The 69,689-nt window shown below is 53.8% G+C and overlaps 1 protein-coding gene and 1 non-coding gene across 5 annotated transcripts; one reads left to right on the top strand and one right to left on the bottom strand.

Moving 5' to 3' along the window:
• The first annotated feature begins 27,184 nt into the window (after nt 1-27,184).
• On the top strand, nt 27,185-52,884 carry WDR5 (WD repeat domain 5). Of its 4 annotated transcripts, XM_055270445.2 has the most exons (15): nt 27,188-27,254; nt 27,492-27,655; nt 31,604-31,742; nt 33,357-33,465; nt 34,148-34,221; nt 34,579-34,668; nt 34,964-35,053; nt 35,267-35,350; nt 40,861-40,916; nt 44,842-44,888; nt 47,394-47,469; nt 48,268-48,301; nt 48,621-48,695; nt 49,483-49,570; nt 50,871-52,884. In XM_055270445.2, the coding sequence occupies exons 3-15, from the start codon at nt 31,662-31,664 to the stop codon at nt 50,969-50,971; spliced, it is 1,005 nt and encodes a 334-aa protein (XP_055126420.1). In that variant the 5' UTR covers nt 27,188-27,254; nt 27,492-27,655; nt 31,604-31,661; the 3' UTR covers nt 50,972-52,884. The 4 variants fall into 4 exon arrangements, with proteins under 4 accessions (XP_055126421.1, XP_055126420.1, XP_063492853.1 ...); XM_055270446.2 differs by having other exon boundaries at nt 27,185-28,013; XM_063636783.1 differs by having other exon boundaries at nt 27,212-28,013; nt 35,267-35,347.
• Nucleotides 52,885-57,932: 5,048 nt separating this feature from the next.
• Nucleotides 57,933-58,058, bottom strand: LOC129479978 (U6atac minor spliceosomal RNA). Its single transcript, XR_008656894.1, has one exon. It is a non-coding gene; the product is annotated as a U6atac minor spliceosomal RNA (small nuclear RNA).
• Between the last annotated feature and the right edge of the window lie 11,631 nt (nt 58,059-69,689).

Genomic DNA, 69,689 nt, shown 5'->3' with positions numbered 1-69,689 from the left:
CCCACTGCTGTAAGAGCGCCGGGAACATAGTCGGTGTTCATAAAGGCTTCCTCCATCCATATCTTCAAACAACAGCCCATCAAGCCCGTGCTCTGTCCCCAGAGTTGTACCAGGCTTAGGGGATTCTGCAGAACATAGCAGATGAGACCCCTGCCCTTGCAGAACATGCACCTGAGTGGTGCAGAGAGACCTAAAATCATAATGACAGCAGCAGCTGTGTGCGGTGAACCCTGCTGAGGCTACCAAGGGGGCTAGTGGGGAGAGCTTGGAGCCGTTTGTGGCAGGCAGAAGTGGTAAGCCTGGGCTCTACCCTAAATCTTTGGAGTGAGCTGCTGCTGCAATCCTCCCACTGACTGTGTGGCTCTAGATAAGGCACCTTTCCAGAAACTTCTCTCATTTCATGGGGGCCAGAATGGGACCAGGCCATCTAGTTCCACATCATGCGGATGGAGAAACGGAGGCTGTGTTCAGGACCCCAGAGCCCGGGGCCCTCGGCTAAGACCCTCTCCCCCTGGCAGGGTCCAGCGTTCCAGACTGGAAATCAGAGAGGACAACATCCTAGGTACAGGGACCAGCACTGACCAGGAGTTCACAGCAAGGCCGTGCCTGCCCCTAGACACACTGTTATATGTAAATGCTTGTTCCCCGGTGCTGCAAAGAAATAGCACTTGAACATAAATTTAACTCTGTCAGCAAGGCCTCTTGTACTTTCTGCAGAAAGGGTGCTCATCGCAGATGGAATAATGGCGAGAGCACATCCGAACAAAGGAGGGAAGCAATTTTTAATACTCACGCAGTTTGTCCCTGCTACTGTGTCCTGTCTCCATTGGCTGGAGCCAGACCGCACAATCTAAACTAAAACCAGATTGGCTAACAGTTTAAAACTTTTCGGCTGGGCGCGGTGGCTCACGCCTGTAATCCCAGCACTTGGGGAGGCTGAGGCGGGCAGATCACAAGGTCAGGAGATCGAGACCATCCTGGCTAACACAGTGAAGCCCTGTCTCTTAAACACAAAAAATTAGCTGGACATGGTGGCGGGCGGCTGCAGTCCCAGCTACTCGGGAGGCTGAGGTAGGAGAATGGCGTGAACCCAGGAGGCGGAGCTTGCAGTGAGCCGAGATCAATCCACTGCACTCCAGCCTGGGAGATAGCAAGACTCCGTCTCAAAAAAAAAACCAAAACTTTTCTAAATAGGTAAAAGTAACGGAAGAATAAAGGAAAAGAGGAAGTTGCTTATGAAAGGACTTAGAAAAGTAATAACATTCCCAAATAAGGAAGGGGCATGGGCTGTGAGCCGGGACATGCCTGTGACCATGTCCAGCACAGATGTCTTGGTTAAAGTACAAGGACACAGAATATACTACGTGCCTGTGAGCATGTCTAGCATAAAGCTAGTCTTTAAAAGAAACTATTATTTCTAACTCTTATGATTTATTTTTAACAAGAAGGGAAACTTTGAAGAACTTTTACTTTCTACACACTTCATCCCAAATTTGACCCTGGCTTGTGTTTAGAGGGGGGCGGTCAGCACTACCTGCCTTGCGGTTTGACTTAAAGATGAAGCGGGAGTAGACCCGGCGTGGGGGCATTCCGGGCTCTGGTACACAGTAGGCGCTCAGTGGGTGTGCTCCGGCCTGGTGACGTCTCTGGACACTGAGGTGGAGGGACCCTGTACACCAGTCTGTCATAGGGAATTGCCCAGGTACAGGATGGCAAAGCTGACAGATAGATGTACCAGTCTCCCTGCCTGCAGGCACCGCCACCACTCCTGGCCTGCAGGCACCGCCAATCTCTAGCGCCTGAGCAGGGAGCAGGGACTGGTCAGCAAAGCCATGTGCAAGGGAGGCTGGTGATGTGTACAAGGTGGGCAGGCAGCCAGGCCTCGGTGCCCAGGGAGGAAAGGCGTACAGGGAGCCTGGGATTGGCGTCGGGTAAGGCGCTGACACCCTGGAAAGGAATGGAGGATGGCAGAGCCTCAGGCATTAGGAGCACTGCCTCCCCCTTCACCGAGCCAAGGAGATGGGGAAAGGAGGGGAAAGAGAGGAATGTATGCACTTCTTCATTGATAACTGGGGAAATGGAGGCAAAGGGAGCTGTGGGCGGGCCTCAGGACCTTTAGGAACCCCACCAGTCTGGCTTGGTTGGTAGCTGCATGTGTGCAGACAGCATTAGTGCATACCACAAATGCACAGAGGGACAGGCTGAGTTGCATTTTCTCCCTCCTGTCCTGGAGTTGTAGCCAGGGCTCACATCCCTCGGTCCCCGGACTCCTTTCCCTCTAGGTTGCTTTCCCTCCCAGTTGCCTGCCTCTGGTATTTGTTGCTACTTACAGAATCTTTAGGACCAAAGGGCTGAGCGTGGGGCCAAGCATCTGGTGAGCAACAAGCCACTGGCGCTGCCCCTCCGGCTTTTGACAGGGTGTACCTGGGGTGGGAAGATGGTGATCCTAGACCCGCTGTCACCTGTGGGGCTGTTCACTGCATGAGGGCAAAGGAGTTGGTCCCACTGCTCATAGTTTATCCCTGCCGCTTGGCACAGGGCATAGCACAAAGCAAGCCCTTGAGTAATGCTTGTTGGATACATGAATATACCACAGCCTAGATCTGCATCTTGGAAAGAAGATTTTGGAATGTGCTAGAACCAACAATTCTCTGAGACAGGAAAGCCCCTGACCATCAGCAGGATATTCTGACTTGGTTCTGACAGCTTCCTCCAGCCCTGCTAGGCAGCTGAGGGGAAGAGAGCAATGAAGACATCTTTTTTTTTTTTGAGACAGAGTCTCACTCTGTCGCCCAGGCTGGAGTGCAGTGGCCCAATCTTGGCTCACTGCAGGCTCCACCTCCCGGGTTCAGGCCATTCTCCCGCCTCAGCCTCCCAAGTAGCTGGGACGACAGGCGCCCACCACCACGCCTGGCTAATCTTTTTTGTATTTTTAGTATAGATGGGATTTCACCATGTTAGCCAGGATGGTCGCGACCTCCTGACCTCGTGATCCACCTTCCTAGGCCTCCCAAAGTGCTGAGATTACAGGCATGAGCCCCCACGCCCGACCAATGGAGACATTTTGAGTGCACACTGGAGGTGCTGGACTTGGATCCCAGTTCAGCACCATGTCTCTCTGTCTCTCAGTTTCCTCTTTTTTTTTTGAGAAGGAGTCTCGCTCTGTCACCCAGGCTGTAGTGCAGTGGTGTGATCTCGGCTCACTGCAAGCTCCATCTCCTGGGTTCGCGCCGTTCTCCTGCCTCAGCCTCCCGAGTTGTTGGGACTACAGGAGCCTGCCACCACGCTCGGCTAATATTTTGTATTTTTTTTTAGTAGAGACGGGGTTTCACCATGTTAACCAGGATGGTCTCGATCTCCCGACCTCGTGATTAGCCCACCTCGACCTCCCAAAGTGCTGGGATTACAGGCGTGAGCCACCGCGCCCGGCCCTCAGTTTCCTCTTCTTTCAAATTGTGATGATACCTTGTTGGAGGTTTAAACAAGATCATGTGGGTAAAATGTCACCACGGTGTTTATGTATATTACAGCCAGCATTGAATCTGGGATCAGTCTCACCCAGACTGCATATTAGCCACCTAATGTCCTGTCGATCCATCCATCCATCCACCATCCATCCATCCATCCATCCAGCATCTATCCATCCACCATCCATCCAGCATCCATCCATGCACCATCCATCCAGCATCCATCCATCCACCATCCATCCATCCAGCATCCATCCATCCATCCACCATCTGTCCATCCATCCATCCATCCAGCATCCATCCACCACCATCCATCCATCCATCCACCATCCATCCATCCATCCAGCATCCATCCATCCACCATCCATCCATCCATCCACCATCTGTCCATCCATCCATCCATCCAGCATCCATCCACCACCATCCATCCATCCATCCACCATCCATCCATCCATCCAGCATCCATCCATCCATCCACCATCCATCCATCCATCCATCCAGCATCCATCCACCACCATCCATCCATCCATCCATCCACCATCCATCCATCCATCCACCATCCATCCATCCATCCAGCATCCATCTACCACCATCCATCCATCCAGCCAGCATCAATCCATTCAGCATCCATCCATCCAGCATCCATCCATCCATCCAGCATCCATCCATCCATCCACCACCATCCATCCATCCTTCCAGCATCCATCTATCCACCCATCCGGCATCCATCTATCCAGCATCCATCCATCTATCCGTTCATCCAACATCCATCCATCCAACATCCATCCATCCATCCAGCCAGCCATCCATCCATCCAGCGTCTATCCACCACCATCCATCCATCCATCCATCCATCCACCATCCATCCATCCACCATCGATCCATCCATCCAGCATCCATCTACCACCATCCATCCATCCATCCACCATCCATCCATCCAGCATCCATCCATCCAGCATCCATCCATCCAGCATCCATCCATCCATCCACCACCTGTCCATCCATCCATCCATCCATCCAGCATCCATCCACCACCATCCATCCATCCATCCAGCATCCATCCATTCAGCATCCATCCATCCAGCATCCATCCATCCATCCAGCATCCATCCATCCATCCACCACCATCCATCCATCCTTCCAGCATCCATCTATCCACCCATCCGGCATCCATCTATCCAGCATCCATCCATCTATCCATTCATCCAACATCCATCCATCCAACATCCCTCCATCCAGCCAGCATCTATCCATCCATCCATCCATCCACCATCCATCACCATCCATCCATCCACCACCATCCATCCATCCATCCATCCAGCATCCATCCATTCAGCATCCATCCATCCAGCATTCATCCATCCATCCAGCATCCATCCATCCATCCACCACCATCCATCCATCCTTCCAGCATCCATCTATCCAGCATCCATCCATCCATCCATCCATCCATCCATCCATCCATCCAGCATCCATCCATCCATCCACCACCATCCATCCATCCAGCATCCATCCATACATCCATCCATCCAGCATCCATCCATCCATCCATCCATCCAGCATCTATCCATCCGTCCAGCATCCATCCATCCAGCCAGCCAGCCAGCCACCATCCACCATTTATCAGCCATCCACCTATCCACTATTCATCCATTTATCTATCCATTCATGTATCATCCATTCACCATCCATCCAACATTGATTGACACATGCAGGCATTTATTGGGATGTTCATTAAGTCTTAAGCCCATTTTTACATGTATCTTTCTTAGGCTAACTCGAGGTATACCCCCCTCCCTTGTTCAACATGAACAAGCACCCACAGCTAACATCATACTGAAATTTAAAGCCTTTTCTCTAAGATCTGGAAAAAAACAAGGAGCCCACTTTCATCATTTTTTTTTTTTTTTTAGATGGAGTCTCACTCTGTCACCCAGGCTGGAGTGCAACGGTGCAATCTTGGCTCACTGCAACTTCTGCCTCCCGGTTTCAAGTGATTCTCCTGCCTCAGCCTCCTGAGTAGCTGGGACTACAGGCACCCATCACCACTCCCAGCCAACCTTTTTGTATTTTTAGTAGAGACAGGAATTTCACCATGTTGGCCAGGATGGTCTTGATCTCTTGACCTCGTGATCTACCCACCTTGGCCTCCCAAAGTGCGTGGATTACAGGCATGAGCCACCGCGCCTGGCCCACTCTCATCACTTTTATACAACATAAAACTGGAAGTCCTGGCCAGAGCAAGGAGGCAAGAGAAAGAAATAAAAGGCATCCGAATTGGAAAGGAAGAAGTCAAATTAGCCTTATTTACAGATTACATGATCTTATACTTAGAAGAACCTAAAGAGTCCACCAAAAAACTGTTAGCACTGAGAAATCAATTTAGTAAAGTTGCAGGGTATAAAAACAACATACAAAACCCAGTAGCATTTATATATATCAACAGCAAACAATCTGAAAAAGAAATCAAGAAAGCAATCTCATTTACACCAGCTACAAAGAGCATATAATACCTTGAAGTAAATTAAACCAAAGAAGTGAAAGATCTCTACCAGGAAACTATAAAATGCTGATGAAAGAAATTGACTAAGACACAGACAAAAACGGGAAGATATCACATGCTCATGGATTGGAAGAATTAATATTGTTAAAATGACAATTCTACCCAAAGCAATGTACACATTTAATGAAATCCTTCAAATACCAATGACATTCTTCCCAGAAATAGAAAAAACAATCCTAAAATTCATACGAAACCATAGAAGACGCTGAATAGCCAAAGCAATCCTGAGCAAAGAGAACAAAGCTGGGCCGGGCGTGGTGGCTCACGCCTGTAATCCCAGCACTTTGGGAGGCCGAGGCAGTCAGAATACCTGAGGTCAAGAGTTTGAGACCAGCCTGGCCAACAGTAAAAACCACGTCTCTACTAAAAATACAAAAATTAGCTGGGCGTGGTGACTCATGCCTATAATCCCGGCTACTCAGGAGGTTGAGGTATGAGAATTGCTTGAACCCAAGAGGCGGAGGTTGCAGTGAGCCAAGATGGCGCTAATGCACTCCAGCCTGGGTGACACAGTGAGACTTCGTCTCAAAAAAAAAAAAGAACAAAGCTGGAGGCATCACACTACCTGGCTTCAAAACATACTACAAAGTGGCTGGGCACTGTGGCTCACGCCTGTAATCCCAGCACTTTGGGAGGCTGAGGTGGGTGGATCACCTGTGGTCAGGAGTTTGAGACCAACCTGGCCAACATGGCAAAACCCCGTCTCTACTAAAAATACCATAAAATTAGCCCGGTGTGGTGGTATGCACTTGTAATCCCAGCCACTACTAGGGAGGCTGAGGCAGGAGAATTGCTTGAATCCGGGAGGTAGAGGTTGCCGAGAGCCGAGATTGCACCATTGCACTCCATCCTCAGCAAGAGAGCAAGACCCTGTCTCAAGAAAAAAATAATTAAACATACTACAAAGCTATAGTAACCAAAATAACAGGGTATTGGCATAAAAACAGGCACATAGACCAACGGAACAAAACAGACAACCCAGAAATAAATCCACACATTTACAGCCAAATCATTTTCAGTAAAGTTCCCAAGAACATACAATGGGGAAAGGACAATCTCTTCAATAAATGGAGCTGAGAAAACTGGATAACCATATGCAAAAAAATGAAACTAGCCAGGCGCAGTGGCTCAAGCCTGTAATCCCAGCACTTTGGGAGGCAGAGGCGGGCGGATCACCTGAGGTCAGGAGTTCAAGATCAGCCTGGGCAACACAGTGAAACCCCATCTCTACTAAAAATTCAAAATTAGCCGGGCGTGGTGGCACATGCCTGTAATCCCAGCTATTCAGGAGGCTGAGGCAGGAGAATCGCTTGAACCTGGGAGGCGGAGGATGGGGTGAAAGAAAAAAAATGAAACTAGACCCCATCTCTCACCATATACAAAAATCAATGCTAGTAGATTAAAGACTTAAATGTGGCTCACGCCTGTAATCCCAACACTTTGGGAGGCCGAGGTGGGCGGATCATGAGGTCAGGAGATCAAGACCATCCTGGCGAACACGGTGAAACGCGTCTCTACTAAAAATACAAAAATTTAGCTGGGCGCAGTTACTCGGGAGGCTGAGGCAGGAGAATGGCGTGAACCCGGGAGGCGGAGCTTGCAATGAGCCGAGATCGCGCCACTGCACTCCAGCCTGGCTGACAGAGACTCCCTCTCAAAAAAAAAAGAAAGAAAGAAAGAAAAAAAGTAAAACACAATACCTAAATTTAAAACTCAGTGGTGGTGACTCAGCAGCAGAATGGAGGGGACAGAGGAAAGAATAGTAAACTGTAAGATAGAATAATAGAAATTACCCAATTTGGCCAGGCACAGTGGCTCACGCCTGTAATCCCAGCACTTTGTGAGACTGTGGTGGGCAAATCACCTGAGGTCAGGAGTTTGAGACCAGCCTGGGCAACATGGCAAAACTTCGTCTCTACTAAAAATACAAAAATTAGCTGGGCGTGGTGGCACACGCTTCTAATACCAGCTAGTCGGGAGGCTGAGGCAGGAGAATTGCTTGAACCTGGGAGGTGGAGGTTGCGGTGAGCCAAGATCACGCCATTGCACTCCACCCTGGGCAACAAGAGTGAAACTCCGTCTCAAAAAAAAAAAAAAAAAAGAAAGAAAGAAAGATAGAAATTACCAAATTTGAACAACAGGGAGAATATAGACTGGATGGAAAAGCCGGGTGCGGTGACTCACACCTGTAATCCCAGCACTTTGGGAGGCCGAGGAGGGTGGATCATGAGGTCAGGAGATCGCGACCATACTGGCTAACATGGTGAAACCCTGTCTGTGCTAAAAATACAAAAAAAATTAGCCAGGCGTGATGGCAGGCACCTGTAGTCCCAGCTACTCAGGAGGCTGAGGCAGGAGAATGGCGTGAACCCAGGAGGCGGAGGTTGCAGTGAGCTGAGATGGTGCCACTGCACTCCAGCCTGGGCAACAGAGCGAGACACCGTCTCAAAAAAAAGAAAAAAAAAAAGAAAGAAAGAGAGAAAATAGACTGGAAAAATAAATAAATAACAGCCTCAGGGGCCTGTGGAACAGTAACAAAAGCTCTAACATGCATGACAGTATAGTCCTAGGAGAGGAGAGAAGGCAAGGCTCAGATGCATACAAAGAAACCATGGCTGGAAACTCCCCAAATTGGGGGAAAGACATAAACTGACCTAGAGATTCAAGAAGCTGACTGTGATGGTGAATATTAAGCCTCAACTTGATTGGATTGAAGGATGCAAAGTATTGTTCCTGGGAGTGTCTGTGAGGGTGCCGCCAGAGGAGATTCACATTTGAGTCAGTGCACTGGGAGAGGCAGACCCACCCTCAATCTGGGTGGGCACCAAACAATCTGCTGTCAGCATAAAAGTAGGCATGGGAAGGGCTCACTTGCCGAGTCTTCCGGCTTCCATCTTTCTCCTGTGCTGGATGCTTCCTGCCCTCGAACATTGGACTCCAAGTTCTTCAGCTTTTGGACTCTCGGACCTACACCAGTGGTTTGCCAGGGGCTCTCGGGCCTTTGACTGTGGCTGTGACTGAAAGCTGCACTGTCGGCTTCCCTACTTTTGAGGTTTTGAGACTCAAAACCTCAGCCAGGACTGGCTTCCTGGCTCCTCATCTTGCAGATGGCCTATTGTGGGACTTCAACTTGTGACGATGTGAGTCAGTTCTAATCAACTCCCCTTCATACATTCATCTATCCTGCTATTTCTGTCCCTTTAGAGAACCCTAATACACTGAGGGAAACTAAAATAGGTTAAACTTAAAAAAAAAAAAACAAAAACCCACACCAGCTGGGCGTGGCAGCTCATGCCTGTAATCCCAGCACTTTGAAAGGCTGAGGCAGGCGGATCAAGAGGTCAGGAGTTCGAGACCAGCCTGACCAAAATGGTGAAACCTCATCTCTACTACAAATACAAAATTAGCCAGGCGTGGTGTCGCGCACCTGCAATCCCAGCTACTCAGGAGGCTGAGGCAGGAGAATCACTTGAACCTGGGAGGCGGAGGTTGCAGTGAGCCAAGATCACGCCACTGCACTGTAGTCTGATGTCTTAGTCAAACTACCAAAACTGGCTGGGCTGAGCATGGTGGCTCATGCCTATAATCCCAGCACTTCGGGGCCGGGCGCGGTGGCTCACGCTTGTAATCCCAGCACTTTGGGAGGCCGAGGCGGGCGGATCACGAGGTCAGGAGATCGAGACCACGGTGAAACCCCGTCTCTACTAAAAAATACAAAAAATTAGCCGGGCGCGGTGGCGGGCGCCTGTAGTCCCAGCTACTCGGAGGCTGAGGCAGGAGAATGGCGTGAACCCGGGAGGCGGAGCTTGCAGTGAGCCGAGATTGCGCCACTGCACTCCAGCCCGGGCGACAGAGCGAGACTCTGTCTCAAAAAAAAAAAAAAAAAAAAAATCCCAGCACTTCGGGAGTCCGAGGGCGGGGGGGTCAGATCACCTGAGGTCAGGAGTTCGAGACCAGCCTGACCAACATGGAGAAACTCCATCTCTACTAAAAATACAAAAATTAGATGGGCGTGGTGGCTCACGCCTGTTTGGAAGGCTGAGGTGGGCAGATCATGAGGTCAGGAAATTGAGACCATCCTGGCTAACATGGTGAAACCCTGTATCTACTAAAAATATAAAAAATTAGCCAGGGGTAGTGGCGGGTGCCTGTAATCCCAGCTACCCGGGAGGCTGAGGTAGGAGAATCGTTTGAACCCAGGAGGCAGAGGTTGCCATGAACTGAGATCGCTCCACTGCACTCGATCCTGGGTGACAGAGTGAGAGCAAGACTCCAACTCAAAAAAATTAACAAATAAATAAAATAAAAATAAATAAATAAATAAATAAATAAATAAATAAAAATACAAAAATTAGCCAGGCGTGGTGGCGCATGCCTGTAATCTCAGCTACTCAGGAGGCCGAGGCAGGAGAATCACTTGAACCCAGGAGGTGGAGGTTGCAGTGAGCTAGATTGCACTACCTCACTCCAGCCTGGGCAATAAGAGTGAAACTCCGTCTCAAAACAAAACAAAAAAAAACCAACCGGCTGGGCACAGTCGCCCATGCCTGTAATCCCAGCACTTTGAGATGCTGAGGTGGGAGGATGGCTTGAGGTCAGGAGTTTAAGACCAGCCTGGGCAATATAGCAAGACCCAATCTCTACAAAAAATTTAAAAATTAGCCTGGTATGTGGTGCATGCCTATAGTCCCAGTTACTGGGGAGGCTGGGGAGGGAGGATTGCTTGGGCCCAGGAGTTTGAGATTGCAGTGAGCTATGATCGTGCCACTGCACTCCAGCCTGGGTGACACAGTAAGACCCTATGTCTAAAAATTAGATTAAATGGAAATTTTTAAAAACTACCAAAACTAAAGACAGAGAAAAAAATTTTTTTTCTTTTAGAGACAGGGTCTCACTATGTTGACCAGGCTGGTCTCAAATTCCTGGCCTCCAGCAATCTTCCTGCCTCAGTCTTCCAAAATGCTGGGATTACAGGCATGAGCCACTGTGACTGATCTTTTTTTTTTTTTTTTGAGATGGAGTCTCGCTCTGTTGCCAGGCTGGAGTACAGTGGTGTGATCTTGGCTCACTGCCACCTCTGCCTCCTGAGTTCAAGTGATTCTCCTGCCTCAGCCTCCTGAGTAGCAGGGACTATAGGCATAGCTAATGTTTGTATTTTTAGTAGAGGTGGAGTTTCACCACATTGGCCAGGCTGGTCTCGAACTCCTGACCTTGTGATCTGCCCACATCGGCCTCCCAAAGTGCTGGGATTATAGACGTGAGCCACCGCGTGTGGTCTTTTTATTTTTATCTTTTCTTTTTTTTTTGAGACGGAGTCTTGCTCTGTCACCCAGGCTGGAGTGCAGTGGCACAATCTCGGCTCACTGCAAGCTCTGCCTCCCGGGTTCACGCCATTCTCTTAACTCAGCCTCCCAAGTAGCTGGGACTACAGGTGCCCACCACCTCACCCGGCTAATTTATTTTTGTATTTTTAGTAGAGGGGGTTTCACCGTGTTAGCCAGGACCAGGATGGTCTCGATCTCCTGACCTCGTGATCTGCCCATCTCGGCCTCCCAAAGTGCTGGGATTACAGGCGTGAGCCACCGCGCCAGGCCTTATTTTTATCTTATTAAACTTTTTGAGACAGGGTCTCTGGCTCTGTTGCCTGGGCTGGAGTACAGCTGCTTGATCGTGGGTCACAGCAACTTTGACCTTCCAGGCTCAAGTGATCTTCCCACTTCAGCCTCCCAAGTATCTTGGAAAACAGCTACTTAGCCATACCTGGTTAATTTTTATTTTTAATTTTGTTTGAAGAGATGAGGTTTTACTATGTTGCCCAGGCTTGTCTTGAACTCCTGGGCTCAAGTGATCCTCCTGCCTTGGCCTCTCAAAGTGCTGGGATTACAGGCATGAGCTGCCATGCTTGGCAGAACAATATTTTTAAAGTCTTGAAAAAGAAAGGAATTCTCAGCCCAAATATGGTCAATCCAGCAAAAATATTTTTCAGGAAGTATGAAGGAAGAGCAAAAGAAATTGTAAATATCTAGGTAAATAGACTATTTCTGTGTAATTTCTTTAAAATATGTATGATGGTTGAAAGAAAAATACTACATTGTGTAGTGGGATTTTTTAAATGTATTTAGATCTAACACATAGGACAATTACAATATAAAGGCAAGAGGGTAAAGAGACCAATATGGTCTCATACCTGATACAAAAATTAACTCAAATGGGATCATAGATCTAAATGTAAGATGTAAAACTTAGAATTTTTACAAGAAAACATAAAAGAAAATTATTGTGACTATGAATTAGGCAGAGTTATTTGATGTGATACCAAAAACACAATCCATGAAAGAAAAAAAAAATTGGCCGGGTGCAGTGGCTCAGCCTGTAATCCCAGAACTTTGGGAGGCCAAGGCAGGCAGATCAGCTGAGGGCGGGAGTTCGAGACCAGCCTGACCAACAGGAAAAAGAACCCTCTGTACTAAAAATACAAAATTAGCTGGGCGGGGTGGCACGTGCCTGTAATCCTGGCTATTTGGGAGGCTGAGGCAGGAGAATTGCTTGAACCCGGGAGGTGGAGGTTGCGGTGAGCAGAGACCGTGTCATTGCACTCCAGCCTGGGCAACAAGAGCGAGACTCTATCTCAAAAAAAAAAAAAGAAAGAAAGAAAAATTGATAAATTGGACTTGATCAAAATGTAAAAACCTTTGTCCTATAAAGGATACTTTTGGCCGGGCGCAGTGGTTCACGCCTGTAATCCTAGCACTTTGGGAGGCTGAGGTGGGCAGGTGACTTGAGGTCAGGAGTTCAAAACAAGACTGGCCAACGTGGTAAAACCCCGTTTCTAGTAAAAATACAAAAATTAGCCAGATGTGGTGGTGCACGCCTGCAATCCCAGCTACTTGAGAGGCTGAGGCAGGAGAATTGCTTGAACCTGGGAGGCAGAGGTTGGAGTGAGCCGAGATTGAGCCACTGCACTCCAGCCTGGGCAACAGAGGGAGACTCTGTCTCAAAAAAAAAAAAAAAAAATACTGTTAAGAGGATGAAAAGGCAAGACACAGACAGATTGGGAGAAAATATTTATAAATTTCATTTCCTACAAAGAACTTGTATCTGCAACATATAAATAACTCTCACTACTGAACAATAAGAAAACAAGCCAATTAAAAAATAAGCAAAAGTTTGGCTGGGTGCAGTGGCTCACCCCTGTAATCCCAGCACTTTGGGAGGCTGAGGCAGGTGGATCACCTGAGGTCAGGAGCTCAAGACCAGCCTGGCCAACATGGTGAAACCTCATCTCTACTTAAAAAAAAAAAATACAAATACAAATACAAAAATTAGCCAGGTGTGGCCGGGCACGGTGGCTCACGCCTGTAATCCCAGCACTTTGGGAGGCCGAGGCGGGCGGATCACAAGGTCGGATCACGAGGTCAGGAGATCGAGACCATCCTGGCTAACACGATGAAACCCAGTCTCTACTAAAAATACAAAAAATTAGCCAGGCGTGGTGGCAGGCGCCTGTAGTCCTAGCTACTCGGGAAGCTGAGGCAGGAGAATCGCTTGAACTGGGAGGCAGAGGTTGCAGTAAGCCGAGACCGTGCCACTGCACTCCAGCCTGGGGGACAGAACTCGACTCCCATCTCAAAAAAAAAAAAAAAAAAAAAAAATTAGCTGGGTGTGGTGGCTCACACCTGTAATCCCAGCTACTAGGGAGGCTGAGGCATGAGAATCACTAGAACCAGGGATGTGGAGGTTGCAGTGAGCTGAGATCACGCCACTGCACTCCAGCCTGGGCAACAGAGCGAGAGTCTGACTCAAAAAAAAAAAAAAAAAGTTTGAATAGACACTTTAGTCAAGAGAGAAATGGAAATTAAAATCACAATGAGATACCCAAAAAAACTGGAAGCAGAGGATCAAACATATGCCTGTTATTGTCTTAGTCCATCTGTGTAGCTATAACAGAGTACCTGAGACTGGGTCACTTATAAAGAAAAAAGATTGATTTGGCTCATGCTTCTGATGGCTGGAAAGTTCAAGATTGGGCATCTGCATCTAGTAAAGGCCTCAGCTGGCGTCCACTTATGGTGGAGATGAAGGGGCGCCAGCATGGCAGAGACCACATGGGAAAGCAGAAGCAAGGTGGAGGGGTTCTCTTAACACCCAGCTCTCACAGGAACTAAGAGAGTAAACTCACTCACCCCCAAGGGAGGGCGCAGGCCTATTCATGAGGGATCTGCCCCCATGACCCAAAAGCCCCTCACGAGGTCCCCCTCCAACACGGGGGATCAAATTTCAACGACGAACATCCAGACTATAGCAGCTATGTTAGCAGCATGATGGACAACAGCCAGAAGGTAGAAATAACCCAATTGTCCATCAACAGATTAATGGATTAAAAAATAAAGAAATGCTGAAGGCTGGGTGTGGTGGCCACACCCATAATCCCAGCATTTTGGGAGGCTGAGGTGGGTGGGTCACCTGGGGTGAGTTTGAGACCAGCCTGGCCAACATGGTAAAACCCCGTCGCTGCAAAAAATACAAAAATTAGCAGGGCGTGGTGGCACATGCCTGTAATCCCAGCTACTCAGGAGGCTGAGGCAGGAGAATCACTTGAACCCAGAGACAGAGGCAGTGGGCCAAGATGGTGCCACTGCACTCCAGTCTGGGCCACAGAGTGAGACTCTGTCTCAAAACAAAACAAAACAAAACAAAACAAAACAAAACAAAACAAAGGATTGAAAAAATAAAAATAGGCCGGGCACGGTGGTTCATGCCTATAATCCCAGCACTTTGGGAGGCCGAGGCGGGTGGATCACGGGGTCACGAGATTGAGACCATCCTGGCTAACACGGTGAAACTCTGTCTCTACTAAAAAAATACAAAAAAATTAGCTGGGCGTGGTGGTGGGCGCCTGTAGTCCCAGTTACTCGGGAGGCTGAGGCCGGAGAATGGCATGAACCTGGGAGGCGGAGGTTGCAGTGAGCCGAGATCGCACCACTGCACTCCAGCCTGGGCGACAGAACGAGACTCCGTCTCAAAATAAATAAATAAATAAATAAATAAATAAATAAATAAAATAAAAATAGGTCAGGTGTGGTGGCTCACGCCTGTATTTCCAGAACTTAGGGAGGCTGAGGCTGGTGGATCACTTGAGGTCAGGAGTTTGAGACCAGCCTGGCCAACATGATGAAACCCTATCTCTACTAAAAATACAAAAATTAGCTGGGCGTGGTGGCGCGCGCCTATAGTCCCAGCTACTTGGGAGGGTGAGGCAGGAGAAACACTTGAACCTGGGAGGTGGAGGTTGCAGTGAGCTGGGATGGCACCACTGCACTCTAGCCTGGGTGACAGAGCAAGACTCCATCTCAAAAAAATAGAAAAATAAATGAAAATAATAAAAATAAAGTGGTATATACATACATTGCAGCATTATTCAGCCATCAAAAGGAATGAAATTATGAATCATGCTATGATTCTGATACAGAGATGAACCTTGGAGACATGATACTAAGGGAAATAAGCCAGGTACAAAAAGTCAAGTATTGTGTGGTTCCACTTACGTAAAGGACTTGGAATAGGCAAATTCATAGAGACAGAAAGTGTAATAGAGATGATCGGGGCTGGGGGAAGGGGAAAATAGGAAGTTAGCGTTTAGTGTACACAGAGGTTCTGTTTGGGATGATGAAAGTGTGCTGGAAAAGGATAGTGGTGATGGTTGCACAGCAATGTGGATGTGCTTCCTGTCACTGAATCACACACTTAACACTGGCGAGAAGGGTGGTATATTCCATATGCATTTTACCTCAATACAAAATGTTGGGAAAAACCCACTATGAGAATCTGCTACCCACCTATTAGAGTGGGAGGAACACCTGGACACCTAACAAGGGCTGGTGAGGGTGCGGATCAGCAGAACCCGCCCCCACTAATGGGGATGTGCAGCAGCACCACCCGCCACTCTGCAAACAGCTCGGCAGCCTCTTCAAAAGTTAAACAGGCCGGGCGCGGTGGCTCACATCTGTAATCTCAGCACTTTGGGAGGCCGAGGTGGGCTGATCACCTGAGGTCGGGAGTTCGAGACCAGCCTGACCAACATGGAGAAACCCCATCTCTACTAAAAATACAAAATTAGCCGGGCGTGGTGGCGCACGCTTGTAGTCCCAGCTACTCGGGAGGCTGAGGCAGGAGAATCGCTTGAACCCGGGAGGCAGAGGTTGTGGTGAGCTGAGATCGCGCCATTGCACTCCAGCCTGGGCAACAAGAGCGTAACTCCGTCTCAAAAAAAAAAAAAAAAAGAAAGAAAGAAAAAAGAAAATTAGCCAGGCGTAGTGGCGGGCGCCTCTAATCCCAGCTACTCGGGAGGCTGAGGCAGTAGAATCGCTTGAACTTGGAAGGCAGAGGTTGCAGTGAGCTGAGATCGCACCATTGCACTCCAGCCTGGGCTACAGAAAACATACAAACAAACAACAACAAAAAAACAAACAAACTGAAACATGCAACGTGAAAGATGAATGTCAAAGGCATTGTGCTGAACAAAGGAAGCCAGTCTCAAAAGGTTACCTATTGCGTAACTCCATGTATGTCATTCTGGAGAAAGCGACACTGGAGGGAGGCAGCGTGGATGAGTGATAGCCAGGGCTTGGGGGCGGGAGGTGGTCTGACTTCCAAGGGGCAGCCGGGAGGGGTTGGAGGTTTGAACTCCCTATAGTCCTGATCATGGTGGTGGTCCACAAATCTACACATGTGTAAAACATAGAAATGTATAGTCCCATCCAATTTAATGTTTACAATTTATTTATTTAAGAAAAAAATGTTTTGTAAAGAACTGTACCTGGCTGGGCACATTGGCTCACACCTGTAATCGCGACACCTTGGGATGCTGAGGTGGGAGGACTGCTTGAGTCCAAGAGTTCAAGACCAGACTGGGCAACATAGGGAGAGCCCTGTCTCTACTAAAAATAAAAAATCAGCTGGGTGCGGTGACATGCACCTGTGGTTCCAGCTACTCAGGAGGCTGAGGCAGGAGAATTGCTTGAGCCTGGGGGGTTGAGGCTACAGCGAGCTATGATCACACCACCACACTCTAGCCAGGACGTAGAAATGAAACTTTGTCTCAAAAAATAAAAAATAAATAAATACAAACTGTACCTTTGGCTGGGCAATGGTGGCTCACGTCTGTAATCCCAGCATTTTGGGAGGCCGAGGTGGGTGGGTCACCTGGGGTGAGTTCAAGACCAGCCTGGCCAACGTGATGAAATCCCATCTGTACTAAAAATACAAAAAATTAGCTGGGCGTCGTGGCAGGCACCTGTAATCCCAGCTACTCAGGAGGCTGAGGCAGGAGAATTGCTTGAACCTGGGAGGCGGAGGTTGCGGTGAGCCAAAACTGCACCACTGCACTCCAGCGTGGGCAACAGGAGGGCAACTCCATCTAACAAAAACAAAGCTGTACCTTTGAGGGCTCGCCGGGTCTAGCCCCCTTATTGCATAAGAATCCTTAAAACCCCGGACGGGTTGGGCTTCCCATTTTACAGCAGAGGAAACTGAGGTGTAGCGAGGTGCCTAGGTGTGTCTGACTCCAAGCTAAACATATGTTTTTAACCACTGTGCAGTTCAGAGCCTTGTAAACATCTGGCTCCATGTTCTCATCAGGATCCCTCTGCTGAGAGCTCAGCGCAGGCGGCAGGGCTGGACACAGGAGATGGGGACGAGGCCCATGCTGTAGAAGGGGCAGATGGGGATCTCACCCCAGACAGACCATCCGATGGGAAGGGTCAGGGATTTCGGGACAGAAAGAGGAGACACGAGAGCCAGGCTAGCAGCGCCCGGATGGACAGACACATAGTCTCTGGGTGCGTTGCTGGAAGAGCATCCCAGATGGCTGGAACCGTCTGGATGCTGTGCCAGGCAGGCCAAAGTGGCGGTCACATCACAGCTGCTCTCAGCTCCTCTCGGCCACCACGGGCCCTGCTGAAGGGGCAGCCCTGAGCCGGGACACTCCCCACTCCCAACAGACATAGCTGGTGAGGAGGGCACTGCCCCTAGGCAGCCTCCACAGGCTTGTGTGCAATCCTACACTGCAAGATTCTCCCTCGGGAAGGGGATCAGGGGACCCTGGAGAGACTGAGGCCCTTGAGGGATGAGCTGAGGCTGGAGGAGGGGATGAGGCTGTGCGGGCGGTGTAGTCCCAGGACCATGGCTGGCTCAGCACCAGAGGGAGTGGCTGGGAAGGAGGCGCTGAGACTTCAGCCAAGGGCAGAGCCAGAGACGGGGAGGGGAGGCTGTGAGGACTTGCGTCCAGGTCACATTGGGCTGCGCCCAGAGCAGTTTCTCCAAGTGTGGCCAGGAGCTTACAGGTGGTTGGTTAGAACTACAGATTCCGGTCAGGTGCGGTGGCTCTCGCCTGTAATCCCAGTATTTTGGGAGGCCGAGGTGGGTGGATCACAAGGTCAAGAGATGGAGACCATCTTGGCTAACATGGTGAAACCCCCCTCTACTAAAAATACAAAAATTAGCTGGGCGTGGTGGCACATGCCTGTAGTCCCAGCTACTTGGGAGGTTGAGGCAGGAGAATCACTTGAACCAGGGAGTCGGAGGTTGCAGTGAGCCGAGGTCGTGCCACTGCACTCCAGAGGAGGTGACAGAGTGAGCTCCGTCTCAAAAAAAAGAACTACAGATTCCTGGGCTCCTCCCCAGATCTACCGGGGGGCCGGGGAACCTGCATTCCGCCAGCTCCCCAGGTCACTCTGTTGCATCCTGAAGTCTCAGAGGCACTTTGCCGAAGTGAGGAGCTGGAAACGTGGCCCAGCCCATCTGCAGCGACTTTTGCAAGGGTTCCCTCTGCTGCTGCCCTTCACCACTTCCTGCCGGTCCTGCTCTCACCCGACTGGCCTAAAGCTCACGGTGTCTCTGCCCCTCACAAACAGCCCTGCAGGGCAGGACCCTGCCCACACTACCCGCCTCGTTTGGGGTGAAAGGCAGAACCTGCAGAAACAAGTGTGTCCAGGCCCCCTCTGAGACTCGGTCAGCCTTTGGGCACCGGGGTCCAAGTTAGGGTCCATCCTTCTAGACTGCTACCCCAAAATGATGTTTTTTAATTTAATTTTATTATTTTTTTTGAGACGGAGTCTCTCTCTGTCGCCCAGGCTGGAGTGCAGTGGCGCCATCTCGGCTCACTACAACCTCTGCCTCCCAGGTTCAAACAATTCTCATGCCTCAGCCTCCCGAGTAGTTGGGAGTACAGGCACCTGCCACCATGCACGGCTATTTTTTGTATTTTTAGTAGAGACAGGGTTTCGCCATGTTGGTCAGGATGGTCTCAAACTCCTGACCTCAGGTGCTCCGCCTGCCTCGGCCTCCCAAAGTGACGGGATTACAGGCGTGAGCCACCGCTCCTGGCCTTGGTCCTTCCTACTTTCATTCCTTGTGGGTTCCTGTGGAACCATTTCTTCTGCACCCTCCAGAGCCTGCCTTCCTCCCCGCATCTGGCTTTGTTTTACAAAACTGGTCATTCTGTGCCCATTCTCCCATTGCTTGTTTCTTCCTCTTAACAACACGTCACTGTCGTTGCTCTGTGGCAGGACTGCCCAAGCTACCTTATCATTTTGGTGGCCACGGACTGTTCCAGAATCCGGATGTCCCATGGCGTATTTACCTATTCCTCTACAGATGGACATTTGTCTCCAATGAGTTCATCATTATAAATATTGCTGCCACGGACATCCTGGAGCAGCCTCGGGCCCCTCTGCAGGTGTCTCTGAAGGAAAGATTCCTGGGAGGGAACTCACAAAGGGTTGTACATTCTAAATGGGCACTGAGGCCAGTGCTGTAATCCCAGAACTTTAGGAGGATACCTTGAGGCCAGGAGTTTGAGACCAGCCTGGGCAACATAGTAAAACCCCATCTCCACAAAAAATAACAAAAGTTAGCCGGGCATGGTGGTGCACACCTGTAGTTCCACCTCCTCGCGAGACTGAGGCAGGAGGATCACTTGCACCCCGGGGGATCGAGGCTGCAGTGAGGTGTGACCATGCCACTGCACCCCAGCTTGGGCAACAGAGTGAGACTTCATCTCCAGTAACCAAACCAGCAGGCACTTGGGATCCATCTTTTATTTCTGTCTTAGAGACCACGGTTGTGATTTAAATGACCTCTACGCTCTGGTAGTCCCTGCCTCTCTGTTTGTCGACAGCTTTAACATGAGACCCCAAGATGAGGAAATCAATGTCTTGAGGTCAGAACTATCCAGGACCAGCCACATCCCATGGACTGCACCTCCTCTGCCCGAATTCGAGCCTGCCCACCCTTCCCACAGCCCACGGTGCTGAGATCGGCCCCATGTGTCTGCCTGCCTGCCTCTAGCCGCCGGGGGCGTGGTGGGGTGGCTGCTCCCTGCCTCCAAGGCTGTCCCCCAAGCTCTGTGGCCACTGGAAGACAGCTGGGAGTAAGGCCCAGGCTGACCGCCTTGGAGAAGCCTCGTCCGCCGCATTCGTGGAGGTGCTCAGGCCTTAGCTGGTTTTGCGGCAAGTTAAAGACCGCAGAGGTATACGGCAGGGGCGGGCAGATGGAGGGGCCGCGAGGGTCCTTGGGGGAGCCAGGAAAGAAGGGAGCTGCTGGGAGCCAGAGCCCAGGCCAAGGCCTCCACCCGAGCCCGAGCTTCTCCTCTGTGTCAGCTTTCCTATTTCAGGCAGCTGCTCCCCGCCTAGGGAATTCTCCGCGAGCTTGTGGGAAACGCAGCAGGGCGGGCTCTGCATCTGCGGCTTCTTACTCTGTTCCTCGGCTCCCGTCCCCAGGGCCCGGCCTTCAGTGCCTTGGGCTGGCGAGGGCTGCCCCACTCAAGGCTGGTACGCTCGCCTAATCCCACGTCACCCCTTTCCTTAGCCTGCTTAACCAAGTCAGGGAGCTGCCTCTTAACCAAGTCAGGGAGCGCTTCTATTTTATCCCAAAGAAACACTTCAGGGGCCGGGCGCGGTGGCTCACGCTTGTAATCCCAGCACTTTGGGAGGCCGAGGAGGGCGGATCACGAGGTCAGGAGATCGAGACCACGGTGAAACCCCGTCTCTACTAAAAATACAAAAAATTAGCCGGGCGTGGTGGCGGGCGCCTGTAGTCCCAGCTACTCGGAGAGGCTGAGGCAGGAGAATGGCGTGAACCCGGGAGGCGGAGCTTGCAGTGAACCGAGACTGCGCCACTGCGCTCCAGCCTGGGCGACAGAGCCAGACTCCGTCTCAAAAAAAAAAAAAAGAAAAAAAAGAAACACTTCATCACTGTGAAATCCCAGAAACAATGGGAATGGACAGCGGGGCTAAAGTGCAGCCGGCGGCGCGGGAGGGAAGCAACTGGGAGCGGGTGTCGTGGAGGGCTGTGAGGACAGCCGCTCAGGGATGACGTCCACACTTAGAAGAGGGCCGGTATGACTCCCAGGAACACGTGGAGCCTGTGGAGGTCTGCAGAGCAGGGGCAAGCCCCAGCCTGTATGTACTTGCTGTGTGACATTGGGCAAGTCACTGAGGCTCTCTGGACCCCTCATTTTCCTCATCTACCAGAGCGTGGAGGTCTTTTAAATCATTTTCCTCATCTGTAAAGATCAGAATAGCTCCCACATTTGGGACTGAATGAGATAGTATCTAAAGTTCTTAGGTGGGCCGGGCATGGTGGCTCACACCTGTACTCCCAGCACTTTGGGAGGCCGAGGTGGGCAGATCACCTGAGGTCGGGAGTTCAAGACCAGCCTGGACAACATGGTGAAACCCCGTCTCTACTAAAAATACAAAAATTAGCCGACTGAGGTGGTGCAGGTCTGTAATTCCAGCTACTTGGGAGGCTGAGGCAGGAGAATCACGTGAACCCAGGAGGCGGAGGTTCAACAAAGTGAGACTCTGTCTCAAAAATAAAAATAAAAATAAAAATAGGCCGGGCGCAGTGGCTCACGCCTGTAATCCCAGCACTTTGGGAGGCCAAGGCAGGTGGATCACGAGGTCAGGAGATGGAGACCATCCTGGCTAACATAGTGAAACGCTGTCTCTACTAAAATACAAAAAATTAGCCGGGCGTGGTGGCGGGCGCCTGTAATCCCAGCTACTCGGGAGGCTGAGGCAGGAGAATGGCGTGAACCTGGAAGGTGGAGCTTGCAGTGAGCCGAGATTGCGCCACTGCACTCCAGCCTGGGTGACAGAGCGAGACTCCGTCTCAAAAATAAATAAATAAATAAAAATAAATGAAGTCCTTAGGTGGGTGAAAGGCACACAGTAGGCGCTCAGGAATAACAGCTGTGGTGGTTTTTAATAGCTTGGACAGATGGAAATAGTTTGGTATGACAGGGAAGCACGGGTGGAGTACGGCTAGCAGCCGCATAAAGAGCCTTGAGAAATGACTCCTACAAACCACCACTGCACTAGCCACACTCCTCCCACCCGGCCCTGCCAAACAAAACTAAACAAAACAAACTAAAGCCTTCGAAAAATCCCCTTGGCTCTTTGGGCCTCTGATTTCCACCTGGTCTGTCCCAGGAGCTGTATCTTTCACAGTGGTCATTGCCGGGACCCTCTGTAACCAGTGGGATTATGCTGCCGCCACCAGCGCCGCCGAGAACCCGAGGTGGGGAGGAGATTTGCAGACTGCACCAGGTGCAGCCTGGCTTTGGAAACAAGGGCCGCATTCCTGGAATTCTCGCTGGGAGACCCGCCCAGCTTGGCCTGACCCAGACTGGTGCCTGCATCGCTTCTGGGCACGCGCGGCTGAGCTCCCAGCACCACCTGGGGGAAGAGGGGGGCCGTCCCCGGGGATACCCTGGCCTGGAGTGGGGTGGAGGGTGAGGCGGGCAGACAGTCATAGGGACTTTTAAGCAAGTTTAACATAGGTTTAAATCCCAACAGGAAGTGGAAGCGAACATGCCACGATTCATTGTGAGGGTCTTTATTGAGCACCTGCCGTGCGTCCCTCCTGGCAGGCACCGAGGTGGACAGGGTGTCCCTCTCTCGTGAGCCCACAGTAGCGAGGGAGGTGGACAAGGGAGCGGCCCCTGGTGAGGGCCAGGATGCTGGCAAGGATGGAGGGGCCTTAAGGAAGGGACAACCCAGGTGACCAACCATCTGGATTTCTTTGGGATTGAGGGGCTGCCAGGGGCAGGGACTCCGGTTCTGGAACTGGGGCTGGGCCAGTCAAAGTGGAGTGTCATCACTGGAGACAGGGGCAATCTAGAGGGGTCAGCTTAGAGGGTGGCCAGGGGAGGGGATGTGATGAATGGAGAACGAGGCTGGTGGGAAGGAGAACGGGGTGGAAGGAGAGAATTTCACATAAGGAAGAAACCGCACAGTCCGTGTCAACAACAAGATGGGCTCCTCCGTCTACCCTGCTCTTTCTGTACCGGGAAGCTACGGCCAGGGGAAGAAGAGAAGGACAGTGGTACAGTGAGGACTGGAAGTGGCTTTCTGGATACCTGGGTTGAGTGTGGCCAATCAGCATAAAGCTGTCAGGTGAAGGCCCACAGGGCCCTGATGGGCCCCTGGGGAGATCCTGGGGATGGGGGATGGGGACATGAATCCCCCAACTGGCTGCCCTGGCATAGTTACCAGGGGAAAAGGAATTTAACATAAAATCCCACTGACCTGGGCTGGCAGGGAACCATAGGATCTCCAGGCAGCAGCAACAGCTCCCTGCACGGTGGCCAGGTTGAGGTGGCCCACCAGCCTGGAAATCTGGTCAGCAGCTCAGGGAAACCCTGGGTCCTGGGCATTCCCCCGTCCCTCGGCTTCCTCCACCCTCCCGAATCAACTGCCATCGGAATCCGCTGCCCCCCAAAGCTCTGGGCTGGCCATGAAGGGGCCAGTGCTCCCGGGCTGCCTGCTTCGAGGACACCAGCACTCCTGCCATGGGCCGTTTGTCCATCGCTGCCAGTGGCCCTCCCTCTCAGAGTTCGGCAGTCCACTGTCCCCGAGGAAATACTAGTCACTAGGTGACAACATGGTTCTTCGAAAGCCCCAAGTCCTAAAACAGGCTGCTGTTCTGCATTTCAGCCCTGCTGCAACCTCAGAGCCGTGCCGCCTGCTCCTGATCCCACAGGTGCCGTCTCTGAGGAGGCCACCCCTGGAAGCACTGAGAGCAGACTGGCGGGCGTGCGGGTCCTGCCTAGAGCCAGGGCTCACTTCCCTGGTTGTGCCCACTAGCTGTGGGTCCTTGGGCAGCTTCTCAACCTCTCTGAGCCTTGGTTTCCTCATTGTAAAAAGAAGATAATAAAGGCATCATGTCACAGGCTTGTTGGGAGGGTGCAAGGAGGTACTAAACGTAACAAACTGAATACAGAGTTGGATACACAAATGCTCCTCAGTGCTACATGTCACCCCCACCCTCCTGGGCCAAGTGCCCAGAGTGCTGTGATGAGGGTCAGACTCAACTCAGCCAGACCCAGGGGACACTGACCCAGGAATTACAATGGAAGATGTTTTCACTGTGGAGGAGCTGGGGGCTGGAAGACTTGCCAGGTTTAGGGAGGCCCAAGTGGACATTGGCTGGTCAGGGGTGCCCTGGGGAGGACAGACTGGTGGAGGGACCTGGGCCAGTGGGGAGGGTGGCCAGCAGGCCTGGACTGTTGGGCTGATCAGAGATCCTTGAGTGTGGGTGGGGAGAAACCTTCTAGAAATGTTTGTTTGTTTGTTTGTTTATTTATTTATTTATGAGACAGAGTCTCGTTCTGTTGCCAGGCTGGAGTGCAGTGGTGCAATCTCAGCTCACTGCAACCTCCACCTCCTGGGTTCAAGCAATTCTCCTGCCTCAGCCTCCCAAGTAGCTGGGACTACAGGCGCCCGTCACCATGCCTGGCTAATTGTTTGGTATTTTCAGTAGAGATGGGGTTTCACCATGTTGACCAGGATGGTCTTGATCTCTTGTTCTTGTGATCTGCCCGCCTTGGCTTCTCAAAGTGCTGGGATTACAGGCGTGAGCCACTGTGCCTGGCCGAAATGTATTTATAAAAATTGTTTAGAGAAGGCCGGGCATGATGGCTCACACCTGCAATCCCAGCACTTTGGAGGCCAAGGCGGGTAGGTCACCTGAGGTTAGGAGTTTGAGACCAGCCTGACCAACATGGTGAAACCCCATCTCTACTGAAAATACAAAATTAGCTGGGCGTGTTGGCGCATGCCTGTAATCCCAGCTACTCGGGAGGCTGAGGCAGGAGAATTGATTGAACTCGGGAGGCGAAGGTTGCGGTGATCACCCCGTTGCACTCCAGCCTGGGCAACAAGAGCAAACTCTGTCTCAAAAAAAAAAAAAGAGAAAATCCTCTAACCCCGTTTAGCAATTTTTGCAATCCACCCCTGCAGTCATAGCTAAAATTCTGAAACCATATAATGCCAGCAAGGAAGATAATTTAACAAAGGCAAGTAATTTGCTTTACTAAGTTTTAAATCCTCTTATATCCTACCAAACTGTTGTCAGGCTCAGGAAAAAATATCGCAGGTGAAAATAGAAGAGAAGTAGGCCGGGCACGGTGGCTCACGCTTGTAATCCCAGCACTTTGGGAGGCCGAGGTGGGCGGATCACGAGGTCAGGAGATCGAGACCACGGTGAAACCCCGTCTCTACTAAAAATACAAAAAAAAAATTAGCCGGGCATGGTGGTGGGCGCCTGTAGTCCCAGCTACTCGGAGAGGCTGAGGCAGGAGAATGGTGAGAACCCGGGAGGCGGAGCTTGCAGTGAGCTGAGATTGCGCCACTGCACTCCAGCCTGGGCGACAGAGCGAGACTCTGTCTCAAAAAAAAAAAAAAAAAAAAGAAGAGAAAATAAGAATCACAGAAGAGGAACAAACACGTTGGAGATTTTCAGAACATTAACTAGGCTTTGGCCACCAGGAGTGACTTAGTAAATGGAACTGTTTCTCTGAACATTTTTTTTTTTTTTTTTTTTTTGAGACGGAGTTTTGCTCTTGTTGCCCAGGCTGGAGTGCAATGGCACGATCTCGGCTCACTGCAACCCCTGCCTCCTGGGTTCAAGCGATTCTCCTGCCTCAGCCTCAGACTCAGGTGATCCCAACCTCAGGTGATCCACTCGCCTCAGCCTCCCAAAGTGCTGGGATTACAGGCGTGAGCCACCGCGCCCGGCCAGATTTTCTCATTTTTACTAGAAGGCTCTATCTCCTGGGGGTGGGGTGGGGTGGGGTGGTGAGACCAATTCACCTGGAAGTGGAAGCTGGGAACTTGGTTTGAGTTCTGAGGGTTCTGGGGTTCAGCCCCTTATCTTACTTTGCCTGGAGGGCTGAAGGACTGGAAATACTTTTGTTTTGGGGCTGGAACCAGGACTGCAGTTTGGGAGGCGGTACTAGATTGGAAGAGGAGGCGGGGTCTGGTAAGCTCTTTAGCCGAATTGAGCAGTGGGAATTAGGGAATTGAGGGCAGTGGGAAGCTGGTTCTGAGTTTTAAATTGGGGAGTGACAGATCAGAGCTGGATTTTTAGGAGTTTCTCTGTCTGGAGGTTTAGAAAAGACGCAGGTGGGAGATAGGGCTGGGGTGGGGAGGGAGAGAAGTGGACGATCTGAGAGCTGAGGCGGGGTGGAGGGAGAGCAGCGTGTCACGGGCTCGGGATTCCGGCCCAGGCGGCCAGGTGGACGGAGATAGAGATGCGCTTCTTCATCCGGACTGGGTTTGCTAACCTGTGACTGTCACTACTCCATGCTCCAGGGCACCTGGCCCAAGGGATCAGACCTCTTGGGCACACAGATCCGTATGGAGCCCTGAAGGACCAGACAGGGCCCCTGCCTTCTCTGTGTCCTTCCTGGGAAGGGGACTCCAGACCATCTGCCAGTCTTCCGGTTCCTCTCTGACAACCGCTCACCTCACTCTCCTTGGCATTTTTATTTCAAATGCTCTGTCCCTTTGTTTGCATGGGTTCCTGTGTCATGTTCTGTGTTCCCATTTTTAATTGGAGAATAAGGGACTGTATGTTATTCTACCCACAGGCCTAGCTGAGGGGATAGGGAGGCCGTGCCTACCTCCAAGGCTCTAAGAAGTGAAGCAGGCAGCGAGAATGTACAGTCGTTGAGGCCAGAGGACCGGGCCTCAGCTTCTCCTTAAGCCCCTGAGTCCTCCTCTGGGGACCACCCCCTTGTACCTGGAGGTGAAAATGCCCGCCCAGGAGGGAAGGGCTGGCCCCCAGAGAGCCCGCTGCGAAGTGAGTTTGCGCACTGCGGAGCGGGCGCGGGTGACTCCAGAGCAGCTCTGCCAGTCCGCGGGGCTGGCGGGGAGCAGGTTCGTGTACCGCGGGCTCTGTGCATGCAGAGGCGGGAAGAGCCCCCAGCCCGGCAGCCGGCCCCGCGGGAAGGCGCAGCCCGGGCTTCCGAACCCTGTGAACGCGCAGGTTCCTGATTTTCCAAATGGGCAGGAATCGTCCTGCCCGCTCGGGGTGGGAGGCCACATGGGGGCACTGCGCCCGGGCGCGTCCCCAGGTGCTTTCCAAATGCCCACTGCCGCTCTCATCCGTACCAGCGATGATCAAGAAGGGGCTTGGTCGCCCGGGGAGGTGCCCCGGCCCGAATCGACTCCGGAGACAACGCCGGGCGACACCACCTGCGCAGGTCCCGGAGGGCCGCTTGTGTCTGTGTGCAGGGCGTGCTGTCTGTGGAAACCCGAGGGCACACTAGCACTTTCCTGTATGTATTATTATACTTCAGTTTTTAGGAAGTGCATTAGAAGGGCCTGCACCAGCCAAATTCGGGGATTAAAGCTTTTAAGCGGGAAGCGCGCGCCCCGTGCTGTCCCTTTAAAGCGTTGGGCCGGCCCGAGGCATTCTGGCCGCTGTCGCTGCCCGTAGCGCTCCTCCGAGAGGACGGCTTTGTGCGCTCGCCCCGCCCTCTGGACACCGCCCCCTCCCCTCGCGCACGCGCACTGAGCCCCCGCCGCCTGGCGCCCGCCAGAGCTGCCGCCTCGTCGAGCCAAGTCTGCGCTCCCGCCCAGGCGGCGGCCGACGCGACGCCCCGAGCGCCCGGCCCCGCCGCCGCCGCCCGGCAGGTAAGCGGGCAGCCGCCCGGCCCGGGGAACACGAGGCGGGCAGCGGGGCGGCGCCAGGAGCTCCCAAACCGCACCCGGCCGCCGCACGTGTTCCCCGCCGGGCCTCGGGCCAGGCCCAGCCCGGGGCGCTGTTCCCGCTGCAGCGGCCCCGCCCGGGACCCCCGTCCCGACCCCTCGGTGGACGGCCGCGCGCAGGCGCCTCCACCCGGTCCGCCCCCACTCGCACCCTCACCTCCGCCTCCCCGGCGGGCCGCTGACAAGGCCAAAGCGCCGGCACTGGGGCCTCTCCCGCAGGCGGCGTCCCCGGCCTCACATCGCCCCTCTCCTTCCACTGCCCCATTCAGGGAAGGACCCCAGACCCACCAAGCCACTCAGTCTCTGGACGTGGTGTGTTCCCCTCCTCGTAGAAACGCCCCCAGCCCGCTCCCGCCGCTCACCCCAACCCGAGGCAGCCAGGCTGCAGCTCGCTAGGTGGGGTCCTGGGTTGCAGGTCCTCGGTGCTGAACGGTGGGCTCACCGTGCCTCCTCGCGCGGGGCCGCAGACCTGTCGTGGCCGGTCTGCGAGAGCCATTTTGAGCCAGACCAAACTGAGGTCGGCTTGTTACATCGCTAATGACACTCCCTGCTGTCTCGCTTGCAAGTTTCCACTCACCCAGCTCCGTTTACTCATCTCCTCAAATGCTAGTTTAATCTGTGACTTGGGCAGGTGCTGTGCTAGCCGGTGGGGAAGACAGGTAAACGAAGGACCCAGGCGGGAGCCTGTCCAGGATCTGAGATAGGGAGAGCCAGGTTCCCACCTCCATTGGGCCGGCCACTCGGCTGGTGTTTAAGATGCAGATTAATTCCTATCTTTGCACACAGTATGCTCTTCTGACTGCATGCCACAGGCAGATTCCTGGGCTCCACCTCAGGGACTGAGGGACTCAGAATCGGCCTGTGGCATGCAGTCCAGGAGGGCATACTGAGGTTTGGTTGCTGGGCTTCAGGTGGTCAGGCTTACCTGGATGAAAAGCAGTGGCTGCTAGGAGGAACCAGGCAGCACCTGGTTTAGGGGCCAACTCCTCATCACCGTGCCTGTAACCTTGGCCCCCGCTTTCCTCAAGATCAGGTCTCCAGCATTCCTGTTCCCTCAAAATGATTGTTCCACAGAGACACCTGGGTGTTCATGAAAATGCCAAGCCTTGGCCCGGCGCGGTGGTTCACGCCTGTAATCCTAGCACTTTGGGAGGCTGAGGCGGGCGGATTGCCTGAGCTCAGGAGTTCGAGACTAGCCTGGGCAACATGGCGAAACTCCGTCTCTACTAAAAATACAAAAAATTAGCCGGGCGTAGTGGTACGCGCCTGTAATCCCGGCTAAACTGGAGGCTGAGGCACAAGAATTACCTGAACCCGGAAGGTGGAGGTTGTAGTGAGCCCAGATCGCGCACCTGGACTCTTTGGACTGTGTCTCAAAAAACAAAACAAAACAAAAAACCGCCAAGCCTGGACTCAACCGATGTAGAAACTTGGTGGGTGTGTTGGGTCAAGAAATTGCATTCCCCCCACCCCCCGACGGAGTTTTGCTCTTTGGCCCAGGCTGGAGTGCAGTGGCGCGATCTTGGTTCACTGCTACCTCTGCCTTCCGATTTCAAGTGATTCTTCTGCCTCAGCCTCCCGAGTAGCTGAGATTACAGGGACCGGCCACCACACCCGGCTAATTTTTGTATTTTTAGTAGGGACGGGGTTTCTCCATGTTGGTCAGGCTGGTCTTGAACTTCCTGACCTCGTGATCCGCCCGCCTCAGCCTCCCAAAGTGCTGAGATTACAGGCATCAGCCACTGTGCCCAGCCATCATATTCTTAAAAGTCAAGTTAAGGTTGTTTTGTTTGTTTCTTTTACATGTTCATGTTTTTTGAGCCCAAAGGGTGGGGCAGGTTGGGCTTGAGCTGGGAGGGGCTGGGCACCTTTTTTGTAAGACCGCCTATCTGTTGTTCCTCCCCTGAGGATGTTTCCAGGCATCTAGACTCACCTAAGTGAGTTGATGCTGACAAGAGCTGCTCGGCCTTCTGAGCTGCCTGTTTCACCTTCTGTTCCTCTGGTGTTTCACTTGGGCAGGGCATGGCCACACTTCACTCAGCTCTTGCCCTGGCCTGGCTGTCTCACGCTGGGTAGGACCTTTGCCGTGGACTTTGCAGCTTTTTGCTTGGATTTCCTTAGTTCCTCTCTCTCCCTGTATTTGTCCAGCCTGCCAAGGAAAAGGCAGCAGTTGGGTTAAATTGGCATGGTCAGGTTGCACTATGTAGCTGGCATTTACCGAGGACCGGTTTTGTACTGGCACTTTGTCCCCTGGGCAGTGCTACAGGGCCTGCCCCTCCCCTCCCCCACTCTTGTATGGTACTCAGCCCTAGATGCAGCGTGATCCATCTTTGCACAGGGAATCTTTGCTGCAGGTGAAATGGAGCCGTGGCCACACCTGTTCTCTGCAAAGTGGGTGTTGTAATTTCTCTGCCTTCCTCTTGGATGAAGACTTTGAGACATGCTTTTTGATGCCTTCCATTTTGCGTTAGTGTTACAAGCAGCCTGTGCAAGATTTCAGTTCCAAGCTAGAATTTACAGTGTGTAAACTCATTAGATTGATGGTAGTGCTAGCTTCCAGGATTCCGATGGCCATTGGTATTTGCAAGTATGTCTCAGTGGCTTTCCCTTTTAATAATGCTGTCCCTCCTTTCCGAGTAACCTGTTGTGCTTTTATGAGATGTTTTCAAGTAATGAATCTATTCCCATGGTAGAGGAAACTAGCTGCTTACTGTACAGATTTGGGGTAATTTTCCTTGTCAAGGTGAAACCGATTGAACTGCAGTCTTTTTCGTTCCCCTGCAGTGTGAGTCTTCCTCTTAGAAAATCGTTGGTGTACTTGAGGCTGCTTTTCCAGAAGGCAGGATGTGGAAATTCCAGCAGGCAGAGCTGGCTCTGGCTTGCTGTCATCTCTGTGTTTTGTAGCTCCTCACTGAGCACGCGAACCCTGTGAGCTGTTAGCATTCTGTAAGGCAGCCTCGCGCCTGCAGCCTGTGCATGGAGGCACTGGAGCCCACCCATGAGGCGTAGACCACTGGGTGCCTGCGCTGGTGTTCTCAAACATGGCTGTGAACGTGATCGCGTCACTTGGGGTGCATTTTAGGATTTGGATGTACTCCCAAACTTCTACACCCTGAAGCTCAGTCTTCTGTCATTTGGCGTGTTAGCTTTCTGTCAGGAAACCTTTTGCTGTTCTTTTTTTAATGTGTCCAGGGCTCTTTGAAGAAAACTGCATTTTGTTTGCACAAACTGCTGTATTCCTACAGACTTCTGGATAACAAAATAAGAAGCGCCCTTGAGGGTGGGGTCTTTCATTATGATGACAAAATGGGAGAGCGTGGGGGTATCAGCGGAGCAGCTGGAAAGTATTAGCAGGGACTTAGGGGAATTAATAGGGTCCTCAATTTGGAATGGTTTGTTTGCTACAGGGCCCAATATGGTAGTCAAATGTTTTTCTTTTCATCCTTTTTCCTGGAAATCAATTTTTAAAAATATGGTTTGTTTCTTGGCTCCCTGTTCTGCATCTCGCTCAACAGACTACCTCTGTCACCGGGTCCCTCCATCCGCGTCTCCTGTGCGGCCAGTGTCAGAGCCATGGCGACGGAGGAGAAGAAGCCCGAGACCGAGGCTGCCAGAGCACAGCCGACCCCTTCGTCATCCGCCACTCAGAGCAAGGTGCGTGCCCAGGGTCCCCTTGGGCGCCTTCCGGGGGCAATACGCTTACAGATTCTCGGAAACATTTCAAGCTCATAAGCCTAGTCTTCCCTACTCAGTTAAATGTCACTGCTAATTTTTATTTACTGACCACATATCTAGCAAATGCTTGTTGCCTGCTGTGTCAGGGATCCCAAATCTGTCACCTGGAGGAGGGAGGCTGTTATCAAAAATACAGATTCTTGGTCCTGATTGTAAGAGTCTCTGTAGGACCCAGAAAACATCTCTTCATAGTTGCCCCCACCCCGGCTACAATCTGACGCCCTTTAGCAAAGGGAGCAGGGCCTCAGGTGTGTTGGGGCGGGGTGGGGGGCGCTGGACCAAGGCTGGAGCTGGTGGGGGCCTCCTGTACTGTAGCAGGATCAGAGGTGGGATTAAGGTGGGGTGATGAGCTGGTGGGGGCCTCCTGTACTGTAGCAGGATCAGAGGTGGGATTGAGGTGGGGTGATGAGCTGGTGGGGGCCTCCTGTACTGTAGCAGGATCAGAGGTGGGATTGAGGTGGGGTGATGAGCTGGTGGGGGCCTCCTGTACTGTAGCAGGATCAGAGGTGGGATTGAGGTGGGGTGATGAGCTGGTGGGGGCCTCCTGTACTGTAGCAGGATCAGAGGTGGGATTGAGGTGGGATGATGAGCTGGTGGGGGCCTCCTGTACTGTAGCAGGATCAGAGGTGGGATTGAGGTGGGGTGATGAGCTGGTGGGGGCCTCCTGTACTGTAGCAGGATCAGAGGTGGGATTGAGGTGGGGTGATGAGCTGGTGGGGGCCTCCTGTACTGTAGCAGGATCAGAGGTGGGATTGAGGTGGGGGGATGAGCTGGTGGGGGCCTCCTGTACTGTAGCAGGATCAGAGGTGGGATTGAGGTGGGGTGATGAGCTGGTGGGGGCCTCCTGTACTGTAGCAGGATCAGAGGTGGGATTGAGGTGGGGTGATGAGCTGGTGGGGGCCTCCTGTACTGTAGCAGGATCAGAGGTGGGATTGAGGTGGGGTGATGAGCTGGTGGGGGCCTCCTGTACTGTAGCAGGATCAGAGGTGGGATTGAGGTGGGATGATGAGCTGGTGGGGGCCTCCTGTACTGTAGCAGGATCAGAGGTGGGATTGAGGTGGGGTGATGAGCTGGTGGGGGCCTCCTGTACTGTAGCAGGATCAGAGGTGGGATTGAGGTGGGGTGATGAGCTGGTGGGGGCCTCCTGTACTGTAGCAGGATCAGAGGTGGGATTGAGGTGGGGGGATGAGCTGGGGGGGCCTCCTGTGCTGTAGCAGGATCAGAGGTGGGATTGAGGTGGGGGGATGAGGTGGATTGAGGGGGCCTCAGGTGTTTCTGGCTCGGCTGGTGCTGTTGGTACTGAGTTTGGAGACTACAGAAGAGGAGGTCTTATGGGGAAGTAGTGGGCTTAGATTCAGATGTGTTCCACTTGAAAGGTACTGTCCATATAGAGATTGGTGGAAGGCACTGGGCATGTGGATTTGGAGCTCTAAAGATCTGAGCTGAAATTAAATGGTGGGAGTCAAAATCCAAACTGGTCACGGTTGGAACGCACAGTGGTGGTGACTTTTTGCTAACTGGTCTCTCCCACAGCCTACGCCCGTGAAGCCAAACTATGCTCTAAAGTTCACCCTTGCTGGCCACACCAAAGCAGTGTCCTCCGTGAAATTCAGCCCGAATGGAGAGTGGCTGGCAAGTTCATGTACGTAGCACTGAGGCCCTTAGCTGCTGGGAGAGGCGGTCTGAGCTGCAGACAAAAAACCGACGAGGGGATGGCTTGCTTCCTCACCTACCGCTGGGGGGCCGTAGCAGGCAGGCGTGTCTCCTCCTGGAACTGTGACCTCAGTGCTGGTTGAAATTGCCCATGGGGGCCAGGTGTGGTGGCTCACGCCTGTAATCTCAGCACTTTGGGAGGCGGAGGCAGGCGGATCACGAGGTCAGGAGTTCAAGACCAGCCTGGCCAATATGGTGAAACCCCCGTCTCTACTAAAAATACAAAAAAAAAAAATTAGCCTGGCGTGGTGGCACATGCCTGTAGTCCCAGCTACTCGGGAGGCTGAGGCAGGAGAATCGCTTGAACCTGGGAGGTGGAGGTTGCAGTGAGCCGAGATCATGCCGCTGCACTCCAGCCTGGGCGAGAGAGCGAGACTCCGTCTCAAAAAAAGAAAAACAAAAGAAGAAAGAAAAGAAATGGCCTGTGGGCCCTGGGAGGGAGGGGAAGGGGACTGGTCCTCTCAGGCACGTGGCCATGCTGAATGGGTTCTGAGCCATGTGGTTCGTGCTCATCACCTGGGGCTCATGTGGGAAAAGCTCAGACTTTGGACTCAGGATGACTGGACAACTGTGTCCTGCTCTTAGCCTCAGATCCTTTTGTTTTCTTTCAGCTGCTGATAAACTCATTAAAATTTGGGGCGCGTATGATGGGAAATTTGAGAAAACCATATCTGGTCACAAGCTGGTAGGTTTCAGCCCTGTGCGGTGAAGTTGACTGTTGAACAGGGTGGCTCTAGTGATCAAGGGATCAGGGCTGCTTCGAGAGCTGTGGGTTCAGGTTTAAGTTTTCCCTGTTGTTTTTTAATAGTTATTTGCATCTTGAACTTTTAACGCAAATATGTTTGACTTCCATGGAGGAATGTCTGTGAGGCTGGCAGAGCTGCAGAAAGCCTGCTGTTTTCCTCCTGGGCTGTGTGTCTTTTGTAAGGTTAACGCTAGTGGGACGATTTCCTGAGGGCAGTGGCGATGTTTGGGATTTTGACCTTTTGCCGACTGGTCCTATTTTGTCCCGTCAAGTTACTGCCTGTTTTTTCTCCCCAAGGGAATATCCGATGTAGCCTGGTCGTCAGATTCTAACCTTCTTGTTTCCGCCTCAGATGACAAAACCTTGAAGATATGGGACGTGAGCTCGGTAAGTGACACTCAGCGCTTCTCTCCAGGGGAGACGGGCTGCAGGGCATGGGGCAGGTGGCGGGAACTGAGTTGACTGCTCAGTAAGCAAGACTCAGTGCTCCTCTCCAGGGAAGACTGGCCGCAGGGGCATGGGGTGGGGACGGGTGGGGGAGGCCGAGTTGACTCCGGGGAACAGCCAGTCACTGGCAGGGCATCAGGCATGCTCTGAGCTGTGAGGCATTGATGAGTGTGACCCGATGCTTATGTTTGGGGGAAATAAGCACTGGAATAATACTAATAATACTCTGTTTTAGGGAAAGTGTCTGAAAACCTTGAAGGGACACAGTAATTATGTCTTTTGCTGTAACTTCAATCCCCAGTCCAACCTTATTGTCTCAGGATCCGTAAGTGTGGCTGGGGTGTCTTCCCTAGGGGAGGTGGTGTCGGATGTGGGAAGGCTGTTGAATTTGCTTATAGCCACCATGGAGAAGGCAGGTGGGCCCCGAGTCCTTTCCGTACTGTTTGTGGGGAGGATGGGCTGATGGCAGGTCTTAGGTTCTGGGGAGGTTTGTCCCCTCTCCTTCCTGTAAAATCACTGTCATCTCTTTTGTGTTCAGTTTGACGAAAGTGTGAGGATATGGGATGTGAAAACAGGGAAGTGTCTCAAGACTTTGCCAGCTCACTCGGATCCAGTCTCGGCTGTAAGTCCCTCTGACACAGATGGGGTGGTGTCCGGTACTGCGTCCCTCTGACATCGGATGTGGCCAGCTGTCTCCCTGAGGGGCGTAAGCCTGGACATGGCCTGGGCCTAGCTGATTCCTGCTGTCATGCCACAGTCTAGAGCAATCAGGTTGGAGGCTTGGGAGATGAGTCCTGTGTGCAGTGGAGGGATGGCGAGGAGGTGGTGAGGTGTCAGTGGGGTGCCCTGTGATGAGCACCAAGGGACTCTTTGTGCAGACTTGGGGGCAGTGGCCACAGGCGTTCAGGAGGTAGTGTACCCTGAACTGATGCACGGGACAGGAAGGGCAGCCAGGCTGGGAAGGGCACTGGGAGTGGTGGGAGCATAGGTGAAGTGTGAGTTTTGAGTGGAGTTAGCTTTGATGGACGGGGTGGGTGGGGATGACCCAGTCCTGGTGGGAACCATTGGAAACTGGAGTTCTCTGGAGAATGGGCTTTGCACAGGAACACATCCTGCCATTTTGCTGTTGCCATGCCATTGTGCAAACCAAATGACCGAGAGGCCAGGCATGGTGGCTCATGCCTGTAATCCCAGCACTTTGGGAGGCTGAGGCGGGTGGATCACTTGAGGTCAGAAGTTTGAGACCAGCCTGGCCAACGTGGTGAAACCCCATCTCTACTAAAAATAAAAAAATCAGCCGGACGTGGTGGCGCACGCCTGTAATCCCAGCTCCTGGGGAGGCTGAGGCCGGAGAATCGCTTGAACCTGGGAGGTGGAGGTTGCAGTGAGCCGAGATGGCACCACTGCCTAGGTGACAAGAGTGAAACTGTCTTTTTTGTTTGTTTGTTTGTTTGTTTGTTTTGAGACGGAGTCTTGCTCTTTTGCCCAGGCTGGAGTGCAGTGGCGCAATCTTGGCTCACTGCAAGCTCCGCCTCCTGGGTTCATGCCATTCTTCTGCCTCAGCCTCTCCGAGTAGCTAGGACTACAGGTGCCCGCCACCATGCCCGGCTAATTTTTTGTATTTTTAGTAGAGATGGGGTTTCACCGTGGTCTCGATCTCCTGACCTCGTGATCCGCCTGCCTCGGCCACCCAAAGTGCTGGGATTACAAGCGTGAGCCACTGCGCCCGGCTGAAACTCTGTCTTAAAAAAACAAAAAACAAAAACAAAAACCAAGAACAAATGGCCGAGAGTTAAACTATGCAGTATCATAAACCGCTGCATTTCACAAAGTGGCCAGAAGGTTCATTTGTTAACAAAGTGTCTGAGGTAGTTTCTCAGCCAAGCCTGCCCTTCGTTGAGAAGTGGAAGGAAGGGTGGATGCAGTGTTTGTCCCATGCTGCCCGCCCGTGTGCCTTTCACTTTGTGTCATCTTGGCGGTGGATGGGTTTAAGCATTTTTACCCTTGCAAGGCTTTGCCTGAGTGAGATGGCAGGCGAAGCCCTGATACTGACCGGATGGATAGTGTGTCAGGCCGGGGCAGGGCTGTGGGGTCTGAGCCCTGCACATAGCTGGGCCACAAGGCCCTCGCGGGCCCAGTGTCACTGCTGCGGGGAGGCTGTCTGCTGTGGGGATGGCACCACGTGGTCCTGTGCTTGTGGCTGTGTGCTCGCGGGCCCAGCCCCTTGGTGCCAGCCGCTGCCCTTCAGTACACCTTGGGTCACAGTCAGCAGAGCTGACCTTCAGACTGGGGCTGACAAATGAACACTTGTGAAGTAACCTGAGAAAGGGGTTCACTGGTGGCCTTTGAGTTGGAAGAAAGAATTCTGTTAGCATCCTAGAGGCCAAAGATAGTGCAGGTGGGACTCGCAGGTGATAAGTAGGATTTTAAAAGTCCTTTTTTCCTACAAAAGTAACGTTTGCTCATAAAAAAACAAAAACAAAAACAGGTTGGGTGCTATGGCTCCCACCTGTAATTCCAGCACTTTGGGTGGCTGAGGCAGGAGGATCCCATGAGACCAGGAGTTTGAGACTAGCCTGGACAACATAGTGAGACCCCGTCTCTATACAAAAAGCAAAAAATTAGCCAGGCGTAGTGGTGCACACGTGTGGTCCCAGCTGCTTGGGAGGACAGGGTGGGAGGATTGCTTGGGCCCAGGAGTTTAAGGCCGCAGTGAACAAGATGGTACCACTGCACTCCAGCCTGGGTGATAGAGTGAGACCCCATGTCTTAAAAAAACTGCAAAGGTGAGCAAATGTAGGAAGTAGAAAATGAATTCCCTGAGCCACCCCTGGGGTCAGCTGCCAGGAGGTGGAGTCGGTCCCTCTGTGTTCTTCTACTTTGCTTTTTTAGGTGCATATTTTCCAGGGTAGCTCACTCCTGTCCTTTAAATAACTGGTACCGCACCACAGCTGCTGCTCCATAGCTGTCTCCACTCCACAGCTGCTGCTCCGTAGCCGTCTCCACTGCAGAGAGGTTTGTGGGGCTTTGTTTTTTTTTTTTTTTTTGAGGCGGAGTCTTACTCTGTTGCCCAGGCTGGAGTGCAGTGATGCGATCTTGGCTCACTGCAGCCTCTGCCTCCTGGGTTCAAGAGATTCTCCTGCCTCAGCCTCCCGAGTAGCTGGGATTACAGGCACCCACTAGCACGACTGGCTAATTTTTGTATTTTTAGTAGAGACAGCGTTTCACCATGTTGGCCAGGCTGGTCTCGATCTCCTGACCTCAAGTGATCAGCCCACCTGGTCCTCCCAAAGTGCTGGGATTACAGGCGTCAGCCACTGCGCCCGTCCTGGGGCACCTTTGATGTCTGCACACATCTATGCCCTTGGACTGCTGGTGTGGGCCTGCTGTGTGAGCAAGGACTCTGCCAGTCACCTCTCAGTGCTTATGTGTAATTCTCAGTTTAACAAAAAGGAGTGCAGTGAGCATCCTGTTTGCGTCTGTGGCAGTTTGTGTAGGATGGCTTTGGAGGGGAAATGCAGTAGTCAGGATATGTGTTTAGCTTTTTGACAGGTACATTTTGGAGCTTTAGAGACTTTGAGGCATGTAGCCCCCTGCTAACTGCCCCCCATCCCTGTTCCCTCTCTGTCCAGGGTTTGCCCTCTCTGGCCAGGGCTCCTCGGCTGAGGGCCGCTGCCGACCCCCGTCATCCACAGCGCTTGCGCCCTCCTTGCACCCGGGACCTGTGTTTTTCCTGCCCTAGAGCTTCTGCTACTGCTTGTCTGCCCACTTGGAGTGCTCCTTGGCTAGGGGCCTTGCCATCCCCTGCTGGGTTCTGGCTGATTGCCTTCTCTCTTTCTTTTTTTTTTTTTAATTATTTATTTATTTATTTAGAGACGGAGTTTTGCTCTGTCGCCCAGGCTGGAGTGCAGTGGCACGATCTCGGCTCACTGCAAGCTCCGCCTCCCAGGTTCATGCCATTTTCCTGCCTCAGCCTCCCGAGTAGCTGGGACTACAGGCGCCTGCCACCACGCCTGGTTAATTTTTTTTGTATTTTTAGTAGAGATGGGGTTTCACCGTGTTAGCCGGGATGGTCTCGATCTCTTGACCTCAGGATCCGCCCGCCTCGGCCTCCCAAAGTGCTGGGTGTTTTTTTTTTTTTTGAGACAGGGTCTCACTGTCGCCCAGGTTGGAGTACAGTGGCGCGATCTTAGCTCACTGCAACCTCCGCCTCCTGGGTTAAAGTGATTCTCCTGCCTCAGCACCCCCGCGTAGCCGGGACTACAGGTTCATGCCACCACGCCTGGTTAAGTTTTGTATTTTTTTGTAGAGACAAGATTTCACCATGTTGGCCAGGCTGGTCTCGAATTCCTGGCCTCAAGTGATCCGCCCCCCTCGATTTCCTAAAGTGCTGGGTTTACAGGCGTAAGCCACCGCGCCCAGCCTCCCTTACCTACTTCTTCACACTTCACTTTTCTGGCAGCCTTCTGCTGGAGTGCAGGGGATGGGCTGTATTGCCCCTTGCACCTGAATGTGGGTGGAATGGCAGAGCTGGGCCATGTTTACCAGTGGGTGGTATTTGGATGTGGTTAAGAAGCTGAACAAAGCAAAGCATGGAGTTGGCCTTGTGAGTTTTGGGGACTTGTTTTGTCTTGTTACTGTTACATCCGTCGTAATCGTCTCAATAAGAGACTGTTTTGCACATTTAAAGGTAGGGATGAATGTGGTTAGATGGATCACTGTGAGTTAGAAAAGTACTTTGAGAGGCTGCCGGCCAGATGGTTACAGTTAAGCAGCTGGCACGGTGAGAGCACCCTGTCAGAGCAGAAACAGGTACTCACCCCTCTGTGTCTGCTGGAGAACATAGGGCCGTAGCACCCAGTATGCCCAGCATAGAGGCTGCCAGCCACATGATGGCCCAGAGCTCAGGGCTGTGTGAGGTACCTGCAGATTTCAGAGACCTGGCACAAAAAAATAAAGTGTCTTGTAATAACTTTTTGTGTTGATTGTGTTGAAATAATATTTTAGATACATTGGGTTACACATAATCAAAGTAATTTCACTTGTCTTTTAAGCTTTTCTAGTGTAGCTTCTAGAACAATTAAAATTACACATGTGGCTGGCAGGCTCTTGTAGAGTCTAGCCTAGTGCTTCTCCGGGCGTGCAGCAGCAGGCAGCATGCCCCGTGAACCTGTTCGCAATTTATGTTCTTGGACTCCCCCACCTGGACTGGTCAAATCAGAAGCCTTGGGGATGGGGCCTAGCAGTCTCTGCCGTAGTAGCTCACGGGTGCCTTTGATGTGTGTGGATTTGCCTCTGGGGACACATGGCAATGTCTGGAGACATTTTTGGTTATCACAGCTATAGGCATCTAGTGAGCAAAGGAAAAGGTTGCCACTGCACAGGGGCAGCACCACCCTGTCCCCCCGGAAGAGTCTGGTCTAAGATGTCAGTGGTGCCAAGGCTGGGATACTCCAGTCTAGACAGTAGAAGCAGACAACCTCAGTCCCATCCCCGAATCATTAAACCACGGCTTCCTTGTGTGGCTTGATTTCACCCAGGAAATGTATCAGCACCCATAACCTGAGACAAGACAGTTTCCAAAGGTGCTGTTTGCTTGTGAGAAGGCTTATCCTTGGCTGGGTGCAGTGGCTCATGCCTGTACTCCCAGCACTTTGGAAGACCAAGGTGGGAGGATCGTGTGAGCTCAGGAGTTCGAGACCAGCCTGGGCAAGATAGGGAGACCCTGTTTCTCTTATTAAGAAAAAGGGTGGGTGCGGTGCCTCACGCCTGTAATCTCGCAGTTTGGGAAGCCGAGGCGGGTGGATCACTTGAGGTCAGGAGTTCAAGACCAGGCTGGCCAACATGGCGAAACCCTGTCTCTACTTAAAAAAAAATATATATATATATAAAAGTTAGCTGGATGTGGTGGTGCGCGCCTGTAATCCCAGCTGGTCTCGAATTCCTGGCCACAGACGGCTGAGGCACGAGAATCGCTTAAACCTGGGAAGTGGAGGTTGCAGTGAGCTGAGATTGCACCCCAGCCTGGGTGACAGTCTTTTTTTTTTGTTTTTTTTGAGATCAGGTAAGAAGCAGTCGTGTCCATGACTTGAAAGTAAGTTTTTGTCTCTTCTCCCTCTGCTTAATTCTTAGGTTCATTTTAATCGTGATGGATCCTTGATAGTTTCAAGTAGCTATGATGGTCTTTGGTAAGTGAAAACATTTTACTTCATTAAGCAATGAGTACTTAACTAAGGGCCAGCTCTTGCACCATTCCTGCATCTGGGGGTACAGCAGTGACAAAAGACCCAAGTCCTTAATTTCCAAAGCTTCTCTTCTGTCCACGCTGCAGACGTGTTAGCAGATACGCAGTGCAGTTTTGAGGTTGGCAGCACAGGTGGTGGGGCGGCATGCCTGGGAAGATGTCCTTGTTGTTAGGATGGGTCAGGGAGGGCCTCCTCCATCAGACTTCAGCTCCGTGTAGACGCTGACATGTGCTGTTCACACGCTCGTGGAAAATGGGTGTTTGGACCCCTTGAGGTGAAAGCTGTGCTGTTCTGGGAGGATGCTGAGTGATGCTGTCTTGCCCAGTGAGGACGCATCCCCATCCCGGGCAGGTGAACCCGAGCAGATGGCAGCATAGAGAAGGGCAGGAGGAAGAGTGACAGGGAAAGCCCACCTAGGTCTCAGCAGGCGTTTGTAGTGCTTGGACTTGGTAATCTGTGTCCAGCACTCCTCAGGAGAAACAAGGGAAGTGGAGAAGTAGAGGTTAACTCAGCGAAATGTCTGATGGGAGCGAGTTGGGGGAGTGGAGTGTTTGGGTTGTGTTTTGGGTGTGGGGCGGACACATCATAAGCTGTTCAGATTGGTCACTAGAGAGGAGGGGGACGGTGGCAGCCACTGGCGGAATTGAAGATCTTACTAGGACTTCCTGCAGGGAACCCTCAGGTGGACACACACACTCGAAATCTGTTTCCCAGTGTGACTCCCCGGTGACTGTTGGCGTGGGGATTCCGGGGGGTCACAGTCTGTAGTCGCCATGCATGACCCCCCATCAGTCTTGAGAAGACGGGTCTGGTGGGAGAGGGTCATAGTCGAGTTGCACCCAACCACCGGCCTCCCATGGGCTTTACAGCACACGCTTCTGGGCCATCGCCTCGCGAGGTTCAAGCTGCAGTTGCAGCACTGTGATGGCGTTTGGGGCTGAGGTCACTGGGATGTGCTGTGGCAAAAATGAGGTCATCTGGAGCCCCACATTGGCCAGTAGTCTCCACGGTTAAAGCCATCGTTTACACTTGACCATTTACCAGCTTATTATAAAGGATACAATTCAGGAACAGCCAGAGGGAAGGGGTGCACAGAGTGAGCTATGGGGGAGCGTGGAGCTGTCAGGGCCTCTCTGGTGCCACCCTCCTGGCCCCTCTGTGTGTGTGTCACCAACAGGGAAGTGAGCACGGGACAGTCTCAGAATTACTCATGGACCTGGCTCTAAGAACTTTCTAAAGAAATCGGAAAAAGTATACCAAGGAAATTAGGAGGGAAATGGGAAACAAATGAAAATACAGATGATATAAGATGTGTTCTTTGATGAGGCTAGTAATGAAAACCTTTTAAGTCTCATAATGGAAAAAGCAAAATAAGCAAGATGAGAACTAGGAAGTGGGTGGAAGCACTGCAAGGGGAGGAAGCGGGAGTCAGAAGGCTCCGTCCAGGCTGAGCAGTGCCACTGCTCTGCCAGTAGCGAGCTCGGCCACAGCTCCTAAAGGGGCCCCGGGCATGGTGCCTTAAGGACCAGTCACCGCTGAAGAGGCTGGAAAAGGGGATTGAAGGCCTAAAAAGAACATAATTCCCTGTGACTTTATATCTGAATCCAGTTAAATAGCGAACTTCGAAGCTTATCCAAACGATTCCAGACCACAGACGGGAGGGAGCTCCCTGGTTCATTTTTTTGGATTTAGCATGACCTTGCTACCTAAGTCTTGATTGCTGGTCCCAGAGGAAGACCACAGAGGGCAACTCACTGGTGAACGTTGATGCCAGGATTCCAGAGGAAGTAGCAGCCTCCTGAGCCTACCGTGCACAGAAAGGAATTCCCACAGCCAAGTAATTCATTCATTATTGAATAATGAAAGGATTATAATGTAAACATCAGGAAACCTATTATCTAATTCTACCAACAGATTCAAGGTGTTAAATGTCCCTGTTACTAATTCGTACAGGTCAAAAAGGCGCCTGATTGATAATATCCAGCAGCCAACCCTTCAGCAAGATAGAGCAGTATTTTTTTTTTTGAGACGGAGTCTCGCTCTGTCGCCCAGGCTGGAGTGCAGTGGCGCAATCTCGGCTCACTGCAAGCTCCGCCTCCCGGGTTCACGCCATTCTCCCGCCTCAGCCTCTCCGAGTAGCTGGGACTACAGGCGCCCGCCACCACGCCTGGCTAATTTTTTTGTATTTTTAGTAGAGACGGGGTTTCACTGTGGTCTCGATCTCCTGACCCCGTGATCCGCCCGCCTCGGCCTTCCAAAGTGCTGGGATTACAAGCGTGAGCCACCGCGCCCTGCCTAAGATAGAGCAGTATTGTTGACCACTTACTGGTAACTAATAATTTTCACATGTGGTGACATGCTAACACTATCTCTGAAAATCAGAAGTGGGACAGGTGTGCCGGGTTCCCATGTTACTCAGCATTGTTGGGAGTTTCTAGTTAGTGTAAGAAAATGAAAAAATAGTCCTATGAAAATTGAATAGAGATACACATTTTTGTAGATATGTTTGCATGTTTTAAAATATTTAAAAGCCACCAACACTGCTTTTCAAATACCCATTTAACCCTGTGGCATGGGTACTGTCAGCCTTGCTTTTCAGGCAGGGACACTTACGACGGTCTCTCAGTTGGTCAGTGCAGGACCCAGACCCCGTATTAGCTCTGGAGTCTGGGCCTGGAACCCCCAGCCCTGCTGACTACGTGGTGTGATCTCGCGTTTAGTGCCATCAGTGCTTGAAAATTGACTGTTTTTCTGTATACTAGGAATTGCCAGTTAGAAGATGGGGAAAATGTTTCCATTTTAACAGTGACAAAAATGCTAAGATGTTTAGGAATGCGGCTAGCGAGAAAGAGCAGGACCCATGCAGGAAATGAGAAACGGAACTGAAAGGACACACCGGGGTTAGGTCTTGAGGGTTAGGAGATGAGGCGGCTCTGGAGAGGCCCTCCCGCAGTGATTGCGGAGCGAGAGGACATGAATTTGAGATCCATGGGGCAGCAGGATGGAGCTGTTGCTGAGAGAATTGAGAAGATGCAGAGTTGGGAGGAGAGTTGCTGCTTCTGGGTTTGAAAACCCTGGGTGAAGTGTCTGAGGTCCAGTGTGGTCTCGTCCCTGGATTATTGAAGTGTGGGCAGAACAGGAGGTGGGTGTGCAGAGCAGAGAGCTCCAGGGCATTCCCAGAGGCGGCTTCTGCATGGGTGAGAGATGGGAGGGACCGTGCATGGCGGCCAGGGGGTCTCGTGCCTGGGGAATGGTTTGTCCACGTCTGCCCCGAGCCTGTGCCCCGCTGCTGGCATCTGTGCAGTAGAATTGTGGGTGCTAACACAGTGGGCTCTGCTTCCAGAATGCGTCTGTATTGGCAGAAATCACAGAAACCCCGAAATTGGAACAATGTAAATGCCTGGCTCGTCCCTTCTGGGAATAGTCCAGGAGACTGCTTACGATACTCTTACATTTTTGTTTTGAAAGAAGCCCTCTCGTTGCTTGCATGTGTTTGCATGAGCGTGGGCAGAGCCTGCGAGCAGCACTGGGCTGCCACTCCCCCTCTCCTTGGCCAGGGAGAGTGGAGAGAGCAACAGGCTTCCCCCTCTGTGTTAGGGGTAAACCGTGGCTTGTGTAGGAGAGATCCAGAAGTACCCCACACATGGTTGGCACGTGTGTAGCGTGTGTGGACTGTTGATGTTTGTATGGACAGTGTTTAGTCTTTGTCCCTAGAATAGAAGAGAATGACTGTTAAACAGGTGAAGTGTAACTTTTAAAAAAAGATAGGGAAAAGCGTGCTAGTCCTAAAACTTAGATCTGACTCCCAGCAGGCCGCGTCAGATCGTAACTTGTCTGCTTACACTTTTTTGTTCTCTTTGCTTCGAAGTCGCATCTGGGACACTGCCTCGGGCCAGTGCCTGAAGACGCTCATCGGTGAGTGTGGCTCTGTGTGGAGGCTGGGTCTGTGGGGAGGCCTCCCCTGCTGGGTCCCTGCCCCTGTTCTTCACCAGCTCTTCTTCCCTCCTCTGCCCTGGGTCTGCCCCTGAAGGAGGAACCTTCCTCCTTGTCTGACTGTTCCGCTAGCTCCCTCTGACCGCCCGCTGGCCCTGTTGCTCCTTCTGGTGAAGTTTTCCTGCCGTGGCCTTTCTTTTGGGCCAGTCTGGGGCTCCTCCACCTGTGCTGTCGGGCCTCACTCCGGCTGCTCACTAGCATCTTCTGGGCACCCCCATCGCCTCCTGGCTTCGGGCCCCTGCTGTTGTGCCAGCCTCTTGGATCATTCCTTGAGTGACAGGCTGAGCACCTGCCCATCTGCTGGGGGTGCTGCAGAGGTGGATGGACGTGCCCTGGGGGCACGGAGGACAGGCCTGAGGTCTCCATGCCTCGGTGGGAGGAGAGGAAGGAGGGACATGGTGTGGCCTGGATGGGAAGGCCAGGTGCTGGGCAGGGTGTGGCCTGAGGGTCTGTGACGGCTCGGGGTTCCCAGCCGCCCCTTGCAGAGCCTGCAGAAAGGAGTGGAAGGGTTTCATCCGGGGAGTGTTTGTGTTTAAGAAGCCTAGGCTAGATGTGTGGGATGGGGCGCACCTTGAGGAGGGAGCTGGGTGGTGAGGATGGGGGAATGGACCCCTGTGTAGGGAGGCACCCTGTTTGCGCTCTATTTCTCCCTAGTCTGTCGTAGCCTGCTGGCCTAGCTGAGACCAAGCCCCACAGACTGGGAGGCCATCTGCAGCAGGAATGTGTTTCCCTGCAGTCCAGGAGGCTGTAGTCAGGATCGAGGAGGCCTCTTCTTGGCTTATAGACGCTGCCTTACCCTGGCTTCACACCGGTGTCCTGGTGCCTCCGTGTGTCCAAATGTCCTCTTGTAAGGACACCACCCTTGGGCCTCATTTTCACTCTGTCTCCCTCTTTGAAGGCCCCATCTCCAGTACATTCACCTCTGGAGGCCTGGGCTTCAGCATGAGTCCCCTTGCCACAGCGGGCTTTGTAGCTTCCTGCCTTGTGGGGCCAGCCTTTTGCCATGCATCTCTCCTGATCGGGGTCACATCACACTTGGTGTCCCCTGAATGGGCCACCTGTGCTCAGTTGTGTGCGCCGCTGTTGTGTGAGCTCATGTAACCCTCACGGCCACCTGTCGGGAGGGGTGTTGTCCTCATCCTCACGGCCACCTGTCGGGAGGGGTGTTGTCCTCATCCTGCATAGAGATTCATTCACTAGCCCAAAGCTCTGCAGCAAGCAGGTGCAGGGACTGGGATTCCAGCCTGGGCACGGGTAGTTTTGGGCGCCTCTCAGCCCAGGGTGGGGACAGAGGGGTCGCTGCATAGTAGTTTTCCCATTGGCGTCTCCTCAGGTCTAGCGAGTTAGACTCTTCTGGACTTCACTGAGACAGGTCGGCTGATGTGTACATTCTCTTGTGAGGCTCTGCCCAGGCAGCCTGGGTTAGGCATGCGGACACACTTGCCATCAGCTGTGTTAAGGGAGCCCGGCCCCCCGGCCCTCACTGTGACCTCGGCCTGCCTGGCGGTGTGATGTGGTATGCCCCTGAGGGAGGGACCGCATGGCCTCACAGCGTCTCCCGTGCCTTTTCAGTGTATGTGACCGGGCTGAGGGAGTGGAGATGCCAGGTGCCTGGCGAGGCCAGGCGTCCCCGTGGTGGTAATGCTGAGGGCTGTGTCCTTCCCGGTGCTCGGGACACACCAGCGCGTGCACACGCTTGAGGGTGGGTGGGGGGGGTCTCTGATGGGGCCCAGGGGTGGGGCCTGCACCAGGACACACCTTCCTTGAGATTCCTTCCTCCTCACTCGGGTGAGAGGAGACGCCTTCCTCCAGTTGTGAGGGTTGTGGGGTTGCCGTGTCCTGAAAACTGATCTGTACATCGACAGCTTCTGGGAACCCTGACTCTTTTTCAGCTGTGTGAGAAAGAGCGGCTCTGCTCTGCCCCCAGGGCTGCGGGGTCCAGCTGATAGGCCTGGGGCATTAGCTGTGGGTGTGACAACAAACAGATGGGTTCTGTGGGCGCGAATGCCCCTTGCGTCGATAAATTCTTAAAGGAGAATTTCTGAGGTCATTTCCCAGCCCTCTGTGCTGCTGGTGGTGGTGGTGTCCCTCTGCTGAGGTGGGCATTCGCCAACCTCATCCGTCCCCTGTGAGGCAGGCGATTCCTGAGAGTGCCCATGGCCCGGTGCCCCAGGAGGCCTGTATTCCTAAAGTCCTGGTGTCAAGGGGCCCCCGGGCCCATGGGCTTGAGGTGTCAAGAACCTGCTCACGGCTGCTGTGCGTGGCAAGGCCACCCTTCGGGGCACCGAGGGGTGGTGGTGCTGGCACTGGTGGTGGTGGCCGACCTCACTCAGATGTTGCACGTGGGGGATGGGGAGCGGGTCCCACCTCCTGTCCCTGCCCAGCTGTCAGCGCCCGCCCCGTGTCACCTGTCCATTTTTATTGCAGATGACGACAACCCCCCAGTGTCTTTTGTGAAGTTCTCCCCGAATGGCAAATACATCCTGGCCGCCACGCTGGACAAGTGAGTACTGTGTGGGACCGCAGGGGCAGACGTGTGGCCTCCCCAGCCAGAGACACCTGCTTGCCAGCGTGAGCCTTTGGAGAGCATGTTGTGGGCTTGGCACGGGATGCAGGCCCCTGGTGGAGCTTCAGCTTCTGGGCAGTGGCCTGTTAGGTCGGAGGGCAGGCCCCTGCCCATCCCTTCCCGAGGCTGAACCTCAGGTCCGACTAAAGGAGGATTTAGGGTCGGTTTTCTGGTTGAGTGACTGTGGCCGGGGCAGGCCTAGCCATCCTGCATGAAGGAGTGGGTGGTCCAGGGGCCTCCAAGGCCCTTTCTCTTTCTGACCTCTGAGTGCCTTGATTTTACGTCTCACAAAGCCGCTGCCCTCCTGGGCTGTTCTCTAAGCTCCAGCTATCCCACGTGTGCACCCTCAGCCCTGTGGGTCCGAACCTGGGCCCCAATCCTCTGAGGGCTGTGTAGTTGGGTGGTAAAACCTGTTCTGGATGTTTCCAGAACCAAGGGGACTTCCTCACCCTTTTGACGATGACCTGAGTCAGAGACAGTAACACCCATCAGCTTCCTGTTAAAGTCTCTCTTGGAACTACAAATACTTGCAGCTCTCACACTGTGCTCTCAGACGCCAAGTCACTGGACTTTGAGCCTGAGGGGCCCCTCACCCTGATGGGGAAGGGGGTTCCAGCCCCGCTGGCTTTTACACCTGGCACTGATGGTGGCTGTGACGTAGTGGCTGCAGAGTTGGGCGTGGGGACAGAAGGACACCTCCAGATGTGCCGCCTCACCCCTCTCTCTGTCTTGCAGCACTCTGAAGCTCTGGGACTACAGCAAGGGGAAGGTGAGCTCCCGCAGGCTTGGACCCCCATTGTGCGCCGTCCCTGGGTCATGGCCTCTGGTGGGGACAGAGCTGGCCCCAGTGATGACAAAGGAGAGGAGCTCAGAGAGCTATCTCCACTGGGTTTGGTGTGAATTCCTGAGAGAACTGGGTATTTGTAGGGTGGCAGTCTGCAAGTTAAATCTTTGATTGTGTGGGTTTGGTACTTGTACTTTTCGGAAATAAGTGTAGTGAGTGGTGAAATGCCTTGCTTAGAACGTAGAATTAAGCAAAATCAAGGGGAACCATGACTCTGTGACCAGCCTGTCCCCTCTTGTTTCAGTGCCTGAAGACGTACACTGGCCACAAGAATGAGAAATACTGTATATTTGCCAATTTCTCTGTTACTGGTGGGAAGGTGAGTCTCATAACCTTGAAGTGTCTCACCCGTTCCCAGCTTACTCTCCCGAGAGGTCATGCCTGATACAGGTTGCTTCATACTCAGAGACGCTTTTCCGTGCCCACAAAATGAATTTCCATTTCAACCAAAGCGCGCTGCGCCAAGTACCGGGGACACCTTGTCCCGTCTGTTTCTAGGTCCATCTCCTCCTTAACGGAGGCAGGCAGCCTGTTGTCGGGCTCTGCTGCCAGTGCTTGGCCGACACCTTCCGAGGGCGTTGGGACCTAACAGGTGGAGTTCTGTGTGCTCAGGGTGTCCCCGGGTGGGTGCACTGGCTCCGAGGCTGTCGGGCGCTGGCTCCGAGGCCACTGGGCGCTGGCTCCGAGGCTGTCGGGCGCTGGCTTCAGCAGGGAGGGGAGTGTGTTTTCCCGCCCACCCACACTGGTCTCGATGCTCCTGTCTTAGACCGGGGTGACTCTCGGGCAGCATGTGTGTGACACACAGACTTAGAAAAGGGTGACCTGAGAAGCAGCTTCCATCCTGGAAGCCTCTCCTGGGGCAGGCAGGTGCCTGGCTTCTGTGAGCGAGGCCAGTGCTGGGGTAGAGCAGGCGGGGCTGTCCCCACTGGGAGAGGAAGCCTCAGGCCTGGCTGGAGGGCAGGCAGGGCTTTTTGGTTGAGTTCAGCGAGGCAGCCACCAGCGGGGTGGGCGTGGGGCAGGGCATAACTGGAGATTCTGTCCCTTCCACGTGCACGAGCTCTGACCTGCTTTTCCTTGCCCTGTTTTCCCTGCTTGTTGTTACCTAGTGGATTGTGTCTGGCTCAGAGGATAACCTTGTTTACATCTGGAACCTTCAGACAAAAGAGATTGTACAGAAACTACAAGGCCACACAGGTGAGGACCTGCGCTCCTGCAGTCACTGGCTGTCTGCTGATGTGAGGACAGTTAGCGCAGGTGAAGCGTGGTCTGCCTGTAGGGTGCCGTCGTCTTCGCCTTCCCACCTCAGCCCTCTGCTGGCCCCATTGAGGAGCCGCTGCTAAGAGCTCTTGCCCAAGGCATGGAGCTGGTCACTGCGCTGCTGACTCAGACCCAGGGCTCCTGGCTTGAACCCTGTTTCTCCCTGTTCTGCCAGGCATTCTGGTCCGGAAGGTGTGTGGGGCTGTAGGACTTTAGGTGGGTGCAGCCTGTCCCACTTCACGGCGAGCTGTGTTTCCTGGGCCGGGGACAGTGAGGTCATCGCTGCCCCATTCTAGAGGCTCTGGCTCCTTTCGGATACCTGTTCCCTCTCCCAGAGAGACCCCCAGCTGCATGCAGGCCTGGTGGGCTCACGGCGGTGCTGGTTCCCAAGCGACCTGGGGTTGCCCCCTCTGTGGGTCCCGGCTGCCCTCTGCAGCTGCCGCTGCTTCCTCACCCTCTGGCCCTGCATTTCCACGTCTCATGGAGCCATCGAGAGCAGGGGGTTCGAGCCCTTGTGGAAATCTGGGGAGGCACTGCTTCTCCCTCCATGCAAGCAGCTTCACCCAGCCTGGGGTCAGTGCTTACGCTCCATGGCAGGCCTGGGCCTTCCCCCCGGGTCCTCGCCGGTGTTCTGGGGTTCCTTTGGTCTACGTAGAAGCTGTAAGCACTTTGATGTGGCCGACCTTGCACCACCAGCCTGTTAGATCTGACCGCCCTACTTGGGTGGTGGACTTGTCCTTGCTCTGACAGAGCCAGCCCTGTGGGGTGCTCTGGGGCTTAGCATTGCGGGGAGGTGGTGGGAGTGGGCGGCTCAGGGTCCGAGGAAAAGAGGGACGTTGTCAATAAAGGACTGAGGACTGTGAGGGGTCTGACTGCAGTCCTTGTGCGCGCCAGCCTCTGAGCCAGTCCTGCTGCCACGTTCCTCCTTGTGGGTGCCGAGCTGCTGCTGGTGGGGGCGTGTGGGGCTCCTGGTCTGCAGGCAGGGCTGGCACTCCCTGTGGCCTCCTGCCCCTGTCCCCCAACCGGCTTTGTTGCCCTGATACCGGCTGCTGTCCCCTCGTTCCCCTCCCCTGGGCTCCCTGTATCGAGGTTGGGCAGTGGGTGCTTGTCCTGTGACCTCCCAGGTGGCGGGCAGGCGCTATCCGCGTTTCTGGAGAAAGGTGGAGCTCAGTGTGGGATGGCGCCCCCGACCCAGGCGCAGGGATGGCTCTGGTTCTGACTGTGTCTTTGTTTTCAGATGTCGTGATCTCAACAGCTTGTCACCCAACAGAAAACATCATCGCCTCTGCTGCACTAGAAAATGACAAAACAATTAAACTGTGGAAGAGTGACTGCTAAGTCCCTTTGCTCCTGCCCTCGAGAGACTGTCGGGAAGTTGACCCGGATTGGCAAGAAACAGGGTGTCTTGGAGGTGGTCCCCCGGATCTGCACCTGGGGGTCAGGACAGGGCCTGATTTGAGCCTCCTCTTTGAAGATGATTTGGCTGAGCGGAAGGTGTGGACCACCGGAAAGTTCTAAAAGTTGCTGGTGACATTTCTTGCCAATTCTAACACTGTCTAGGGAAGAGTTCCTAGTCTATTGTGTTCAAACAGAGTCAACAAAAGTTTTTAATTTTTTATTACAGAAGGGTGAAGTTCAATTTAACATGCGTTGTGTTTTTTCAGTAAACGTTCTGTATCTTTTTGATATTCCATGACCCAGTGCACGCTGTGGCCTGTCACCACCACCGTGGCCCTGCCAGCTGGCCTCCCCTTTGGTCCACGCCGGCCGCCCCCATTCTCTGCTGCGTAGATGCCCTGGCCCAGGGCCCTGACTCCTCCATTCCCACCAGTAGCTGTTCCTAGTGTATTTTTGTCTTTCTGGAAAACAGCATTGTGTGGTTGTTTTCCGTGTAAAGAGCCATTTGTGTCTTAGGAGCTTGTGGCCCACACGCCAATAGCACGGTCATCGCACACGATGCTCCCGTTTGTCTCAGTGTCCCTGCAACAAGCAGCACCGCAGACTGTAATAAAAGGTGGGGTTTTGTGAATGGTTGTGGCAAGTGCGTCCTTGTGAAGCTCGTCTCCATGTGGCTTTCTTGGAGAAAGGCTCCCCTGGGGCAAGAGGGCGGAAGGTTTCTTCGGAAAGGAGGTGCTGAGGCTGGCTGCACCTGCTCTCTGAAGACGCCTTCCTCCCTAGGTTCATTGTTCAGTGTTGCTGGGGGAGGAGCGGGGGTGGGGAGGTTCTTAGTTGCAAAGGAGCCAAGCTCCTGATGGACTCCCGTTGGGATGTGGGGGATGCCTGTGGCATGGGAAGGCTCCCTGAGTCCCTCATTCCAGGTCAGATGCCAGTGGGACTCGTGCCCTATGAGGGCTGCAGGGCCAGTGCTGCCCCTTGGCCTCCTCAAGGGGTTGGGTGCTAAGCGTGAGCCTCGCCGTCCCTGCCGGAGCCCTCACCCGCCTGCCCACCTGCCTCTGCTCCTGGCAGTGTGGCTTCCCGGTGCTCACCTGCACAGCAGTTTACAGCAGAGGCCGAGCGGGAGCCTCTGGGGAGCGAGGCTGAAACCTGAACCTGCCCGTGGAGACAGTTGTGGTGAGGGTTGCCACACACAGTGAGGGCGGAGCAGGGTGGCCGAGGGCACAGGTCCCACGGGGCAGGGCTTTGGGGCTGTGATGCTCTGGGAAGCCAGCTTGGGTCCTGGGTCTACGGAGGGCCCTGGCCCCGGAGCCCAGCCAGCTCTGCCTCTCTCAGGGCCTGGAGTCCTGGGTGAATCCTGCAGATTTTTGGTTGCACCAGCCCAGGGAGGAAGGGGGGGTTTGTCAGGTGGGCTGTCCTGGGGGTCCTTGAGTGGCAGGGGTGAGGAGGGGATTATCTGAGGCATCTGGAGATGGATGTCCTGTGGTTTCCCCTGCCCCTCTGTTTCCGATGAGGTGTACGGATGAGTGACCTGCACTAAGAAGTGAGTTGCCACAGTGAAAATGGGTTGGTTTTTGTCTTCGACGCTCAGGGTCTGGGCGCCTCACATTTGCAGTCTGTTGTGACAGACACGGGGAGCTCCGCGTGCCAGCCTGTGGCTGCCCTGCTGTGGGGGTCCTGGGGCCGGCGAGGCCCCTTCAGTCTTGTTCTGGGAGTACGGCCCACTCCGGGGAGGGGGTGTGCTGTGCTGAGCGCTGTATCCCTGAATATAGTTTATTTTTTCTACATTTGAATTCTGTTGTAGATTTATGTAAAAATACATTCTTTTTGAAAATAAAAATTTTCATGTCTTCTAATTTAGTCTTGTGAGAATTTCTTAACTTAAAACGTAGCTGTCTCTGTGGGGTGGGAGGGCGGCCGCCCTGGGGCTTTGTCCCTGGTGGTGGGGGTGGTGTCTGGTGAGCTAGTGTGCCCCGCAGGACAGTCCTGGGTTTTTACAGTAACCTTAGGAAAGTCATCTATTTGTGCTAATTATTCTATGTATTTTGTATTGGTTTTTCCACTCTTAGGTATATACCTGTGTGCTAATTACTGACTGTTAGGCAGGTAGGCACGGATGAGGAGAGGTCCTCCAAAGTCCTGCTGCCACCACCATGCTGGGGAGTATCTTCCAGGGTATGCGTTACAAACTAACAGGAGCTTTCAGATGTGAAGAGCGCGGCGCCCCCAGGTTCCTGTCCCTGCTGCAGGAACTTCATTGTTGTTCATCGGCTCCTCCTGTTATTTCAGTACAAATCCCAGACATTCTACCATGTAAGAGGTGAGCGCATGGTATCTCAGAATAAGTCTCCAGAAGCATTATTACCACAGTGCCATTTTCATACCAAAAAAGTTCTCCAACCCCCTGCTTTTTTTTTTTTTTTTTGAGATGGGGTCTTGCTCTGTTGCCCAGGTTGGAGTACAGTGGTGTGATTACGACTCACTGCAGCCTCAACCACTTCGACACGAGTGATCCTCCCACCTCAGCCTCCCAAGTAGCTGGGACCACAGGCACATGATACCATGCCTGTCTAATTATTTCATTTTTGAGACAGAGTTTAACTCTGTCACCCAGGCTGGAGTGCAGTGGTGCCATCTCAGCTCACTGCAATCCCCACATCCCGGATTCAAGCGATTCTTGTGCCTTGCCTCCCCAGTAGCTGGGATTACAGCCCTGGCTATTTTGTGTATTTTTAGTAGAGTTGGGGTTTTGCCATGTTGGCCAGGCAGGCCAGCGAATTTTTGAATATTTAGCTTTGCAGAGACAGGGTCTCACTGTGGTGCCTAGGCCTGTCTCAAACTCCTGGCCTCCGGTGATCCACTTCTGCCTCCTAAAGTGCTGGGACTGCAGGCGTGAGCCATTGTACCCAGCCCCCCTAAAATTATTTAATTGAATATCTGATGTTCAGATTTCCCCTGTTGTCTTAGTATGTTTTAAAAAAGTGTGCCTGTATGTGCACACATACACGCATATACACATCACATGCACGTGTACACATATATATATGCATGTAGTGCACACCTGTACATGGGTGCACACAAGTACATTTATGCAGCAAACCACAGCATGTGTATGTGTGTGTAGATGTACCTGCAAGGTATGTGTGCATAGGGTATGTGTGTGCACATGCACAAATGCATGTATGTTTGCACACATGTATGCCTGTGTATGGAATCGGGATCCAGACAAGGTCTTCACCTGCATCTGGTTAGTTTACCTCAAGCCTTTTTTTTTTTTTTTTTTTTGAGATGTCTTGCTCTGTTGCCCAGGCTGGAGTGCAGTGGCGTGACCTCAGCTCACTGCAACCTCTGCCTCCCAGGTTCAGGTGATTCTCCTGCCCCAGCCTCCTGAGTAGCTGGGACTACAGGCACCCACCCACCACGCCCATCTAATTTTTGTATTTTTAGCAGAGATGGGATTTCACCATGTTGCCAGGCTGGTCTCAAACTCTTGACCTCAAGTGCTCCGCCTGCCTTGGCCTTCCAAAGTTCTGGGATTACAGGCGTAAGCCACCGCGCCCAGCCCCTCAAGTCTTTAAATCGCCAGGTCATCCCTCTTTTTTCTGTGCCATGTATCATTGAAACCAGGTCGTTTATCCTGTGGCCTCCTGGTCTGGTTTTGCTGAGTGCGTCTCCATGGGGCTGTTCAGCATCTTCCTGTCTCCTGTGTTCCCTGTAACCTGGCAGTGGGGGATGCAGCCAGCCACGCTCCATGCACCCACCACAGTGGGTGGTGCTGTGTGCGTGTTCAAACAGCTGACTCATCAGCAGATTGGTTTCATTTAATAAACATCTTTCCAGTCCTTACTTATGTCCTATGTTAAAAAACATACGGGAGTTTGCGCCCATGACAGACGTGATGGACGGGGACGCACACAGAGGCCAGGCGAATGCTGTCACCACGCTTGCCATTCTCACTCTTCTGGGGTGCCTTTCTGGTGGTTTCCATCGATGGGAACCATGCACAGGTGGGGTCCATCTGTGTCATTTAGGAAAACAAGCTGTGTGCCACATCCTGCTCTTCAGCCCATGAAGGAAGCTCTCAAACACTGTGGTGGGGTAAGGTGTTGGCCGTGTGGATTCACCGCCACAGCAAGGAGCTCCCTTAGGGTCAAGGATGAGTTCTGAGAAATAGGAGAAAAGAAGGACTCAGTGAAGAGGAGAATCAGGTATGGTTATCCAGAGGAAGGGCAGAGGATGCTGAATCCCAGTAGAGTGATGCCCGCTCCTGGGCTGTGGGCTGAGATGGCATTTCACGCCCTTGGGGGAGACCCTGACCCTCACCACCAAGCCTGACGGGTGCAGGGGAGCAGGGGGCGCAGGTACTGTTAAAGGCGAGATCCACTTGGCAAAGATTTTATGTAACTCAACTAATGAGGGGACCTGTAAGATGTTACAACCGCTTGAAAGTACTACACTTACGCAGGCAAACGAATGCTGAGACAAATTGCAAATAGATTCAAAACTGGCAAAAGGTCAAAATCCACAGTAATAATCACATCCCACTGGGCAGGCACATTCAGCTTCCTACAATTTCTTTTTTTTTTTTTTTTTTTTGAGACGGAGTCTCGCTCTGTCGCCCAGGCTGGAGTGCAGTGGCGTGATCTCGGCTCACTGCAAATTCCGCCTCCCGGGTTCCCGCCATTCTCCTGCCTCAGCCTCCCGAGAACTTGGGACTACAGGTGCCCGCCACCACGCCCGGCTAATTTTTTGTATTTTTAGTAGTGACGGGGTTTCACGGTGTTAGCCAGGATGGTCTTGATCTCCTGACCTCGTGATCCACCTGCCTCGGTCTCCCAAAGCGCTGGGATTACAGGCGTGAGCCACCGCGCCCGGCCAGCTTCCTACAGTTTGGAGCTGTGAACAGTGAACAGCAAAGACCAAAGGTGGAGAGGACCTGGATGGTTGCTGAGACTCCTTAGGTTGAGCAGAGGGTTTTTTCCTTATGCCTATTTCAAGGTCTGTTTTTCCTTGTAGTCGACTCGTCTGTCAAAACCTTGGTGAGCAGGAGGGAGGGTTCCCATAAGGCCTTTTGGGGAGGGAAATACCAGAATATGGGGTAACCCCGAGGGGAGGGGCTGTAACAGAGGAAGGCCGCTTGGTAGCTTCGTTGTCGGGGTGCAGGGGGCGAGCTGGGCTGCGGTTTCCAACCCCAGGCTGAGCCCTCACCTGGATCAGCCCACTCTCTCCTAAGGGATGCAGCCAGGCTGTGGCTTTAACGTGGCTGGTGTGCTGACTGCGCAGGCCTGAGCCCTGGAGCGGCGCGCCCTTGGCCTGCCTATTTTCCCCATCCCAGGCCTCAGTGCCGGGCCCTCCAGCTCCCGGGGCCTGCGCCTCCCTCAGCCTTGGCTGTCTCAGCAGGTGGCACCGCGTCCTTCCCCGGAGGGGGACTGAAACCCTGCAGTTACCCCTGACCCTGCCCTCCACGGCTATTGGCACATCTTTTCCAGAACCCAGGGCTCTCAGCCCCTCCATGGCGCCCGCACCCGGCCTCCGGCCTCGCCCCGCCGCAGCCGCGAAGGTCTTCCCGCTGCCATCCTTGCCTGCTGGGCTGTTCTCAGCGTGGCCGCCGGAGGGATGTCCTTTGAGCTCATTCGGTCCCGTCCCTCCCCTGCGGGAGGTTCTCCAAGGTCTCGCCCTTGCTGAGGGTCGAAGCTCAGGTCCTTGCACAGGTCCCTGGGGCCCCGGGCCAAACGGGTCGTCCCCTGATCCCCCTCCTGGCCCCTGGCTCCCCTCCAGCCCCGGGGCCTTGCGGGGCCCTCCCTGCGTCTCAGGGCTCCGAGGTCCTCGCGCCTCCTTGGATCCGGACTTGGGTGTGGACCTCCCCGTCCGTCCTGCTCGCTGGAGCAGGTCTCCACGGGGCTCGGGGCGGAGGCTCTGGAATGGCCGGGAATGCGCTCCGGGCGGGCAGCGGCTTCGCTCGGTAGCTGCCGTATCTCCGGGTCGTGCCCAATGCTTAGTTTTCTGTGAATGCAGAAACTTCCGTCAGGCTTTGAACGAGGCCCTGAACGTTTGCGATGCTGGGGACGCGCCCGTCAACCCGCCGAGCCGCCCTGTGCCTCATGCGGCGACCGGGGCGCCCTCGGGAGACGGGCCCTGCCAGGTGTCGAGACGCGAACATGACCCAATGCCAAGAAGGGGCGGTGAAGATGAACGGAAAAGCCCCAAGCAGCGGCGGAACGGCGCACCCGTGCACATGTGCGACCCGCGCCCGTGTCCCAAGGAAAGAAGATAAAAGAAGATAAAAAATGCCCCGAGCTTTGCGGTGGCTCACGCCTGTAATCCCCGCACTTTGGGAGGCCGAGGCGGGCGGATCACCTGAGGTCAGGAGTTCAAGACCAGCCTGGCCAACATGACGAAACCCCGTCTCTACTAAAATTACGAAAAATTAGTCAGGCGTGGTGGCAGGCGCCTGTAATCCCAGCTACTCGGGAGGCTGAGGCAGGAGAATCGCTTGAATCCAGGAGGTGCAGGTTGTAGTGAGCCGAGATCGCGCCATTGCACTCCAGCCTGGACGACAGAGTGAAACTCCGTCTGAAGAAAAACAAAAAAAAAACAAAGAAAAAGAAAACGGCCGGGCGCGGTGGCTCACGCTTGTAATCCCAGCACTTTGGGAGGCCGAGGCGGGCGGATCACGAGGTCAGGAGATCGAGACCACAGTGAAACCCCGTCTCTACTAAAAATACAAAAAAAAATTAGCCGGGCGTGGTGGCGGGCGCCTGTAGTCCCAGCTACTCGGAGAGGCTGAGGCAGGTGAATGGCGTGAACCCGGGAGGCGGAGCTTGCAGTGAGCCGAGATCGCGCCACTGCACTCCAGCCTTGGCTACAGAGCGAGACTCCATCTCAAAAAAAAAAAAAAAGAAAAAGAAAACGATGGTTAGATGCCACGAAGTAGGTGGCAATGCCTTAACCGTATGCGTGTTGTCAGGCCCGAGGGCCTCTTCCATCCTTGTCAAGGGGAGTGCTAACCTTCTCTCCTTTCATACAACACGCCTTGGTTTTTGTGAGGCATCTTATTTAAGGACCAAATCTTCAATCACCTTGCGGTGAGGGCGACTTCTTGTTCGCTATCCATGGAGGTACATTTATAAACATGCCAGTGTCCAGTGGGAAACCCAGCTATTCGCATTCAATCGTCTTTATTAATTTGAACGTATAAGAAAAAAAAATCTACCATTTTTCGTGCCCTAATATATTCATAAAAGTAGCCAATTAGAAGCTGAGGAGAACAAACGGAAGTCCCGAGTGTCCTTCAGAGAAGTAGATTCCCCCGGAAACAAAACAGGGCGGGCGCGCACCTCCTGCGGCGACACGCCTAGCAGACGGCGGAAGGCGGGAAGAACTGTCTACGGAAGTGGAAGTTTGGTAACGAATCAGAGAACAAGGATCGGAAGATCCGTTCCACGGACTTCCGGACGCGGCCCTGCCCCGGGAACTGCGGGTGTTCAAGACAAGACCCTGTGGTGCGCGGGACGCCGCCTGCGCATGCGCTGCGCGGGCTCCGCTACGTTCTCGTAAGCTCTGCGCGGTCTTGGGTGGCGAGTTCGAGCCTTAGAACGGACAAGTGCCCTGGAACCGGTTTCGGCTCTGGCGTCCGCGCGTGTCCTCGGGCTCCAGGTTACAACGTCAGTATTGGCGCCTTGGCGCGGTCCCGTCTTGCTCTCGTCCTCCGTTTCGTGGACCCCCGGGCGGTTCTGGCGCCCCGCAGGCCGGGCCCCTCCCATCGCCTCGATGGGCAGGGCTCTGCGAGGCTCGGGGACCGGGGACGCGCGGCCTTCCTGACAAGGAGCCCGAGGGTCTGCGCAGCCTGGGGCACCACCTGGCCTGGTGAGGATGATCGCTGTGTGCGCGATGCACCTGAGCCCTCAACACCTCTGCACATTCATGCACGTGCCCATACATGGGTGCACACACGTCCTTACACGTATGTACATACGCATGTCTACACACGCCCATGTCTACACGCGCACATGTCTACACATGCACGTCTGCACACGCACATGTCTGCACACGAGTCAGGTGCAAGTGCACGCATGGATGGTGGACAGGCGTTTACACACGTGAATATGTGTATACACATGCAGACACATGTGCCTGCCCACATGGATGTGTGCACAAACAAGCACAGAAGTCCTCAGTGGCCCACTCCTGGTGGCCATGTGCTGTGGGCTGTGAATGGCCATACTCATTTCTCAGAGCTTTTGAGTTGTGTGTGTTTCCAGTTGTGCATATTAATTAGAAAAAACAAAAGTGAATTTGTACGTTAAGGCAGGTCCTTAAGTTTCCTTAACTTCCTCTCCCTGGAGACCTGGCCGGCTGGGTTTGGCACTGCTGCAGAAGGCTAGCCGCACCCTGAGTCAGGTCTTCTCCAGAAGGTTCAGAGTAAGCCCTGGATTACAGATAGGAAACCAAGTGCATGAGGAAGGCACTGCTCACCCTGCAAAGACGGTCAGGGTGTGGGGCAGGGAGCAGCAGCCTGGAGGTCAGAGCCGGGACCTTGTGGGCCGAGAGTGGTGTGCCTGGCTGGTGATCTTTGGCAGTGGGAGGCCTGGTGTCACCCTGGGGCCCAGACTGTGAAGGACTGGTGGCTTTGGGGATCTGCGTGATCCAGGGGGCGCAAGCATCTGCCCAGCTGGCGTTCTGTGCACTGCCCACCTGCCTGTGTTGTCTTGAGGATGGGGTTTGCTAAAATGCAGATTCTTGTCTCTTCCCTAGTCTGAGTCCAGGGTCTGTGGTCAGGCCCCGGAATCTGTATTCATTGAGGCCCTTCGGGTCCTGCCATCATAGCAGCCTGTCTTTACTTTGGGTGGAGGTCGGAGGTCTGCACGTCACCCAGGAGACTTACCAGTGGTAACCCAAGAAGAGGGAAGATGGCAAGAGGGTCTTTGCGGGGTTGGGAGGGCCAGGCTGGAAGGACCTGGGAGGCCACAGCACCCTCTCGGACTCGGTGCAGAATCCACGGAAGCAGCCTGTGATGCACGGATGGAGGCGGCTTTGCCCCATGTCTGCTGGTGCCTCTGGAACTCCGGCTCTGACAGACGCCGCGTCTCCTGCTAACCGCTGCATCCCAAGATGAGCCCAGCGCTTGCACACAGGGCGTCCCAAAGTGTTTGTTGAACAAAGGCATGATCAGTATTGGTATTGCCGTGAGACTCATGCCCTCAGCCCCGATTCGGGCACATGCTCATGTCAACTGCTGGAAGTCCCTCTGGGGCCCACAAATGTCTCTGGACCAGAGGAAGAGTCGGCCTGGCTCCACGTGCCTGGTGCCTGGGGCAGAAAGGTGGACGAGGCAATCAGAGTGGTCACCCTCGGGGATTCCACTTTGCACTCCACTCGAGTCACCAGGGATAGAACTCACTGCATCCTAAGTCTCACTTTCTGAGGGCTGTTCTTAGAGTCTCCTGTATGAAATCAGGCTACATCCAGAGAAAGGTCCAGAAATAAGAAAAGGTGAGATCGCCTACTGACCCTACCATTTTTTGCACACGGAGACTGAGGGAGGGGAGGAACTTGCTGAAGGGCACCACACAATTTTTTTTTTTGAGATGGAGTCTCAAAGACGGAGAATTCCTCCAACTACGAGGAATTTGAACGCTTATCCTGAATAGTGGAAAATGAATGTCTCATGGAGCTAGGGTCTGTCACCACCTGGGGATCCACAGTCCGACGTGGCATAGAGGATGCCCTCCCAGATCCCGCCCTGTCTCCCAGACTGGAGTGCAGTAGTGCCGCCTCGGCTCACTGCAACTTCTGTCTCCCAGATTCAAGCGATTCTCTGGCCTTAGCCTCCTGAGTAGCTGGGATTACAGGCGCACACCACCAGGCCCGGCTAATTTTGTATTTTTAGTAGAGATGGGGCTTCACCATGTTGGCCAGGCTGGTCTCGAACTCCTGACCTCAAGTGATCCATCTGCCTCAGTCCCCCAAAGTGCCGGGATCACAGGCATGAGCCAACGTGCCCGGCCCACCACACAAGTTATTACTAGAGTGGTGGGGTAGGGACCCGGCTCCCAGCTCCCAGTGCTGGACATGGGCAGGGCGGGCGTGGGTTCCCTTCCAGCCCTGGCAGAGCCCTGGGCTATGTGCGCTTTTCCCCTCATGTGTCGAGGCAGGCAGGGCTGCTGCATAGAATACAAGATGCCCCATTGAGATGGAATCTCAGACAAATGAGTCATGTTTTACTGAAAGCATATCCCAAATATTTCATGGGACACACTTATGCTAAAACTTACTCATTGTTTATCTGAGCTTCAAATGTAATGGAGTGCCCTGTATTTTTATTTGCTAAATTTGGCAGCCCTAGTAACGGGAGCTGGAAGGCTTTTGTTACTTGCCCTCAAGCAGCATTTCCTGACATTGGCCCCAGTGACCGGTTGTCTCTTGAAATGTCCCACGGACAGAAGGGAACAAAACTGGGAAATACTGTGTTAAATAAACTTGCACAATTCCTTTGTTTTCTTTAAAGAAAAGCCTAGCCGGGTGCGGTGGCTCACACCTGTAATCCCAGCACTTTGGGAGGCCAAGGAGGGCGGATCACAAGGTCAGGAGTTCGAGACTAGCCTGGCCAATGTGGTGAAACCCCATCTCTACTAAAAATAAAAAAATTAGCTGGGTGTGGTGGCGGGTGCCTGTAATCCCAGCTACTTGGAAGCCTGAGGCAGGAGAGTTGCTTGAACCCAGGAGGGAGGTTGCAGTGAGCTGAGATCACGCCGCTGCACTCCAGCCTGGGCAACAGAGTGAGACTCTGTCTCAAAAAAAAAAAAGAAAAGAAAAAAGCCTATTAGTTGGCAGGAGGGCTTATGAAAATAAGGCCTGGGGGATGTGTCATTTACTCGACTGTCTTGGCTAATGGGATCTCTAGGCTGGTGAGGTTGTGTTCTGTGTGTGTTTTTTTTTTTTTTTTTTGAGACGGAGTCCGCTCTGTTGCTGAGGGTGGAGTGCAGTGGTGTGATATCGGCTCGCTGCAACCTCTGCGTCCCAGGTTCAAGCAATTCTCATGCCTCAGCCTCCAGAGTAGCTGGGATTACAGGCATGTGCCACCATGCCCAGCTAATTTTTTGTGTTTTTTTGTAGAGACTGGATTTCACCATGTTGGCCAGGTTGGCAGTGGTGCGATCTTGGCTCGCTGCAACCTCTGCCTCCCAGGTTCAAGCAATTCTCATGCCTCAGCCTCCAGAGTAGCTGGGATTACAGGCATGTGCCACCATGCCCAGTTAATTTTTTGTGTTTTTTGTAGAGACGGGATTTCACCATGTTGGCCAGGTTGGTCTTGAACTCCTGACCTCAAGTGATCCGCCCACCTTGGCCTCCCAGAGTTCTGGGATTATGGGCGTGAGGCACCGCGCCTGGCTGTGTTCTATGTTCTGTAAAGGAAAACAGTGCAGGGAGGAGAAAAGAGGGGCCTGGGAAGGGAAGAAAACAGCAGGGAAGAGGAAGGCTGAAGACAGAGCAGGAGGAAGGCTGAGTGGCTTTAGCTCTTTGGCCTAACCCAGACCAGTCGGAGTTCACTCTGGGCACCTCCCAGTGGCAGCCACTTGATTTGCAGGCAAAGAGCTTTGAGACCGGCTCTGCAAATTCAGCCTTATCCCTGTCCACATGGGTATGGCCCCGGAAAGCACTCAACAAATATGCACTAAATGGATGACTTCAGGCAGTGATCCAGATTATTCAGAGCAGAAAGCTGCTAGGGCTCTGATTACAGAAAAGTACTCCCCGCTCATCCGGATGCAGGGATACCTTCCAAGACCCCCAGTGGAGGCCTGAAACTGTGGATCATACCGAACCGTAGAAATACAGTACTGTTTTTTTCCTATACATACATACCTATGATAAAGCTAGGCACAGTAAGAGATTAACAGTAATTACTAATGATAAACAGAACGATTGCCACAATATACTGCTGTAATAAAGTTAGTGTTGTGATCTCTCTTTCACAATATCGTAGTGTTCCATGCTCACCTAGTTTCCGGCCACTATTGACTGTGGGTACCTGAAATTGCAGAAAGCAGAAACTCAGATAAGCAGGGACTACTGTACTCTTTTTTTTTTTTTTTTTTTTTTTTTTTTGAGACAGAGTCTCGCTCTGTTGCCCAGGCTGGAGTGCAGTGGTGTGATCTCGGCTTAGTGCAACCTCTGCCTCCTGGGTTCAAGCGATTCTCCTGTGTCAGCCTCCCGAGTAGCTGGGATTACAGGCATGTACCACCACACCCGGCTAATTTTGTATTTTTAGTAGAGATGGGGTGTCTCCATGTTGGTCAGGCTGGTCTCGAACTCCCTACCTCAGGTGATCTGCCCACCTCAGCCACCCAAAGTGCTGGGATTACAGGCGTGAGCCACCATGCCTGTCCCAATTTTGTGTTTTTAGTAGAGACAGGGTTTCACCATGTTGGCCAGGCTGGTCTTGAACTCCTGGCCTCAAGCAATCCGCCTGCTTCTACCTCCCAAAGTGCTGGGATTATAGGCATGAGCCACCGCGCTCGGCCCTGTACTCTTATTTCCAGGCTTACATGACTTTGGGGAGCCTGCATTTTCCAGAATGCTGATGACATTTCTGCTCCAGATCTGGGGAAGCGTTGGTGAGTCAGTACTCAGCAGGAGAGAAGGCTGAGGACAGTTTGGGCCCCCACAGGTGGCCATTCTCCCTCCCCAGAAGCCCGGCCATGTGGTTGGCCGAGGCTGCCCCCTCTTTCGAAACTCCAAGCTCCAGGCACCCACAAGGAAGGACGGACGAAGCAAGGGTGGAGTGAGCGCAGTGAGAAATGCTCCTTCCAGCCGTCAGCACCATCCTGCAGAGTTAGCGATGTGCTGGTGGGATCAGAGCTCAGTCTTTATAGGGAATGTCCCCTGGAGACACATCTTACTGGCAGCATCTGTGGGCTGCCTGATTGGGGTCGCCTGACCCCTGCCCTGCCCACCTCTCACTCACACACCTACACCCACCTGCTGGCTGGTCCCAGAGGCCTTCCTAGGTTCCTGGGAGGCTCTCCGCTGGGAGCTGGCAGAAGTGTCAGAGCCAGGGCGACATTCCCAGGAATAACGAGAGGCCCCAAGGACTCATTGCCTCTTGGAACGGAAGGCCTCGGTGACCCAGGACCCTCCTGGGGCCGTCATAAGTCTTCGAGTAACCACTGGGGCCCAGAGGGTCAGCTTCAAGGCCACTCCTAATGGCCACCACGCTGACCAGCAGCTTTTAGAATGGGCCGGTCCTTTGGAACTGCCCCTGGCTGGTGGGTGTCCCTGCCTGCCAGCCCCCATCCTGCTGGCCTTGGCCTGGGTGGTGGGCTGGCCCCAGGGTGGGGTGTTCCTCTTACCCCTGCCTCTGCTTCCATCACTTTTTTTCTTTTTTTTGTTTTTTGAGACAGCGTCTCTGTTGCTCAGGCTGGAGTGCAGTGGCACCATCTCAACTCATTGCGACCTCTGCCTCTTGAGTTCAAACAATTCTCCTGCCTCAGTCTCCTGAGTAGCTGGGATTACAGGTGCCCACCACCACTCCTGGCTAATTTTTGTATGTTAGTAGAGATGAGGTTTCACCATGTTTCACCATGTTACCCAGGGTGGTCTAGAACTCCAGACCTCAGGCAGTCCACCTGCCTCAGCCTCCCAAAGTGCTGGGATTACAGGCTTGAGCCACAGCGCCTGGCTGCTTTGGTCACTTTGGGAACAGTATTCCAGTGTCAGGCTGCTGGGCCTGGGGGCTTGGGTGTCTGCCCCAGTCAGTCGCCCCTCTTGGGGTGGGACACCCAACAGGCATGGAACACAGGGGACCCGTGTTTTAGGGCTCAGGGCTGGGCAGTTCCAGCAGTGTCCACCAGGGGGCGGGGCCGCACCGCTCAGGGTGGAGCTGGAGCCACCAACCCGCGTCTTGGCTGGGGCTCCCGGCTCTCAGCACAGCCCTCTCCACCCGGCTTCTCTGGGCTTGGGCAAGGCCCCTAACTGTTCTGTGCCTCAGTGTCTTCCCCTTGAAGGGACTGATCTGCAGAGTGCCCGCTCCGGGGTTGGCCTTATGGTGAGGGCTCCGTGGCAGTCAGCCCTGACTGCCCTGTTTACCCCATGGAGAAACTGAGGCTGGAGTGTCCGCTGGACATCGAAGGTGACACCCTCAGGTGCAGCTGGCAGCAGGGCCCCAGGAGATGCTGGGAGGTGCCTAGGTTCGTGGGGTTCTTGGTATGCGTCCAGTACACAACAGTTCCAGTTGCAGACCGGACTCTCTCTGGCATTGTTTTTTTCAGAAGGTCATGTTTTCTGTGTGATACACAGAATACCTGCTCACTATAGAGGCATTTAAAGCCACACTGAGCCGGGCGCAGTGGCTCATGCCTGTAGTTTCAGCTACTCAGGAGGCTGAGACTGGAGGATCACTTGAGCCCAGGAGTTCAAGACCAGCCAGGGCAACATAGCAAGACCCCATCTCTACAAAAATTTTAAAAATTTCCCAGGCGTGGTGGCACGCACCTGTGGCCCCAGCTACTCAGGAGGCTGAGGTGGGAGGATTGCTTGAACTTGGGAGGTCGAGGCTGCAGTGAGCTGTGATTATGCCACTGCACTCCAGCCTGGGCAACAGAGTGAGACCCCATCTCTAAAAACAAACAACAAACTGAACGACATGGAGAAAGTGTACAATAAAAACTGAAAAGAGCCCTAATCTTACCAGTCACCTCCGTTTCTATGGAGGAGAGTCGTTGGTGTTCCTGTGGGTTTTCTATTTCCCACTGGGTCCAGAGTGTGGAGCAGCTCGGGGAGGCCCTGGAAGGGTGAGGGAAGGACGCAGCGTGCCTTTTTGTGTGTTCCAAGGTTTCCTGGGATCGGAAGACTCTGTTAATGATGTGCAGGGGGAGCAGGAGGGTCCAGATAAGGCCCTTTCGGTGCTGTGTATTGAAGGCCCAGAGGGTTTACAATGGGATGTTTCCCTGCATGCAGATGCCTTCCCTGTCACGTCCTGGGTTCCTGAGGACCAGGCACTTTGCCCGAAGTACACAGTGGCTGTGGTTTCTTTTTGCTGCCCCACCCCCCGCCCCCAGCACTGTTATGAAATGGATATTGGCCTTGAAGTAGATGGTGTCTTAGGAAGGAGAAAAAGCATTTCCCTTCCCAGTGCCTGTGGTGACCTCTGGCAGAGTGGTAACCGCCCTGCCTGGCAGGCCCAGGACTCCCTGGATTGCTCTGACTCTGCAGGGATGCCCCCATGGCCTCCCAATCAAGCCTGCTCAAGGGGCCGCCGTTCCCTGCTTCTGCAGAGAGGGTGATGACCCTCTAGGGGGTGAAGACCTCTTCTCAGGGTTCAGGGGCCTCTATTAATAAAGTGACTGCTGACCCCGGACGTATGGGAGGGAGGAGGGGACAGAATGTTCCCAGGGCTGGCGTTTGGCCGGAGACCCTTCTTGCCTGACCCAGCTGGTCTCCTGAGCACTCCGGTTCTGCCCTGGCCCCCGAGGCTCCGATGGGCCGGAAGCCCTGCGTGGACCAAGTGCTGGGGCTCCCCTTCCTCAGGGACATAAATCTCCCTGGAGTGGCTCCCTGCGAGCGTCCTGAGGGCCTGAAAGAAGGAGGGACGGAGCCTCAGGCCTATGGGACCAGGCGGGACTCAGACATAGGCCATCCACCCTCCAGGAGATGGCTCACAGCTGTTCTGGAAACTTCTCAGGCTGCCCGCGGTCCGGCTCTGCCTCTAGACCCCAGAGGCAGCCTGGAAGAGGGCTCTTGCTCTAGTTCTCTCTCGTTCAGTTGTTTCCACAGGTGTTTGTGGGTGTGGGCTGGGGACAGGCAGGAGGACAAGTCCTCTCCACCGTCAGAAGCCCGGCCTGTGCTGCAGAGACAGGGGGATGTGGTGCAGGCCAGTGAGCCCAGCTTGTGTGTCTTGGTTTAGCCACTCACAGACCCCCGTGCAGTTCTCTGGGGCTGAGGTCCTCGGTACCCCAGGAGGGGAGGCAGGCGATTTTAACAAGTCATTCTAAGGACAGCAAGGCTGGCGAGAGGTGGCCACTGCTGTTGTCCAGAGAGGCCACCTGCCGGCCCCACGCCACACAGGGAGTGCAGAATGACTTTGGGATACCTCCACACACACTGCGGCAGCCCCTACTTACGAGAACTTTGCGGCAACCCTGAGTGCGGGTTTTAAGCGGAAACAGAGGCCATGCTTCAGGGGCGGGTGGTGCCACCAGGAGGGGCTTTTCTGGCCTGAGAGGCCGAGTGAGGCTGGGACCTTAGGGAGGGAGGCCGGGGCCTGTGCGGTCACCGCTGTGCCAAGGAAGAAGGCACTCCAGGCAGGGACCTGGCCCAGGCAGAGGCCCCGGGAGGGCTGGTGGTGAGGCTGCTTGGTTGGGGCTGGAGTAGGAGGTAGAACCTTCTTGGGATTGGCCCAAAAGATGTCACAGCATCAAAGTGCGGGCCAGCCTCGGGGGTCCCTCCAGGTGACATTTCAGTGTCCCAGCAGAGGCCACCTTGGAGACTTGGTGGCCCCGCGAGGCCCTAGGGCACATTGGCGGGGAGAGGCTGCCTGTTCTCCCTGCGGTAAACGCCCCGGGCCGACAGGCTGGGCCGAATCCTGTGGGCCTGGGGTCCCTTTGTTGGGTGCCCTCCCCTGCCTGGGCATTTGGACCATCCCAGAGGCTGCAGGGATTTAACTCAGGTGGGTGCTGGTCCCTGTGGTTGGACCCCCAAGACCCTCCGGCCAGAGGAAGAGCCCAGCATTCCCAGCACCCATGAGAGGACCCGAATAGCCCGTCTTGAATGATACCCGTTGCCTCCACGCCCCTCGCCTGCCTCCCGCGCCCCTCGCCTGCCTCCCGCGCCCCTCGCCTGCCTCCCGCGCCCTGCACCCCCGTGCACCACGCCGTGTACTCTGGGGCTGGGGAGCCCTGGGTGGCCCTGGGGTCCCCGGCATCTAGACAGCCTGACTGCAGCCCCTCACAGCAGCCCAGCGCCACACCTGATCCCCAGGGACCATCCACTCCTGCCTGGGATGGACCCTGCGGGCAGAGGAGAGACAGGAGTCCGCCTCCCACTCCCATCAGTTCAGGTCCTGCCCCCAGCTCTCTAAAGGGCAGCACTTTTCAAAGCATGTGTCTGCGGAGCCCTAGACCAGGGGTCGGGGGTTATGGGTGCCGCTCTGTGGTGGTGGAAGTTTGGGAGCATTGGGGTTGGGGGTTATGAGTGCTGCTCTGTGGTGGTGGAAGTTTGGGGAGCACTGGGGTTGGGGGTTATGAGTGCTGCTCTGTGGTGGTGGAAGTTTGGGAGCACTGGGGTCGGGGGTTATGAGTGCTGCTCTGTGGTGGTGGAAGTTTGGGAGCACTGGGGTCGGGGGTTATGGGTGCTGCTCTGTGGTGGTGGAAGTTTGGGAGCACTGGGGTTGGGGGTTATGGGTGCTGCTCTGTGGTGGTGGAAGTTTGGGAGCACTGGGGTTGGGGGTTATGGGTGCTGCTCTGTGGTGGTGGAAGTTTGGGAGCACTGGGGTTGGGGGTTATGGGTGCTGCTCTGTGGTGGTGGAAGTTTGGGAGCACTGGGGTTGGGGGTTATGGGTGCTGCTCTGTGGTGGTGGAAGTTTGGGGGCACTGGGGTTGGGGGTTATGGGTGCTGCTCTGTGGTGGTGGAAGTTTGGGAGCATTGGGGTTGGGGGTTATGGGTGCTGCTCTGTGGTGGTGGAAGTTTGGGAGCACTGGGGTTGGGGGTTATGAGTGCTGCTCTGTGGTGGTGGAAGTTTGGGGGCACTGGGTGGGCAAAGGGGCTGCAGATTTCTTCCATGCGGGACTTCTGTTTTCGCCAGAGCGTCGGGCTGGCGGGGTGGAAGAGCCAGCTCTAAGCAGATGATTTCTGGATTTGAGACATGCAGGTTCTGGGAGCTGGGGAAACTCGTTTAGGGGTGGGCAGAGCTTGTTCCTGAGGAAACAGCGTGGAGGACGAGTTGGAGTTTGCCAGGGAAGAGGGGAAGGAGAGAGCTCTGGTAAGAAGAGACGGCTCTGCAAAGGCCTTGAGGCTGGAAAGAGCAGCCCCTCCCCAAGGACGGCCAGCCGGGGGCGGGGCCCAGGCGAGGGCGGAGCCAGGGAGGAGGAAGGTGATGGGGTCACATTCCACAGGATCCAGCTTTCTCCCTTCCCTGAGAGGTGGTTTGGGCAGAGGTGGGCAGCATGGAAGAGGCGGCCAGGGAATCGCTGTGGTTGCCCGGGGGGAGCGTGGGGCTGGCCTGCCCCGGTGGGGACGTACGCGCTCCAGGCACCCAGCAGCCCTCACCCAGCCCGTCCATCTTGCCCTGGGCCCCCGGGTGCTGCCGTCTGGAGGGTGCTCTGTCTGGGCCTTGCCCTGGGGAGGTGGCCAGCCCAGATCCTCTGCAAACAGCTCGCCCCTCCCAGCTGCCCCCATGCCCTGATAGCCCCCACTGTGAGAGATGCTGCTTTGGAGAGGGGCGGGAAGTAACGCTGTGTTGGAAATCTGGGGACGCAGGTCTGGAGGTGCACGCTGGATGCCCCTGCCCATGTGGGGTCTGTCACGGTGCCGGGTTCTGAGGGGCTGGGGGGGCCCAGGGTGGGCTGAAGGACCCAGCGTGGTGGGTGACAGAGCAGGAGGGGCTCCCAGAGCTGTCCTTGGTGAGGGAGGTGTGGAGGTCACTGTGGGAGCTTCTGTTGGTCCC

This window comes from Symphalangus syndactylus, chromosome 3 (assembly GCF_028878055.3).
Source record: "Symphalangus syndactylus isolate Jambi chromosome 3, NHGRI_mSymSyn1-v2.1_pri, whole genome shotgun sequence".
In the NCBI taxonomy this organism is placed as follows: Eukaryota; Metazoa; Chordata; class Mammalia; order Primates; family Hylobatidae; genus Symphalangus; species Symphalangus syndactylus.
The sequence above is the reverse complement of the archived record's forward strand: the minus strand, read 5'-3'. Positions and strand labels throughout refer to the sequence as shown.

Bases quoted from the DNA above. Each gene is read 5' to 3' on its own strand.
- WDR5 (XM_055270446.2), top strand. From the start codon at position 31,662: ATGGCGACGGAGGAGAAGAAGCCCGAGACCGAGGCTGCCAGAGCACAG. The intron at 40,917-44,841 runs GTAAGTGAAAAC...TTTGCTTCGAAG, and splicing joins AGTAGCTATGATGGTCTTTG to TCGCATCTGGGACACTGCCT. The intron at 47,470-48,267 runs GTGAGTACTGTG...TCTGTCTTGCAG, and splicing joins CTGGCCGCCACGCTGGACAA to CACTCTGAAGCTCTGGGACT.